General features: G+C 35.4%; 7 protein-coding genes, 1 long non-coding RNA gene and 1 pseudogene across 10 annotated transcripts; 4 read left to right on the forward strand and 5 right to left on the reverse strand.

The window, feature by feature from the left end:
• Positions 1–5,297: 5,297 nt before the first annotated feature.
• On the reverse strand, positions 5,298–6,433 carry LOC101262247 (protein LIGHT-DEPENDENT SHORT HYPOCOTYLS 4-like). Its single transcript, XM_004246905.5, has one exon. The coding sequence runs from the start codon at positions 6,186–6,188 to the stop codon at positions 5,673–5,675; it is 516 nt and encodes a 171-aa protein (XP_004246953.1). The 5' UTR covers positions 6,189–6,433; the 3' UTR covers positions 5,298–5,672.
• Positions 6,434–10,333: 3,900 nt separating this feature from the next.
• On the reverse strand, positions 10,334–16,954 carry LOC101260859 (U-box domain-containing protein 3). Of its 2 annotated transcripts, none has more exons than XM_010327869.4 (5): positions 16,558–16,954; positions 15,294–15,573; positions 13,263–13,379; positions 11,236–13,107; positions 10,334–10,801 (listed from the first exon to the last, which is right to left on the reverse strand). In XM_010327869.4, the coding sequence occupies exons 2-5, from the start codon at positions 15,567–15,569 to the stop codon at positions 10,736–10,738; spliced, it is 2,331 nt and encodes a 776-aa protein (XP_010326171.1). In that variant the 5' UTR covers positions 15,570–15,573; positions 16,558–16,954; the 3' UTR covers positions 10,334–10,735. The 2 variants fall into 2 exon arrangements, with proteins under 2 accessions (XP_010326171.1, XP_010326172.1); XM_010327870.4 differs by having other exon boundaries at positions 15,294–15,588; positions 16,558–16,947.
• A 9,035-nt stretch (positions 16,955–25,989) lies between these two features.
• LOC101260169 (termination factor RHON1-like protein) lies at positions 25,990–29,200 on the reverse strand. Its single transcript, NM_001347553.1, has 2 exons — positions 29,057–29,200; positions 25,990–27,241 (listed from the first exon to the last, which is right to left on the reverse strand). The coding sequence occupies exons 1-2, from the start codon at positions 29,115–29,117 to the stop codon at positions 26,157–26,159; spliced, it is 1,146 nt and encodes a 381-aa protein (NP_001334482.1). The 5' UTR covers positions 29,118–29,200; the 3' UTR covers positions 25,990–26,156.
• Positions 29,201–30,397: 1,197 nt separating this feature from the next.
• Positions 30,398–38,114, reverse strand: LOC101259874 (S26 Type I signal peptidase family protein). 2 transcript variants are annotated; one of them, NM_001347557.1, is made up of 5 exons: positions 37,739–37,920; positions 34,277–34,449; positions 31,765–31,948; positions 30,894–31,000; positions 30,398–30,805 (listed from the first exon to the last, which is right to left on the reverse strand). In NM_001347557.1, the coding sequence occupies exons 1-5, from the start codon at positions 37,808–37,810 to the stop codon at positions 30,724–30,726; spliced, it is 618 nt and encodes a 205-aa protein (NP_001334486.1). In that variant the 5' UTR covers positions 37,811–37,920; the 3' UTR covers positions 30,398–30,723. The 2 variants fall into 2 exon arrangements, with proteins under 2 accessions (NP_001334486.1, XP_010326170.1); XM_010327868.4 differs by having other exon boundaries at positions 30,401–30,805; positions 30,894–31,003; positions 37,739–38,114.
• Positions 38,115–38,706: 592 nt separating this feature from the next.
• LOC101259571 (ENTH/VHS/ANTH family protein) lies at positions 38,707–46,807 on the forward strand. The gene is made up of 3 exons (NM_001347554.1): positions 38,707–39,315; positions 40,804–41,025; positions 46,196–46,807. The coding sequence occupies exons 1-3, from the start codon at positions 38,815–38,817 to the stop codon at positions 46,622–46,624; spliced, it is 1,152 nt and encodes a 383-aa protein (NP_001334483.1). The 5' UTR covers positions 38,707–38,814; the 3' UTR covers positions 46,625–46,807.
• Positions 46,808–47,326: 519 nt separating this feature from the next.
• LOC101259282 (patellin-6-like) lies at positions 47,327–49,429 on the forward strand. The gene is made up of 4 exons (XM_004246896.5): positions 47,327–48,299; positions 48,380–48,504; positions 48,773–48,914; positions 49,004–49,429. Exons 1-4 carry the CDS (start codon positions 47,475–47,477, stop codon positions 49,265–49,267), a joined length of 1,356 nt encoding a protein of 451 aa, XP_004246944.1. The 5' UTR covers positions 47,327–47,474; the 3' UTR covers positions 49,268–49,429.
• A 282-nt stretch (positions 49,430–49,711) lies between these two features.
• LOC101261953 (11S globulin seed storage protein 2-like) lies at positions 49,712–51,633 on the forward strand (annotated as a pseudogene).
• A 3,246-nt stretch (positions 51,634–54,879) lies between these two features.
• Positions 54,880–56,817, reverse strand: LOC101258989 (11S globulin seed storage protein Jug r 4-like). Its single transcript, XM_004246895.5, has 4 exons — positions 56,440–56,817; positions 56,103–56,362; positions 55,546–56,019; positions 54,880–55,467 (listed from the first exon to the last, which is right to left on the reverse strand). Exons 1-4 carry the CDS (start codon positions 56,726–56,728, stop codon positions 55,066–55,068), a joined length of 1,425 nt encoding a protein of 474 aa, XP_004246943.1. The 5' UTR covers positions 56,729–56,817; the 3' UTR covers positions 54,880–55,065.
• Positions 56,818–63,771: 6,954 nt separating this feature from the next.
• Positions 63,772–65,775, forward strand: LOC101261652 (uncharacterized). The gene is made up of 3 exons (XR_002028501.3): positions 63,772–64,532; positions 64,635–64,817; positions 65,448–65,775. It is a non-coding gene; the product is annotated as an uncharacterized lncRNA (long non-coding RNA).
• The last annotated feature ends 4,757 nt before the right edge of the window (positions 65,776–70,532 follow it).

Consider the following 70,532-nt stretch of genomic DNA (forward strand, 5'->3'; position numbering starts at 1 on the left):
AAATGATACACCGAAACATGACGTTAAGTGTTTAAAATGAATAAAATTTATTTGAGGTGTGTAAGTGAAAGTTAATATCAACTTTAGGGGGTCATCGATGAGTTAGGCCAGTAATGAATATATTGAACCTAACTACTTTATGTTTACTTCTTCGTATTTTGAACCCTTAATAAAAAATTTGACTCCACCACGTGATATTAGGGATGAAAAGCAAAAAGGAAAAGTGAAATGGTCACTAGCTAGTCAAGAAAACATCTAACTTCAGATTAAACATTGAAACTTTGGTTCGTGCCTAAAAAGTACGTATAAACTTAACCATTTTACTTAATATAATATATAGTCTAATATCTCCATTGTTGTAAGAACAAATCAAACAAAAGTACCTAGGAATTAAAGTCTAAAAGAGTAGCATGTCCTAATTGGTACTGTATAAGCATAGTGGAGCATAGCCTACTATAATTCATTATTTCAATGAAAACATGAGAGCCTGTTTGACCTATAGTTTTTTTTAACCAAAATATGAACAGGATGAGTTTAAGGATGTTCCTTTGAAGGATATTATATATTCATGAATCATCATTACTACTAAGTTACAGACTACTACTACAAGATTTTATGACAGACAAGTATATTCATGAAAATCCTTAATTGTGTTCTTTGCCTATATAGATTAGTAGTCTAATTAAACCTACATATTCTTCAATGTATCTACACATTCTTGCATTAGAATAATTTAGTCGGACTATCTTTTTCTTTCTTTTTCGTGATCGTGGTGTTCATGCCAACTTTTGCATAGATTAATTAATTTAACGAGATATCTGTCACCAATAACAGATACCACGCATCACTATTGGCCATGGTTAGGACAAATAAGAAGAATCATCTATTGACTTTTTGTATCCGCTGCTTAGTTTTGAACCTGCGACTTAGTCGAACTATCTTTTAATTACTACTCTCTCCATTTCATTTTATGTGACACTTGTCGGATCTCAAGATTTAAACAAATCTATCTTTGATTGTAAGTTTTTTATATATCTTTTAAATTATTAATTATTGTGACTTATAGTACTTTTTATGTAGTTTATAAATATATAAATTTCATTTCAAAAAGTTTGAAGATTACATACGCAAATTCTTGGTCAAACTTGAATTGTTTGATTATCGAAAAACGAAAAGTGTCACATAAATTGAAACAGAGGGAGTAATATTTTTGTATGATCGTGGTAACTGGGCTAGCTTTCAAGCACCCCTGACTAATTTTATAGAATGCCTGATGCCACCTCCCACCAACAATAGGTACACATAACTCTGTCGAGCATGGTTAGGACGAATGAAAAGAATTCTCTAATATTTTTTTTTGTATCCTCTTAGCTTTGAACCTAAGACTTAGTCAGACTATCTTTTAATTAGTGTTTTCTTATAATCATGGTGTATGGATTAGCTTTCAAGCATATCGACTAATTTTAATGATACTTGCCATCTCTCACCAGTAATATGAACTAGATAACTTTGTCCATCAATATTAGAAAATATAAAAAAAACCATCTAGTATCTTTTGTCAATTTAAATAGAAGACTAATTAGACTATTTTTGAATCAATCATTTCGTGGCGGTTAGAAGGGAAAAAAGACGGTGTGAACAATTAGGAGAATATGTCGATTTGCAGGATTTAGTTGGATTCACTTGTCGACTAAAATAGTTCAATTTGATAGAGACCACACAAAGATACTTGAATATATCACAGACAAACACAACCACTACCACGTTTAAGTTAATTCATTTGCTCTGGCTATATTAATTTATGTGACGATATTTAATTTGATATAAAATTTATAAATATATAAAATCAAGCATGTAATGATTCTAACGTGAGACGACAATAGCCGATATTGCGGACTTAGTATGCATGAAAAAAAGAGAAAAAACAAAAGTTTAATAACTTTATTAATTTGGAGCCTAGGGCACATATAACTTGCAGGTTTTGTTGAACTAAAACTCACCAAAAGTATATCTACATTTTGCATGTGACTTCCTTTTCTTTTCGGCTTTGTTTCGGGGCGAAGACATAAACTTGGAATTTTAAATTTAAATTTTATTTTTTAGTGTGAAGATATTATATTCATTTAATCAGTTATATCAGCTAACATAATAACACTAAACGCACAATTCATGGTATAGACATGAAAAAACTTATTTAAGATTTCGTAATATTGATTGACCTAAGCACAAAGACTTCAGGTTCCTAAACCAATCCAGAAAAATTTCCATGGGTAGCCATAATAATTCAAAAGGAAATAATTAAAAAATAGTTAACTTTGAAGTTTACGATATAAAAGTAAAAATAACAAAATTATTGGTGAAACAAGAAATTTCATTAAGTAGGTGTTTGGTTATGCGATATCATATCACGATACGGTATCGTGAAATGGAATCAGCGTTTGAACATACGATTTTATGTTGATTCCATCTCATGATTTCATATTATGAGATGTGATTTCATATTCTTTGAAAATCATGATATGGAATCATAAGGGAATACCATATTATGACTTGAAATATTTTAATACAAAATTAATCCACGAGTTTATATTTTGTTAAAACAACCCCACAATTATATCTACTAACCATTTATTTCACATGTAAATGAAATTTATAATCGGGAAAATCCATAAGTACCTCCCCAACCTATGCCCGAAATCTCAAAGACACACTTATACTATACTAAGGTCCTATTACCTCCTTGAACTCATTTCATAAATAATTTTCTACTTCTTTTCGACCTACGTGACACTATCTTTTGGGGCCTAATACGTGTTGATTTTTTTCCAAACTAGTGTCACGTAGGCCGAAAAGGATAGAAAATTATTTATAAAATAAGTTCATGTGGATAATAGGACCTAAGTATAATATAAGTGTGTCTCTGGAATATCGGACATAGGTTGAGGGGGTACTTATGCATTTTCCCATTTATAATCACATCATTACTATTTAAAATTTATTATTCTCACCGATACAAAATTTACTATTCTCACCAATATAAAGTCACTTTAATTCACACTTTACAATTGTTGAGTAATAAAATCTTGAAGAGCCCGTGAAAGGTGTTCCATTTTTTTTTCCAAACATATTGATGAGAAGTGAAAGTTAGATTGAAACAATTATTTATGTGGAGAACAAATAGCTTTCTAATAATTTATTATGCGATTTTATAATTTTTTATTTATTTGATAAGATCGAATAAACAATTGGATCTATTTTAATAGTTTTAAAACTTATGGAATTTTTATGTTTATGAGAAAATATACAACACCAAAATTTCATATTGCATGTCCAAACAAAACTTCAATTTCATTGCATGATTCCATATCATGATTCTGTATCATGATACCATATCGCATGAACAAACGGATCCTAAAAATGTTTTAAAACTAAAATTTTCTCATAAAAAGTAATTTGTAACCTATATATTTCATATACTTTTTTTTTTTGACATATTCAACTAACCACGCCAAAGTAATTTGTAACCTATATATTTCATATATTCTCAAAACAAATTCTTCCAATCCTTTATTCAACTCAACATTCTCCTGCAAAGATCAATTCGTCAATTTTGTTCAAGATCCATTATCGTATAATCATTGCATCATAAATAATTTTTAACGATAATTAATTAAAAATAATAACTTAATTTTCACTTAATATGTATATTTAGTGATAATAATCAAATATTGCATAAATTTTTTTTTATCACAACTAACATAAGTATTATTAATACAATATTACTAATATATCGTATTTTATATTATTCTTATATTCTTTATCAAATTAACCTCTAGCATACATAATTTAAATTCTTGGGAGAAATCAGCTATCCAATAGCTATTAGAAGACATAAGGAATCACCCTTGTCTGCCAATTTCATCAAATCCCTCAGTGAAGTGACAGCACCAATCATGTTAATAGATGCTTATATAATTCACCATTAAGAAATTTAATGACAATATAAAATAATAGATGTATACTTTGCCAAAAAAAACATTTATTATGAGCTTTCATTATTGTTTAAGCTCAGTCAATCTAAAGCTCAGTCAATCTATCTCATTCGGTGTGTTCAAAATTTATATTAAAGCTCTAATTAAATTTGAATCATATTAATTTGAGAGTGACTCTTTCAATAAATTTTTTTCTATATTCAAGACTTAAATCTGAGATCTTTATTAAGGGTGAAGCACTTCGATCAATACACTTCAACCCATATTGGTTGAGCTCAGCCAATCTATGTATTAGAACTCTTGATCTTGGAAGAGATACTTGTTAAATCGATATTTAAATACCAAATAAAGTTGCAAAAGTTGGAGGCTAAAAATCAGAATCATGAAAAGGAGCACCATTGCAACTCAACCTTTGACTTCTAATAGGTTACATAACTTTTTGTTCCAATTTTTTTTTTCTTCTTATGTTTAAGATCACAAAATTAAAAGATATTTTCGTGCATGTGATAAATCTTTAATTTATGATCATAAGATTCAAAATTCTTCTTCATTATTTTAAATCTAGTTTAAAGTCAAAATATGATAAATAAGTTGAAATAAGCGGAATCATAATTATGGTAAATGATCAGCAGAGATTTGACAGACTGTAATGCCTCATACCATCAAGGGCTTATTTGTTGAAAATAAATTATTTCAAAATTAATTATACTGTAATTTATTATTTCAAAATTGTTATTCTACTATCAATATAGTAATAACACTATAATCTTCAAATAAATTATCTTTTATCCCTTTTATCAAACGAGCCAAAAAAAAAAGTGAAGTAACATTGAGAAATCAAAAACAACCTAAAAACAAGAAGAAAAAAAAGTTATAATAAAGGTATGATAATTGATAACATAATAAGAGAGCATCAAAGTATGTTCCATATAATAATAATAATAATAATAAGTACAACCTAATTCCAAAGTATTGTCCTTGTTAGGACAACATAACATACAACAGTAAACTGTACTACTTGCATTCTATTAAATCATAATTATAGTGTATTTACCTTTCGAAGAATTCATATTCACACTACATTTTTACACACTACAACAAAAATAACTTTTAACGATATTAAATATTGATATTAGTAAAAAATACTTAAGTTTTTATAGGTATTAGTTAAGTGTCATTAGAAATAATATCGCTAAAGACTTTAGGGACATATACAAAGAGTGACAATTGCCACTAAAAATAATATTTAGCGACAATTAAAAATTAAATATCGCTAATGATAATTCTTATCGTAGTGATAACATATTTATATATTAAAAAGGAACTCATCATAAAATATAACCAAAAGATATATCATAACAACAAAGGTATTGAGGTCGAATTTCACAGCTCGTAAACGGACATAAGAATAATAAAAAGTTTGCTTCTTGTTTGTACTTCCAACTAGTACTCTTTACTAATTAATTATCATACCCTAAAACCGTACATCACAAATATATGAAATTGACAGTAGGCAATTATTATTACTAAATAAACAAACCCTAGGTAGTGACATAAATTAAATCCTCAAAACAACTAGTAGTACTAATAATAATTGCTAAAAACCATCATGAAATTTTTAAAACTGAACTTCATATGAGTAATGTTGGTTCTATTATTACCTAATAATTAACTTTCACCTCATCCCGATTGTAATGGTGGTGGTGATGGTTGTGATGGTCGTTTTCTTTTCTTCTTTTCATAGCTTACACCTCTTGCTTTTGATTGCAAATCGCGAACTTCGCGAAGATAAAGCCTAACAGCACGAGTACCAAAAGGGTTCATTTCAGGATTTCCACCATTTTCTTCATAAGCAGCTCTAAGACGTCCAATAAGTGCATCAAGGCTACCCCAAGCTTGACGAAGAGGACATGGACAAGGTGCTGGAGGATTTGGAAGACCGTAAAATGGACATATCAGCGTATGGATTTTAGTTTTGCCAAATTGATCAAGGTAACGGAGGAATTCAAGGACATGAGCTCCACTACAACGAGAGAGGGAGAGTGGTGGTCTGTGGTTTTTAAGGTACTGACCGAAAGTGTTCCAATCACGGCGTTTCTGATTCTCATATCGACTTGATGAGGTAGATGATGATGATGTAATGTTGTTGTTATTGGTGGTGGTGTTGGAAGGCTCTACTTCTACAAAGGAATCCATTAGTTTTTTTATTTTTTTTTGAGAGTTTTTTAGGGTTTAATAAGAGAAGGACATGGTGTGGAGGTTGAGGTTAATTGTTGATTTGAATAATCAAAAGATTTCTATATTTGTAAGATACAAGATAGAGACTAGAGAAGGATTGAAAATTGGAGAGGCAAAAAAGGAAGAGTTTGATGAAAGGATTGATGGGAGAGTGAATGAAAGGATTCCTTTTTCTCTCTCTTTGTTTAGCTACGATAAAAATAACTTTTAACGATAATATATATATATATATAAATAAAAGTACTAAATCTTAACGATATTAGTCAATAGTCAAAGGATTCAATGTTAATATAATGGACATTTATAAAGAGTGTTAATCACTGTTAAAATACATATTTAACTATTATCGTCAGTGACGAATCCAAGATTTCCATTTAGGGGGTTTGAAAAAAAAAAGTACTGCTTAAAAATTTGAGGTTTGAATCCTCAACCACTAAGTCAACCTTTAATCTTATATTCAAGAGGTTCAAAATCAATATATAAACATAAAAATTCTTTAAAATACAATATAATTTTTTTGCCGAGGGAGTTCAACAAACTCTAGATCCGCCCTTGATTATCGTTATTAATTAGTTGCTGCTAGAGATTTTTTTTAATAAATTATTTATGTTGTATGGTCATGTTTGAGTTTCTTTGTTTGAGCAATAGTAGAAAATCTTGGAAGACTGTCATGTTAGTTGATTTGGTAGCTTTGAATTCTGAGAATGATGAAAGATTGGTTTTTTCTCAAAAGAGGGGAAGCAAAAGTACTAACTCCTCTCTTAATTAATGCAAATTTTCATTGGATATTAGAAAAGGAGACAGAAAAAGCTTTAGTTTTTTTTTTTTTTTTTTTAAGGAAAATAATCAAATGTGGAGCTAGTAGGGTGATTGATAGACAGCAGGTTAAGATAGAGACAGTGAAAAAGTTAGAAAACATGGGGGCCATATAAAAAGGGTAGCAACATATATTCACCCACTCTCTGTTTGAATGACAGCTCCATGCACACTTCTGACTCTCCAACACCATCATATTAATTACTTCGAATTCGTTTGTATTGACTTGAAAGTCGATCGAATCTACTGGTAAGTAGGTTTTTGATTTTTAAAAATATTTTGATAAATATTAAAAAAAATAATTTAAAATAACTTAATATAAGTTACAAAGTATTTGACAAGGTAAAAAATAACTTAAAATAAGTCAAGAAATAAAAAAGTAGAGCTTATTTTAGTTTGATTTTTTATTTTTGACCTAAAAACTATTTTTAAAAAAAAATCAATCCAAACGAATTCTAAATATTATTTGTTTTTTCTAACTTCTTTTATGTTATGTACTTTTAAAGAAAAAAAGTTATTGAAGTACGATTTTTTATTAATAAAAATTGTAAGTGTCATTATTGTGCAGGAGCCATATATATTTTCTATGTATCCTTCTACTTTTATCAGACAACTCCCTAAGTACGACTAAATTCTAGTAAGTGTAAAGAGGTTTATGTGTAATTACATAAATATTATGATATATTTAATGCTATAAACTTTTAATAAATATTATAGATATTTATATAAAGTTGTACTGAAAATGTCCGTCATATTTCTGAGGGCAACAATAAGGTAAAGGCCAAATTAATTTCTAGACTCATAGTTATAATATATAGTATTGATTTTTGTGTTTACTAAGTAATTAATGAGATTTTAAGATGTATATACACCAACAGGACGATAGGAAAGTCAATGAGAGGTGTTTACACATTTGGAAGACTTGGAATATATTATAGTATAAGTAAAACAAACTCTAATGCTCAAACGTAAATACGCAAACATTATATAATAAGGTCGCCAAATTACGACAACACTTAAATTCACTAAAAATAGATATAACAATGAGGATGAGAAGTTCATACTCTAGATCGAAGATGAGAAAAAGAAGGTTTCTTCACAATACATATAATCTTTTAAGGAAAAAGGACAAAAATTCTTCCCTTAAGTTCATTTACTATCCTTTATCCCCGGTTAGTTTTAAAAATATTCAAAATTTCTCATTTTAAAGTTAAATGAGGCGGATATAAAAATGTGACAAAAATAGAGACAAATACAAAAATGTGACAAAAAATGAGGCGGGATACAAAAATGTGACAAAAAAATATATAATGTATCTGTCACTTTTTTATTGTATCAGCGCTATTATGTACTCGTGTTTTTGTATATTTTTGAGGAGTTTTGGTAATTAAAACTTATGAAGGACAAATAGTCATTTAGCACTAAAAGTATGTTATTGATGTCATTTGCCCATCTTTTAAAACTGCAGATAACAACGATATAAACTCTATTCAACCTAGAGCCCAAGCCAATTAATTCTTGGGACTCTTTGTGGTTTGGCCCCAAGCCCAACAGTTCATCCGACCCCGAAGTCATTTGCGCTCATAACAATAATTAAGTGCATCCCTTGAGGATCTGACTGACCTTTAAGAATTTTTTTAATCCAAAATGACAAGGTAGTGAAGTCCCTCCATAGCGCAAATGTGGCGCTAGTGCAAGTTGAGACGCACACCATGTGGCAAATGTATCACCAAAGGGAAAAAAATCTTCTATTAAGGACTGAATGTCAATTTGGACGTGATATAATTAATGTATGTAATTTCAAATGTCTATTAATTCGAGACACCTCTAATATAACTAAAATAGTAACAAATCATCAAGTTTTGAAGTGTTAAGGTCTTCTATAGCTTCAAAAACCAATTTATACTGAATAAATCATTATAAACATAAAACGCTCTTTTGTACCTCCTCAAGAAGAGAAGGTAATAATGAATGAATATCTAGGTCATGTTCCTCCAATAAGAAACTTGATTTGGCAACACACATTAAAAGGCATTATTTAAATACATGTAGAGGTGTTTATATATATAGTACCGCTACAAATTACAATAGTCTGGGCCCATAAGGATCCTCAAGAAGTCATTACTCCCAAACATTTTTTTAACTTTTAAGTATATAAGATTTAGATATTTTGTAATTTGTAAATATATGTTATTCCTTCTGTATAAATAATGTATATGATTTATTTTTCTTTTAATTAATTAATATTTAAAAAAATAACACATTTCTAAATTTTAATAACAATCATTTTTTTTTTGTTCTTAATAAAATAATTTATAGTCATTACAAATATCTTTAGCTTATTTTAAATTATAAATTTCAAATTTTTTTTTCTAAATTTCATGCCAAGTCAAATTACATTTGGTTTTAGCATGGCCCCTACCACGAGTATTTATCAAAGAAGAAAACAAAAATGGAGACTTTAAGCCTTACCTTCATAATCTAGAGCCTAGGAGAACAACTAGGGACTTGGAGCCACAAAACCACAAATTTTAAAAGTTTTAAGTTGATTTTGTATTATTATTTTAAATAATATAGATGATTCAAGAATTTCTTGCAAGTGTGTTATAAGCTAACCACAACACAATTCATTTACGCATGTAATTTATATGAGTCTCACTAGTTTAAGATCTAATTATTTATTATATATTCTTATTTGCAATATTATATATTCTAATAGATTTTTATACCTCAAGCTTAGTTCATATACATATATATCTTAAATACATGAAATCAAAATTAGGTGTAATTTATTCTAGACACATTGTATCCAAATAAATTCGTAAGTATCTTAGATGCACAACAAATCTCACTTGCATCTCTCTCACCTTGCTCGCTACTCTCTCATATATCTGGTATTTCAAATACATGTGAATTACACCAGATGTATGTAAATATATGCATCTAGCGTGATTTACATGTATCTCGGATACATTATGCATCTAGCGTGAATCTCTCTCTCTATTTTTGTATTTTTGAGTATATAATAGGAAAAATATATGTATTTAAGTGTATTTTCTTCAAATATGGTAGGAACTCGGAATGACATCCCTAAACAAAACTCAATCATTAATTTACCAAAAGTTTCAACAAATCACAAAATTCATTCCTAAGCTTTCAAGCTATTAAAAACTCGAATTTTGAATTGTTCACTTCAATTCACCCAATAGTTAATTAAATCTGTGATGGCAAATACAAATATCACTCAATCAGTTTCTAAAGAATGAAAACATATTCTCACATAGCAATTTCAACCACCTATTTTTTTCAATTTCAAGAACATATATAGGGTAAGACGATAGATGGGAGTGTAGTTACTCTAATATGAGTATTCACAACAACTTGTCACATATACAATATCTACTAGCTAACAAATGGCCTTCTAGAGAAGAAAAGCAACCATAGGGACAAAACCTTATTAGCATTTGTTGCCAATCCTGAAAGCTATAACACAAGAATCTACTACCATTTACATATCACAGTCCTAACCAGTAGCAAACAACTTCCTAATGGTAAAGCAAACAAGAATGGGAAAACTACAGATGATTTTTCAAAAAACAATATTTGCTACTGGAAAGAACGACGACCGGCACTCTAAATATTGAATCCAATGACAAAGCAACATGGTTCAATGAGCCAAAACCTAGACATCATGACTTTCCTCTCCCCGTGGCTCCTTCGCGTTGACTCCGGAAATGACTGAGAAGTTGTTGTGCCTGCTCCATTATAAAGAGAAAATACTAACATTTATCATCCTGAAACTAGGAAAATTCACTTTAAACAAGGATAAGAAAGGGAGAAAAATTGTGTCATGGCTTCTCGAGACCCACGCGTATCATGGTGGGGATGTATTGAGTGTACTATACGCAGCTACAAATTTGTCAGGAGGGCAAGATGTGATGGACAACGAAATTGTATAAACCCTCTAAAGACTAAGTAGAATCTTTTCCTGTATAAATGTTTGTCTAGTTATTGGATCCAGATGAAGAAAGTAGAGTTTATTTTAACAAAGTCTTTCATTTAAATTATAGACCGGCCCTATCATTTCTCAGGCACTTCGTTTAGTAAGCAGATGACATCTAGGAAGAACAGAAAGATTGAAGTGGATAGTTCAAAATGGGAATTTTTTAAAGAAGATAAAGCTACATACCTTCTCCTTTGCTCTTGGGGAACCCGACTGTGACAAAGCAACAAGCGGTGGGACAGCACCTTCTTGCAACACTAATCGACAATACTTGGGACTGTTGAGACACAGTTGCAGCAGTATTGAGGCGGCATTTTCCTTTCCCCGCTGAGATCCGGTTTCAACAATCTCGACTAGTGATGGTATACCCTCCTCTCGGGCAATAGCTAAGCAGCCCTCTGAAATGGTAGACAAATTTGCAAGAAGAGCAACAGCCTTATCAACCATTACATTTGAAGGGTCCAACAACCTAATGAGATGCTTCACGGCTCCAACCTGAATGATGCGAGCTTTATTTTCATGAAATATTGACAGATTAAATAATGCTGTAGCAGCGTCTTTTTTCCCTCTGATGGTACCTAAACCAAGAAGATCAACCAACGCTTTCACTGCTCCAGAACGCCCAATCTTTTTTCTGTACTCTTCCAAAAGAGACAGACTGAAAAGAGCTGCAGCAGCATTCTCTTTTGCGCCAGCATTTCCTGTTCTCAGGACATGGATGAGGGGTTCAAGCGCCCCTTGCTCCGCAATCATGGCCTTGATGTCTTCATTTATTGATAAGTTTAGCAATGCTGTCACAGCATGCTCTTGAGTTGGTTTCACATCAGAGTTTAGCAAGGAGATAAGTGGAGCAATAGCCCCACAGCGGCCTATAATAGCTCGGTTTTCCATGTTGTGCTTTGCAAGAAATCGGAATTCTGCTGCAGCTGCCATTTGCACCTCAGTTGATTGACTTTCCAAGTCTCTAATAAGCTTTTCAACATGGGAACTCGTAGTCAGATCATCAGATGCCGACTTTGTTGGTAAGGAAAGTTGTCTAGCATGGTTGTGAAGTCCGTTCACAGCCATTTCACTCATTGTTTTGGAGCTGTGATATTGCCTTGCAGACAAATTAGGAGAATTCCCAACACTCTTGTTGCACGGAGAAGAAATGCGGTAATCACATTGTACCTCTCCAGATGTATCACTGACATTATCATGTTTGCTTGATATCCTTGAGACATCAGTTGACGCTGAGGGAAGATATTCAATACTGGAAACAGCACTTGATACCGATTCACTCCGGCTGTGAATATAGGAAATCCCTGGGGATGTGTGGCCAGATTTTTCAGCCTCCCTGATACGGCATGCACTAAATTCTTCTTCACTTAATTCGGATGTGCAATCAACCTTTTCAAAAGCTTGTCCACCTTGATGACAAAGTCTTGACATTGAATTGCTGGTATCTGAGGAACCTCGCACATCGTCCATATCAGTAAGGTGTACAGGATTAGATGTGATTCCATCATGAGTGGACTCAGGGTTCCCATTAAGCCTCACTTTGTTTACCTCACACCAATTCTCTATCAGAGCTTTAACAGTGTAATTTGGGATAAGATTTGAATGTGCGAGTGCTTGGTTGGTTCTTGGGCATGTAGTTAGTCCATGATCCAGCCATTTTTGAATGGAAGTCTTCTCATAAGTTTGGCCTGAAGCAATAATGACTGGATTCACCATCAGTTCCAAAGACAAGGGACACCGGAAATAAGGAGGGATCTTAATACCATCTATGGCCTTGAAGTGGTCAAGTTCAAGCATACAATCACGAATATCAGAGAAGAGATCTATGGAAAGGCTGATCTTATCTAAATCTCCTCTCGTTTCATTATCTTTAGCATTCATCCGCTCCTTCTCTAATGCAATACATTCATTCAATAATTCTTCATGAGATACAAAATTAAGAGAGTGAATCATTTCTGTCAGACTTTCTGAGACAAGAATCTTTCCTACTTCGGGAGCCATATTCATCTGTTTTGATATTTGCCCCACTTCAAACTTTTGAATCTCCTGTATGAATGGCTGAAGTACAGGAAAATGGAACCAGTTGAGCTACTGTCAAGATCACATACTTATTCCACTAGCTTTAACACAATATTAATAAGAAAAGGAAGGAAGTGTGGGAAACAAAAACATACAACAACGAAAACTGTAAGAACTCGTGTATTAAACCAGACCTGAATTTCAGAAGGACCCAGAGAAGGCGGTGATGATTCTAGTAATTCACATAAAGTGTGAGACAACTTGAGTGCAATGCTCTGGATTTTCAGCAACTCAGGTTCACTCTGCAAAACCTGAAACATCGAATATCTAATAAGTTCTTTCAAGAAAATAGAAATGGAAAAGATTGCGATACGCTCATCATTTTTCTTTACTTTGTGTTAAATAAATAGAACTAGATGAAACCTTAGAGAGAGAAGGAAGAAAACTGGATACTTTACGGTAGAATGGGCCAGGCACATAGCTTGATTTTTCACAGATTTTACAAACGAGGAACTCAAGTACCAGATTGACTGTATATTTGACGCCCTTCTCCTCCAAGAAGGGCGACAGAAGTGTAGGAGAACTGATAAGCACATCACTCTCATGAACCATGAGCTTAAACATGACCATTTGAAGTAGTTATTGTCATATTGATCTATTATATTTAACCCATTTAGAACAGCTATATAAATGTAACCAAGAGTTACTCAGCAAGGACATCACATAAAAATCCTGCAGAGAATGTCCTAAATCAGTATACTAGATACATAAATTCATTCTATTTATGTGATAATGCCACTTCAGTGTTTCTGCACTGTAAGAGAGTAACTGTAGTTGTGCATTACTTACATAATCTGTAGTAAGCAGGCCTTATTGTGTAATGCACAACTCCAATTACTGGGAACTTTTTCTCAACATCACCGGTCAAAGTTGGACCATGCCAGAGCACACAGCTAATCTGTTCAGTTGTTGGAGCAGAAGAGGGGGAAGCGAGACTCAAAAGAGATGGTAGAAGTTGATACCATCATTTATATGGTGGTATGTGTGGAGAGGAAGGAATGGAAGATGTTTTGAAGAAAGATTCAATTCCATTCACCAAGTAAAATGGAATTGTTTAGTATCTTTACTTTTTTTGGTGTAAACAATTATGTATAGTGAATGTAGATTAACTTGTAGAGTTGATAGAAAATTTGTAATTTTAGTGATGAATTTTGAATGTCATCACACTCACTATAAGCAGTTGAATCATCATGCATGGGCAAACCAAGATTTCTGTTATTTGAAGAGAGCAAGACTATTCTGAATGATCCACAACGAATAGTCTCAAACAGAAGAAATCAAACTAACAAGAATGGAAAAGAAATTAACCAGAGACCGGAACTCATTTGTTTGCTGAGTGTTCTTGGATAATTGAGGTTAGAAATGAGCTATTGGATTGAACAGGTTTCTAGTTCAATCAAGGAGTGTCACAAAGCATAAGCTGGTTCAATAGAAAGCACTGGAATCAACTGAAGAAGGAGCTACTTACAGCAGTGTGGGGAGCTATGATCTATTATACTTGGCAAGCCAGAAACTAGACAGTTTTCAGGAATGAAAGTATAAATACCAGTTCTGTTATTAGGAAGATTCAACGAGAGATGAGGGATAGATTAGATGTTTTGCATACTTTCAAAAGAGCCTTATGTAGTCAATATCTGATTCAACAATTGTGTAAATAACTGTTCGTTTTGTTTTTTTCTGTTTGAGGCCTACGAGATTGCAACACCATTCCTGGAAGGTGGTTTGTAGTACTAGGTGCTCTTTAAAGTTGTAAACAATGGCAATATCATAGTTACTACCAAAAACAAAGGATGGAAAAGGACTGGCATTGGCACTCAGATCTTAACCAATAAGCGGTAGCTTCATGTGCTGGTGCTTAATTGATGTAGCATAGCCATTGACAGTATAAAATTTACTCAAGGCATGGTGAATCCATTAGTTTGTACTCTGATGATATTTTGGAACAAATTAAGTTTGAATAAATAAATGCAACAGCAAATAATTTTAGCACAAACTGTTGGAAAGTTGAAACAGAGAAGGTGTATATTTAATTAGGGAACAACAGTCAGAGCGATAGACAGTCAAAACTGCGCCCAAACACCTGCATAAGTTCCTAAATTTCGCATGTGGTTTCCGTTCAATTTGTGAGCATATGTCTATATCAGAAAGAGGAGAATTAAAATTACCCAGAGAATTTTGCTCTTCTTCAGAGACCATTCTTCCAGTGATTCCCTAGCTTCATTAATGGCTACATCTAGTTCTTCACACTGCCTGCATATGGTTTCATCTGAAGGAGCTTTCTGTTGAGCAACATCATCCAGTACTGGTTTCAATAGCTTCAACAAAGTTGCAATATTTTTGTAGTTCTTTTGACCAGGCATACTCTTTGATGTTAGACATGTCACGAGGTGAATGAATCGAGAGATACTGTTTATAAGGCACCTTACAGATGTCAACTCCATTAACCTGTCATGCACAAATCTGTTAACCTATTATCTACACAGTAACTTGCAACAGAAAATCAAGATTAGAGGTGGAAAGATACAGTTAGATGTGATTGTAATGATTGAATGGAACAACTACCTCTCTTATACCCTGCTTCTTACATGTTCAATAAGAATTCTCCCACAGTAATGTTAATAAGAACGAGAGACCAAGATTGAGACCAATGCAACAGAACAAACCAACACACAGTTATGACATTTATAGGCGATCTAACCACATGACGGGAAGCCCAAACATCAATATTATTATCTTTTCAATGAACCATAAAGTAGAAATCCAATATCTTCATACATTCTGATGTAGCTATCATTCGCTTACACAGAAAACAGTATGAAATACACAATTATTCATGTCAAAATTTTATTTTTACAACTCCTTATTAGTAAAATCAAAAGTTACCACTTATACCAAATTTGGACAACATTAGCACAAAATTTAAATTTGAAATACCCTGAGCTGCCACAAACAACACTAGTAATGAATTACCATCAAATTTAATAGCATAACCTATTTCCTTAAATGGGTTCAAACAAATCCTTTCCTTTTTCACTGCCACTTTCCAAAATTTAGATATATTGAAACAACAAAGCCAAAAATATTCCGAAATATTTATTTCAAACTTGATATATTATCTTCGCAGTTGCAGTGTAGGGAAAAGTAAAAAAAAAAGGAGAACAAACAAACAAACTTGAGCTTCAAATACACATAGCCAAGCAAGTTTAGCTTCCAGTAAAAAAGAATCTGCTACTCACTTCACAAGATTAGATGTTTTTAACACATATAACATTCTTAATACAGTTATTGGCGATCCCCCAATTCTTTAGACATAAATCTGAAAACAGAGTTTTCTTTAACAAATTGGAAGAACAAAAAGCACAAACTAAAAACACAAAACCCAATTAGCATATTGAATTGAAAAGCAACAAAAGCAGCTTTTGGTTATACCTGGAGCTTAGATAATTAAAAAAACAAAAAACAGAAACCCCAGATCTTGAAGAAACAATGGTGTTTCAAAAGTGAAGAATTTTCATTTGGAATAGAGTTTGAAGAATCAAAATAACCCCTTTTTCTCCAACAATTCTTGCCAACCCTCTTGCCAGTGCTTCATTTTGTATATTGAAAGAGAGAGAGAAGGGGCTGTAATTAACAGGGCAGCAAATTGCAAAAGGGAGAGAAATGAAACAGTGGTAAAATTTGTGGGACCCTTTGTAGGTACAGATTTGTTGGTGATGCTTGTGAGTTGTGAAAATTTATTAATGTAATTAATGATTGATTAATGGAGGGAACAAGTGTGATTAATGGATTAAACTATTGGTTAATTAAGAATCTGTAAGCATCAACTGATGAAAGGAGGAATGATTATATAGACAATGTTATCAAGAAATTGACCACTTATCACTATTTTATAATGACTATTTCACCCTTCGGGCATTACCTGAATCCATTCGGGATGACGCTATCAACAAGATTTACTTCATATCTAGGATTGATTTACTTCATATCTAGCATTCGAACCCAAGACATGAAAGGAGGAATAATTACAATCATCAATTTACTTTCCAGAATGACCATTCATCACTATTTTGTAATGACTATTTATCTTCCAGGGGCACTGCATAGATCCATTCAAGGGTGACGCTACCAATAAAATTTTCTTCATATCTAGAACTCGAACTCAAGACCTGAAAAGAGAAATGATTACAAGACATTGTCATCAATTTACTTTCCAGAAATGACCACTGATCCCTATTTTGTAATGATTACTTTCATTTCCGGGGCACTGTCTGAATCCATTTAAGGGTGACGCTATCAACAAGATTTACTTTTTATCTAGAATTCTAATCCAAGCCATTTAGTTAAAGGTAAAACATTTCCACCAGTGCACCTCAACTCGATAAGAAATGTACTTATCTAATTTATCACTTCCTTATTCTTTCAAATTTTTGATTTTTTTTTAATTGTCATAGGTTATTTTGTATGAACGATTTAATGAGAATGGTTCAAAATCTCTTACCTAACTATTTTACCATTAAGTTCATAAATTACAATTTCATTTCTTATTTCAAAAGTGTGAAATTAATTGACATTTTAGCATGTGATAATAATATTCAAGCTACACTAGTTGTGGTCCAACAATTCTAGCTTAGCCACAAAATAAGAAGTCAAACACGAAATGCTCTAATTGTTATTTACTCCGTAATTAACTTTCAATTTTTATCCGCGTTTTAAAAATTAATGAATGATTTTTTGAAATATATTAAAAATAACAAAAGAAAAATATTTAAAATAATTAATAAGTAAGAGTAACGAAAAGAATATTTTTAAATAACAAAAAAAAAATACTAAAAGGTTTAATTATGGTTAGTAATCATTGGCAACAATATGTGGCTAATAATAAAGCGTGGTTGATTTAAGAAATTGTCAAAAACCACAATATTCTCTCTAAGACGAGTGACGACTTAAAAGGTCTCAAATCTTCTTTTCTTTTATTTTTTCGTTGAGTCAAAGCGTTATTTATTTATTCATTTTATCCTTATCTGTTAAAAATTTATGTATTATATAATAACTATTTTACTTACTATTTTTTAATTAACGTTTACGTCATTCTTAGAGGGACTGGGGTCAAATATGATTGGACATTGAAAAACCAGATTATTTATGTCATTTTTTGAAAAAAAAGGTTTATTTATATTATTTTTATTTTAGATAAAATTTGTTTATGTTATTGTGTGTTAATTAAAATAATATAGATGAATCAAATATTTTAACGGAAGATACTAATGAGCCATTTTTTAAAAAATTTAGTGACATATTTCAATCAAATCATATTTGACCACGTGATTTTACAAAACTGAAATTATTTTCAGTTAATAAATAATGACTTAGATGAATTAACTTTTTAATGAATTATAACTAAGATTTGTCTCCAAACTCGCTAACATAATATTTAAGTCTTCCCCCTCCCATAAATTTTGTTTAAAATGTTCTATTAATAGTTTTATTCATTTATATTATCCCAAGTTTCAATAATTTAAATCTAATTAATAGAAGAAGAAGAAGAAAAGTTTAACGGAAAATATATTTTTCTGTCGAGTTAGGTTTTTATACGATATTAAATGAGACTATATTTTATACCATATTTATATTTTAATTTACATACATAACTAGATTACTTTGTTGTTGAAACTGAACGTGCAAGAGAGAAGTCAAAGTATTGACAGATGTCAAATTATATTTTTTGTAGGAGTTTATTTATTTATTTAAAAAAACAGTTTATATTTATTCTATACCACAATAAATAAAACTATAGTAGATGACAGGCTTTAATTATCTATTTTTGGTGACTGACCATACTACAAACACTCTTTTCCAAAAAAATAAAATAAAATTGTGGATATTAAATTTAGAGCAAGGACACATTGAGATTTACTGTAAACATCATAATTGGAGTATTAAATTTATGCACTTTACTAATATTACTACCAATTAGAATAACAAGTTGGGGTTTTGCTAATGTCAAATCAAAACTGCCCTAAAGTTGGCAGTAGGGGACATAAATAAATTGATATCATATAGTAATGGCCCCATATAATACGAAATAGGTCTTAAATGACAAGGAAATCTGTTTCTCACAATTTTTCACCTTTTGGTAACATTGTGTTTCAACTGTTTTTTTTTTTTAAAAAAAAAATCACATTTTTGAATCGACTAAAATTTTTACAATTTTATAATTTATATAATTTAATAAGAAGAATATATTAGACATATTATATGAGTTTACGTGAAAAAACTTATCATCAATTCAAAGAACATGAAGCCTATACGAATTTTGAGTTAAGTTTGTCTGAATTTAATATTTTTAATACGTAGAAAATTATTGAAATTTCATACAAACGATAAATTCGTCTAACTATTTAATTTCTCGAGTAATACTTAAGAATTTAGTTAGAACAAGAAGTTTCCTTTTTTTTTCCCCTTCTCTATTTAAACTTCAATATTCCTCCATGTCTTATAAATGATTACATATCCATTAAAAAAGTAATTTAAACCATAGTTTTTACGTTAGTTATTTTACTAAAGACCCTATAATATATGCATAGGAGATATATAAAGAAAATTTTAAAGGATTTTTAAAAAATTTATAAGAGACGGGCAATTTACTAATTTTGAGTAGAAAAAAAGGCACCTTCTTAATCTGTTAAAAATAATTACTCATTCCGAAACAAATTAATAGAAATTTGTCTCCAAGAATAAAATTAGGTTTTATCTTCATTTTGGAATATAATAACCCTTAGTAAAAAAAAAAGAAGATGTTTTTGTGCTACTTGAATGGTTGAAGGGCACTTTTGAACTTATAATTGACTAATTAGGTAAGAATATTTCGTACAAAAAAGTAATGAAAGTTAAAATTGATATATTTTGAATAATTCAAAAATAATTATTTATCTTAGAATAGAAGGGCCCTAATCCAAGTTGCTTACCAACTTTGGGTAGTAGTAAGCCATAGGTACCATAAATAGATTGTTTGATTTTGATTGTAGGGGCCTCCACTCTTTGTCCTTATGCCTATCTTTTTATTTAATTTTATTTTGATGAGCTGTTAGTAAGTGTTTTGATTTAACACTTTGTCCAACTTTGGTCTCTAGTACAAATTCAGGTGTTACATGCAAAAACAAAACCTCAAAAAATAACATAAAGTCTAACTATTGCATTTTTACCTAAGATAAATAGGAGTACTAATATACAAAATGGATACAAGCTTCATATTTAATGGTATAAGTGAAATTTTGTGGCCTCTACCAAAGAGGTGTACAATTTTAGTTACAACTGGTTAGAATTTTTGAAGGTTATTCTGCTCTAGATCGTAAAGGTGAAAGAATGAGTATTTTAAGTCTTGTCTTTGAGTTTGATCAAGTCTAATGTTCGACAAATCTTGAAGTAAGTTGTACTTGTAGTCATTAAAATTTTGTAGGACTCTACAAAACATGTACAATTTTAGTTGAGATTCTACAAGATGTAATTGATTCCGCATTTAGAGTCTTTGGAGGTTGTCTTACCCTAAACCCTAGTTCACTCTATATAAAGATTAAAGGGTATTATATTTCCTCCCAAAAGACATCTCAAATATTTCGCAAATTCATGAAATATTCATAAAGAGATCAAATTCAAATATTCTAATTCTAGAATTATCCACTAACGAATCTTATAAGAAAAGAATAAAAAAAGGAACAGAACTATACACATGTTGATTTATCAATAAAATACTCTTATTTATTCAAACTTTATTTGTGGTTGATTTATAATTTATTCATATATTTAAAACTAATTGCAAGCAAATAACCTTTTTTTTTTATATATATATTTAGATGAAAATCATTATCTTTAAACAAATTATCATCCAAAATCCTAATTTCTTAAAACGAGTTGAAGGGTTAGGCTTTAGTAATAATTATTAGTTATTATTATATGGATAAGAAGGAGATATATCAATTAAAAATTATTAAAATAATGATGATTTGGTGAAGCACTTGTGAATGAAACATTATCTAAATTTATGAATTAAGGTTTTGACTTTTGAATATAGGATTTAGGATAGAGATAAAAGGGCAATTTGTCTCAAGTTGTCCCATATTAGGTCCAAATTAAATTATGCAATATTTTTTGTTAAATGTTGGTTAGGTGGGGGAGAGATTAGACAGCAAAGAGATTATGGGAATCGTAACCACGCTTAAAAAACAACTAAATTAATACTAATACAACTATACTGACTTTGAATAATCATTATGACATACAAAAAAACATATAGATAGATGTTGTTTGTCACAAATTTCAAAATAATAAAATATAAATTATAATCACAAACAAAATATGAAGGAATATAATTTTATTGATAAAAATTAATTGAGGGTACATGTATATTTTTTATTTTATTATTCTCTCTTAAGATTTTTCACGGTGATTCAAGAGTGACATACGTATCTGAATTTTTCCATATATAATTGAAGACTGTTAATGTATTTCTCAAATGTATGAGGACATATTTTGATTTCCTTATGAATATTTCACGAATTTATGATTTCTTCGAGATACCTTTTAAAGATTATAATACCCGTTATGTAGGCATAAATTAGGGTTTACTGTAGAGTGGCCACTAAGAGTCCTAAGTGGAATCGTGAACATGTCTGGTAATTAGTCCCACAAAAAATTTCAATGTCTATTGCAAGATGTTTTTAGGTTATCAATAGTGCAAAGATAACACTAATAATTTACGTTAAATTCATGAGAATTTTTAATATTATCCCATTTAAATTGAGATAAAGGGAATAGCAAGGAGCAAATGGAGGGTCTTTGACTATACAATGGTGTTTGTTGATTAAATATCATGAAGTTCCAGATGCCCTCTCTTTTGAGAGATGGCCTATTTATGAGCCAAAAAGTCAAGTCTATTTACTAGAGAGTATGAAAAAACTAAACAAATAAGCTAAAAATGCTAGTATTCTACAACACTCAATTAGGTCCCTTTAAATTTATTGAAATTTTACCTTTTAAATTTTTGGGTATAGTTGGGACTAGAACTGTTCAAAATTGAATCGAAATCGATAAGTCGAATCGATAAAAAAGTTATTAGTTTATAGTATTGGATATTAATTTAGTGGTTTTGATAACGGTTTTGATTTTTTTTTAATCGGGTTATCGGTTCTTAACGGTTTGAAGTTTTTGCTTAACGTCTTAACTAATAACCCGATAGTAAATTAAATAATTATATTTATACCATTTTGTATGTAAACTCCTCGACTTAGAGTTTAATTTCCCATTTTTTTTTGTTGTCTCAAACACTTGATTATTCTACAATGTAAAAGTGTTGCTTTTGAGAAAGATGTAACTTGTGGACTCAAGTGCATATTTATTTGGTTTGTCACCTTGTTTCTAAGTGATTTTCAATGTTTTTTCTTTTGTGTCAAATCTTAACGATTAAATCGATAACCGAACCGATAATGATCAAAAACCGATAAATTAATTACCGATAATTCAATATCTTAATTGTTCTTTAACGGTTTAGCATCTCTACAAATCGATAACCAATAAGTCAACCCAATAAACTTTAAATCCGAACCGAACCGACCGATACAGAACCCGACGTTCTTACCTCAATTCATTAGTTAATGTAATAATTTTGTGTGATTTAGTATAATTTAACATCAAACATGCATGTACCTTTTCTTTATGACTTTGTAAATATTCAAAACGAATATCTCTATATTAGTTATTAGTTTTTAGTACTTATATGTTAAAAAGAGTAGGAAGATATTCAAACATATTCAACACAAATGCGTAAAAATGATTTAGATTAACAATTATGGACATGACAAGATCCTATTATGTTTCAAGAAAAAAAAAAAGAATCCCATCAAACTTTCAATTGAGTCAACAATGCCAACTCACTTGTAGCTGCAATATTAACACGACAAAATAAAATGTATGCGTGCCACGAAATATAATAAAATAATATTAATTAGTGTGAAGAAGAAAAATATTATGAAATTATTGTTTGGTTATACCAACTTTATTGTCACTATATATATATATGTAGGTTGAGCTTCTTCAAATTAATTTTGCACATCTTTATATGGTAAGATTCAAATATTTTAGTTTGTATTTCAATCAAACACTTTTCTTATTGTCATAAAAATAATTATTTGCTATCTGTAAAGGGATAAAATTAAAAATTATTTCTGTTATCAACTTCAATGGACCGTATACAAATAATTAAAACCATGACGTAAACGGCGGTTCGCAAAATAACAAATGACTAAAAAAAAAATAATATTCTACAAAAAGTTAATTGGTTAATGATTTTTTTTCTTCCATGACTTTTTTTTCCGTCCACTTTTAATTATCATATTACATTTTTCAAAAGATAAGTTAATTTATTTTTTAAAGTTAAATTAAATTATATAATATGATATTTCAAACAAAAAATTTTAGATATTCAAAAACTAATACAAAAAATATTATAATACATTATAAAATGATAGTTAAGTTTGTATAATTGAACTTTAAAAAGAAACTATGAATAATTAAAAGTGGAAAAAGAAAATACCAACTATAAAGTGATTGCAAATCATCTTAGGTGTTTGCTAGGATTTTTTTTTTATTTTTTTTAAAAAAACTTAAAACTTTTTTATATTAGGTTAATTTATCATCTTCAAAATTTGCTTAGTTAACTTTTACTAGAGTGACAGTACTCTAGCATTTTTATTTTTATTTTTCAAAATCAAGTAATGAATTTTAGCTCCACCAATTGAGTCTAAATAGCTGCCAAATGTTAATCTTTTCTAGTTTCTGTAACCACATGATTTTTTAGTGACATTATAGATTTTAATAATAGCACAACATATGTGTCGTTTAAGTTATGCTACCTTGTTTTCTAGGAAGTATATTTGTGGAGTAAAATATGGAATTATAATTAAAATTTTACTAATTATTTTGTGAATAACAAAAGTGCATCACATTTTGTACAAAAAGTTCGAATTATAGGGGAAAATATCTAGGACGGAAATATATCTAGAATTTAAACTTTATAAATTTTATATTATATATTATATTTTTTAATTCATTAGCTCTTTGTAAGATTATTTATACATACTAAATATATTTTTAGATTTAAATTAAAAGATCATAACTTAGTTTTGTACGTAATGGATCTCAATAATAATAATAAGATATTCAATAAAATCTTATTAAGTGAGGTCTTGATTAACCCTTACTTGTCATTAATTAATAAACTCTGAACGTGGACAATATTTTTTCCAACGAAACAATAATTTATTTATGTCTCAACGTGTACTAATTTTTCTATCGATCATAGTCTAACGGACTCCACAATAATGTAATATAATTAAGCACTGAAAAGCTGTGATATCTAAAGAATTTGAATATTAAATATATATAAATAATTGCTGCATTTTTTTTTTTAAAAATGAAATTTAATTAGTGCAATATATTCTTGTATTAAATATATATGTACGAAAGGTTTTAAAGATTCCACGCATAGGCTCATGGGCAGAGTGTCCCCTTGTTTGGTCTGAATTTGTCTCTTACACGACATATATAAAGCCAATCGTACGTAAATCAATCCAATGTAGATTCACATTTATTTGTTGTTTGCTCAACAAAAAATTATGTCAAAATGTCCCACGTTGTCGAGGAAATAGGTTATTATCTATAATTAAGTAATTTTTATCAACTCGAGATTCAGATTTTGAGGTTTAGTGAAAAGACATTCTTTTTGATATGGTATTACATTAATCCTAAATTGTGTTGTAATTCTTAGTTTATTCATTATTAGATCTCAATACTATGTTGATCATATTTTAAATATTTAGTTCTTGATGTGTTGAAGGATGTGAAGTGTACTCCATAGATTGAGGAAAATAAAATGTTATGGATGTCAGATCTCAATTAATCAACATTTAACAGGCAGAGACAAGATTTTTTTTCTTTTACTTCTTGCAACTTCACTTTTCATAATATGACTATATATTCTCACATCCCACTCCCTTCCATGAGATAGTCAATTTTAGCATCTTTGTATTTATAAGTTTCGTTCACTTTTACTTGTTATGTTGCATTTCAACTAAAGGCACCATAAACCACAGCCAGAAATGAACTGAACTCAATCTAGCATTCAGTTATATTCAACAATGAACAGTATACACTTCAGCAATCATAGTTCAACTTCCATACAACAATGACTCCATTTTGATTCATCAAGCTTGAAGTAGAGCATGAATACCATTAAAATGATGATAATAGACTTAGAGATTTCACATAATTCGAGGAAGAACAGTTGCAAAGAGGAATGAAATGAAATAGGAAAGGACATGAGAACAAATACCACTCCATAAATCATGAGCTGGTTCATTCCCTTCCTGGTTCAGCAACAAGGCAACACTAAACATAGCGATTGTAACCTTAACAACACATTTTACGGAGAGTTGAATCTTCTAATAGCAGGTGATGGAATAGTTGAGCATCAAGACTGAGAAGTAAACAACACCAAGCAGCACATACATTTGTTTGAACTGAATTGCCAGAATTACGGAAGGGGAGAAAATAACATCCCATTATAGTCTTAGCGAGTATCAAATCACTAAAATGAAAAATTCAGAACAATAACATGCTCACTCATACCTGCACTACTGAATGTGCGATGATGTCTCTCTACTTTGAACAGCAGATTTTGTTGAAGTTATAAGAGTCCAAGATACGCTACTTGACAGTTGTCAGAGATTCAGAATCACCAATAAGTATAATGAACATAAGAAATAATGTGAAACACAAAAAGGATTTTAAAAAGTTAGACAAATATGTATATCAGGGGAAGAGATCGCTACGTAGATGAAGTAAACAAAATTGTCCAATTCGACCACAGAAACCGCCATCAAGAGAAAAGTACTATGTAAGTTGAACATTATGCAACACGCAAACGAAGAATGTGCAACAAAATTCTACATCAACCTTTATTTTACTTGTAAACCATATCAGACTTGATCAGCACTAAGCAACTCAATGAGCTCTAGCTTTTTCAGTTTCGAGTATCCCCTCAAACCACGGGACTTTGCAATTGCTCGTAGTTCTGTTAGCTTCATTTCAGCTAATTCATCGTGTCCAGCGTGATTGTGTTCTTCATCATCACTAGCATCAACACTTCCATACATTTTGGAAGTATCATCATCAGCCATCTCATCGAACACATGCTTATCTGAGAAAATAGTCTCAGTGTCAGAATCAACCTTACTTCTGGGAATTTGCCCAAGTTCAAGGTCCAGATGTATGTCATTTTCCATCTTATCTGTAGCAGAAGAGGCAACAGGGTTATCAGTACCTCCCTCGTGATAAATAGGCTGAAATTTGATTCGCGGAACTGGAGATCTACGCTGGAAGTTTGACTTAGGTCGGTTAACAAATGGGGTGCCACTTTCTTGTGCCACATGGTTCACATTGCTATTTAGTTCAGTGAGATTGCTAGCTCTCTCTTCAGAGAATACATTGCTCTTATCTGGCTGGTCAAGGACAAAGTTGCTACTTCTACTGCTACTGGTTTTCTTCCCTTTCTGAACTGAGTGTTTCCTTAAAAGCTTGAGAAGGGAATCAACAGTTTCACTCTCTTTACCCTTTCCTTGCAACTCTTCAGACTTTTTCTCCTCCTTGATAGCAGCTTTTTCCCGAAGCTGAGCCTGGACCTTTCTAAATAGCTCAACAATCTCCTTTTCCCTTGGACCTGGAGTGGCTGTAGCTTGGAATTTCGAAGTGTTTGATGTAGTAAGCAGTGGCCCATTTCTTGAAGATATCATTTCTGATTCTTCTATATTTTCATAACCATCTCTGTCTTCATTTTGCCTGTTCCGCCCCCTGGAGAAACCATGCTTGTTTTGCCTCGAAAAATCTGGATTTCTTTTATGATTGCTGAAGCTACTAGCACTACACATATAAGATGTGCTTTTGTAAGGAGATTTCAAGTTTAAAATCTTGACCTTGGAAAATTGCTGATATTCACCACGAGAAGTGACTGTCCTTCCAGACAGTCCTGAGCAGGGAAGACATCTGCCTTCTGGGGATTTAAACCCTGAAATAGTATAATAGCATATATGTAAGTGTTTAAATTCGATTTTACAGATACAAAAAGAAATTAACTTATGCATAAGAGAATGTTTCTAAATAGCACATATGTAAGTGTTTAAATTCGATTTTACAGATACAAAAAGAAAAAAAAAGAACTTATGCATAAGAGAATGTTACTAAATAGCTGTTTCTTTGTCAACGGAATGATCAACATGTTGGTCACGACTGATGCACTTACATTGCAGCTGAAGCTTAAAAATATGTTGAGCTCCATGTGAAAGGTTGACTAAAGAATAGGATCACAACTGTATAGGGATAAGATGCATAATCTCAGAAAAGTTACTTTATTTAGATCTTCTTCCAAGTAAGCATTTCCATTTACCGATTCAAGAACACTCTTTGGGATAGCTGTACAATGTTATATAAGATTCCCTCCTATGCCTAACATTTTATGTATCATATGTCCTAAAGCTATCTACAAATAAGAAGTTAAAAAGTCATTAATTCTGCTTCTATAAGAAGCATTTGCATTTTAAAAATGATATAACTGTTGTCACTACAAGAATTAGTAGTATTAAAAATAACAGAAACGACTATTGCAATGAAAATAACCCTGACGTCACCATGTCAATCAATACCAACGATGCACATATCATACACTAAAATGAGAGGGGCAAAGAGTTCTAGAAATAGAATAAAAGCAACGAAAAATGGGGCTTATGGAAATACATTGTGAACAAGACAAGATCGGTGACACTGCTAGCACCTCACGGAAAGAAAAAGAGGCTGGAAGAGTTCTTGGCATGACCAGGGAATCTATGAGATTTTCTTAGTTTATGCTTACGTGTGACCAAGCTGATGTGTGAACTACTGAAACTTAAAGTAAATTGGAAAGGTCTGGAAACTAAAAAGAATCGGAACAAAATATAAGTTCCACTAAATAGGAAATTGGAGAGTTTGAAAAAAAGAAAAACTTTACTCCAAGAAAAGCCAATAGGTTGCCATACACACCAATAATCCTGCATATTTGCCACCTCAAAACCCCACAGCACCTAGAAAAACCTTCACATTTAAACTATTCCAAGAACATTGCAAATGAAACCACCTGCTCAAACTGTTCTAAAACAGTTCCACCACTTTAGCCGAATCAAATGCAGCCAAAAATAAACCATCTTGACACTGAATTACTCAAGGAATTCTAGCTTATGTATTTATTTATCAATAGCATCAATAATAAACATCATTCAATTCTTTGTTAAATGACAAACTACTAAGCATCATAATGAAAGCATCCAACCAGAGCAAAATGGATATAAAGAATTGAAGTAGCCGACCTCAACTAGTTATGTATGAAATAAAAGACTAGTTATCACTATTACCCTTATGATTATTTCCAAACTATTCTTTCTTAGAAAATATCAAGTAGTCTCAACAACTCCCTTAAACTTTGAAGGATTCACTTATTTTGGATTATGAACAAATTCGTAACAATTCACCTAACATGGAAAAGAGGAGTAGTTTGCAGTAGTTATTCTCTTTATTAGATAGTGTTCCGACATAGCTAGGCCGTTAATAAGATCCAAACTAAATAAAGTGACCTCTTTTTTAACAGAAACATTTCATCAAACACCTTGTAGACACCCCGTAGGACACCAAAAGTGATAAAACGAAGCATTCTTGTATCCACTCAATCAAAAGAAAAGACTTCATTAATGTTTTGTCTCTTTGAGAAATTAACTCAAACAGTTAGTGTGCATGTTCATGCCCAACCCAACGTGGAGCTCTTGCATATTGAACATAAACAGAACAAAAAAATTACCTGGAAGATTTTTGAGAGTGAAATCAATGGCGCTTGACATTTTTGGAATTTGAGAAAACATAAGAAATAGTTTTGCAGTCTCAATCAAACTTTCGCATTTTCGATTTTCGCCTTTCTACTAAGCTTCTTGTTACGTTTTTATATATCTTGCACACTGATAAGGGGAAGTTTTATATATTCACCATTTTTCTGGGGTCAGAAAGGCAAAGTATGAAATTTCAAAATCTAGTTAATTGCGGTCCGTTTTGGTTTTGAAATCTATCACTTTACCCCCTCATAGTTTTCATTTCTTACAATTTTTTTTTTTTATGTATTTTGGATTTGATCGGATCGAAACACAGCTTTTTAATTGGCTTATTATTTATTAGATTTCTTTTGGAAAAAAGAGTGAACATTGGAAAGTTTTAGCGTTTTTCAAATTTGTGATTTTTTAGTTGGTATCTCAAAATGTAGTAGTAATTTTTATGATTGAAAAATAATTAATTACGTAATTATATGTGAAATTACCATCCTTTTTAACTCCTAACACTAGCTATTATTGTCTTTAAAATACTTAAATTTGAGTTTCATATCATATGCAATACAATTTGTGACTTGGTGAACCAGAAATCGTTGAACTTGTAGAAGTTGATGTGAAAGACCAGGGAGCTAAAATTTGCTTTCATTGAAGGGGTCGGCAAAACTACAAAAGCTATTGAATCGCTGAGGAAAGAAATGCCCTAGCCGAAATTTGAAAAGGGCTACTTTCTTCAAGAAATGTTTTGAAAAACGTTTTGCAAATCAAGTTATTTCCTCAAATTTAAGGAAAATGACTCTTTTTTAAAAAATAAGTAAAATATTTTCCAATTCTACTGTAATATTGATTGTATCTAAGTTTGAGTGTCACGGTTGAATCCCAATTCAAATGTCATATCTCAGATCAAAAAGCTTGAGACAGGTCCTAGGTCAGATCTCACGATCACATTTCAAATCAGGATTGATCATCGAGATTGATTTTTGAGTCGTAAACTATTTTCCTAAAAATATTTTCTACTCGCTAGCCAAAAATAAAAAGATATTTTCAAATTTTTTTTTTCATTCACCAGCCGAACACTAAAAATATTCTCGAAAATATTTTCAACTATCAGCCAAACATAAAAAAGTAAGTTAGAAATAAAATTATTTTTCAAGTTAACATATTTTAGAAAAATATTTTTCTTTGTATCAAACACACCCTAAATGTGTTCAAGTGTTATTGTTCTTATCGTTGTACCTATTATATTTTCAAGGTTATGGATTCATATCTACTCTTTATTGCGACTTTAGTGATGGTTCAGACAAATGAAAAGAAATCCCTCAAAATAATTTTCTGAAAATTCCTCTCTTTGTCAATTGGCTTCAGCCTGAATAAAAGTGAATCATTGAAAATCTTTACAGGTTGTCCCAAACTTGCATACTACAGCTCCAGCTTTGAAATGCATCCTAAATAGAACTGAAGACCTTTAAGTTTTACAGTTCACTCATTAAGAGGAAAAGATCATCACTTGGGAAAATGTACCAAAATCACTAATACAACTTTATTTTTTTTTCCCCAATGAATTTTGCTCAGATTAATAAGAGGAAACAAGAAAGGGAGGGTACAACCAAATCAGTAATTCTGGGAAAACCTTTCACATCCAAAGCACAACCTATGCTTTGTGACTTTTTGCCATCTCATCAACATCCAGTTCTACTTCTAGGACTGGTGAATCCAAATCCATGCTAAACGGACTGATAAAGCAAGAGATGAATGAATCATGATCAGAATGAAAATTCTATTTGATGAGTAACGAAGCAGATAAACAATGACACAACAAACCTGTTGTTAACAGGACCATGATCTACTGCCGTCCTCAGGCAATATATAGCTCTGCCAACTATGTCTTTTAAGGAAACAGGGCCAAAAGTTCTGCTATCTTTGGCTTCCTGCTATTGAAGAGATAAGAAAAATATCTAGAAGGTTAATATTAAGATAAAAATATATATTTGCACAGTTGTTATCCTTCCTTAATGTATGAGTAGGAAAGCCCAACGAATACTATAAATATGGATAGCACAGTGCTGTATAGCTGATAATGATGAAAATTTAGCTCAAGTTTTATGAATTCCATCGAACAATTATTTCATTTAATAAACTTTGCCTCTTCACCATAATTCAAGGAGTTCTACTAATTGAAAATGCTGAAGTTTTAGGTCAAAATAAGATTTTTTTTAGATTTACTACTCACAGTATGCAAGTGCCGTACAAGAATCTGCAGGGAAGGGTAAACTTAAACTAATACATAGGATCACCGGTAAAATAAGGTTTCAGTTATGATGAAAACTCTGAAGTTATAGCACATATCTATACTTTATGATACAATTTTTGCTGCAAATAAATTGTATCTACTATGCACTATGCAGTGAGTGAGTAATCAAGACACCTATCAGATATGCAGAAACTTTAAGTATACAACAAAAACATGATGCTCATAAGTCATAACAGATAATGAAACCCAATACAAGGATGATACAACATATTTTGTGGGATTGTTGGACTAATCTCATACTACAATAAGCAAAAATATTCTAAAATTGTAACATAAAGTGCAAAGACAAGTTCCATGATTTGCACAAGAGAGGATTTGAGAGAATAGTCAAATGAATCTTATTCCGGAGAAGAAAAGCAATCTATTGTGAGGATCATATACCTTAGGTTTCACATTTTCATTATCAGCCAGCACCCAACATTGATCTTTTTCGAGGACAAAAGGCTCATCCTTTTCATCGGTAGACACCATCTCATAGCCTTCAATTGCAGCCAATCTACGGACAAGGTAATCCTCTGAGTTTATAGGGTCCTTGAGAAGCACAACATCCCCAACAAATACTTTCCTACGAAAATTAGAGATATGAAGTCAGTAATAGCAAAGAATAATATATGCAGAGACGTATCCACATTATTGCTTCCATCAGAAGGAAACCAACAAATAAACTAAATCAAAGAGGCGAAGTGAAATGAACATAAACAACAAGATAGCAGTGCCATCACCTCCATACATCAATTTAAGTTGGTAAGATTTCCTTGCATATCACATTTTCCAGGGAAAAAAAAGGAAAACAGGAAGACTGCAGAGAAAGGGGGTTTCACTGTGCAGCAAGGGCTACATATGCAGTACTAATGTGGAAGGACAATGACCAGCTCTTTCTACACCGCAAGAAGTGACTTGACATCTGGGGGATCTATTTCTGCAGATATTTGGGTAGAGTTTGGTGATGCATAGATCTCCTAAAGAACTGTTTTGTTGCAACGAAGGCTGCAAAGCTAACAAAGGAGCTGAAGATTATTTCTAATACCATTCCAGCTTGCATTGTTTCTGTATCGACAAAAGGAATCAGAGATGTCGCGAAGGAAGGTCTATGGATGTCAATCTTTGAATTTCAAGGGCCTTAGTGATGTAAAATAAAATACAAGATAAAGAAATTCAAGAGATAGCTAAGAAATCAGCGAAGATAAAGATATAGGAGAAAAAAAGAATAATCTTGAAATTGACGTATATTAGAGACAAACAAGAATATAGATCCTCTAATTTGAACAAACAACTACAAGATTAAATTCAAGGGAGAAGAGGATTAAACTAATGCATGAATAATCTCACTGTGAAATATTCAAAAGCGATTCAATGTAGAGATAAAGGGATAAAACCCACAAAACTCACTAAAAGTGTTCATACATCAATATTCTCTAAGCAAATAATCTCCATCCTATTCTGTTTATGCTAGTAGAGTTAACTAAGATGTAAAAAAAACCCATAAATAACCTTAATTACATGTACATCATACTATGATCAAAAGGACCCTAAAACATAATGTTAATCTTTTCTTGTATTAGTTCTTGGTTTCCATACTCTCTTGAAACATTTTAAGTTCTTGATAAGTAGAATTTCTTCCATGTCTTATTTTAAAAGAAAAAGTTCTTTCGTGCAATGAGTACTACCCGGACTTGCATCACTTAGTTTATCGTCATCTAGCTTAACTCACTTTTTTTGCATGATGAGGATAGCTGTTAGAAGTCACGACTCTTTATTGAAAGAACATTTGTGAAGAATGGATACCTTTTTGTAACACCAGAATCAACTTGGTACCAAGCATTTGTTTCAATCGAATAACGATGTTTACTAATTGATTTTTTTTTGTTAAAAAAAAAGAGAAGAGGTAATCAGTTCATTAGAAGCCATATCTATAAGATTGTAAGTTTTAACTTGTGCCAATGAAGTTGTATCCAAGCTTGATGTTCTTTCACAGTTACTGGTAAGACAACAGTGTGATCAATGATCCATAATGCAAAAACTAACAAGCTTTGATATTACCACAAAACCATGTTATCAAAATGGACTTAAAAAGGAAGATCCGAACATTACTAGGTCATGGAACTGGCTGGACACCCAAAGCTACTATAATAGAGTTTCACAAATAATCTGAAGCAAGGGGTGGTGCAACCATAACTTTTCTGATAGAAGATGGGACGAAGATAGAATATATATAACAAAAAGGATTAAGTCAGTTTGAGCTGAGTAACCATACAGAACGTAGGTCAAAGAACTTTATATTATACCTAAAGGTGTGGCCTAGCGATCAACAAAGATGGAATCAACCATGAAGGCTCAAACCTCAACAAAGCCAAAAAGGAAGTTGGGTGATTTTTTCCCATTCGTCTTAACGTTGATGGCCAGAGTTACCCAGTAGGTAGCATGTACATGGAGGATTAGTTGAGGTGTGCAAAAATTAACCTAGACACAACATTAGCTACAAGAAAAAAATACTCCCTATAATACTACAAACCTAAATAAGTACAGTTTTCTCTTGTACAACTACAAGAAGAAAATCCCAGTTGAAAATGCCAGACAGTTATAAAAGAAAATAGTAAAAAAAAAAAAAAATAGTAAGACAATTCTCTGTTACTTGTTTAAAGATTAGACAAGTGAAGATACTAACAATAAAAGGAATTAGTATAAAGCAACAATGTATTCCAGCAATGAAGTAGAGAAAACCTAAGTTGCTCGGACTCTCCAACAATGTTGCCGCACCGTGTCGGATCCTTCAAAAATACACTCTTTTCGGAGGATCCGACACGCATCCATCGACATTTTTGAAGAGTCCGAGTAACATAGGAGAAAACCATGCATAAGGTAATTGGCTGCATTGCAATAAAGGAGAAATTACTTTGGATCAACCCAAGGTATCTTCCGAACAAGAAGTGTGCAGCTCTGATCTCCTAGTGTTGGTGCCATCTCCTCTCCCTTGTTATAGTGCAAGCATGTCAACTTGCCCTGAAAGAAGTTCTTCCATATGGTATCACCTAATTCTCTATCTGTAATTTGACCTCCTTTGTAGTTCTGCATAGCATTAAATCCCAGTTAAGCTTTTTCCTTCTTCCCCTGCAAGGGGGATGTACTCGAGAAGTAAAGGCATGTAAGCACAAGTGTAAAATATAGAGGCTTGCTTGATTTTAAGTGTAGAAAAGCAGATGATATTTCCAACATGGCAAAGCTTGTTTGATCCCATACAGCTTGTGTCTTTAACTTCTTACTTAACCTAGCGACAGTTATTAGAATGTTTTGCATGTTTTACCTTATAAGTGTTAGCTTAGCACATCTCGGCACTATGAAAAGGTCATTTCGTTTCTCTTTTAGTAAATTTCTCCACAAGTAGTAAGCTTTCCTAGATTAAGTTGGTTCGTCATTCCTTTTAAGTTAGGGAAGGTTTGGACTCCATCAGTATCATTACCCTCAATTCAAAATTTGTAGGCTAGTGATTATAGGATTCTAACAATAAGTCAATAACAAGACCTGCATTATTTACTATTCCTCTCTGTGCTGGAACTCAAGTTTCTAACGTTGAGCACCAAGTTCAAATCTCTGCCAAGACATTATTTCCTAAAATACTAGGGTTGTATTTACATGTAGATAAAGTTAAGATAATTACTAGCTATTGAGGGAATACTTTTCAACATAGAAAATTGCATCTTAAGTTAGATATCAGTCACACTATGACACCATATTAGAGGAATTCTTAAACTAAAGTTCCTTGCTTTTTTGGATTAAAAAAAATGGTTGTTGGTGTTGCTTATATTTTGATTGCTCTTTGAGTCAAACCTATATGCTTTCTTGTTGTGCTGTGATTCTTGCAAAATTACCTCGTACTCTCGGTAATTCTGTTCAAAAAGTGTTCTTATATAGCAAATCTTTTTTTAGTTAAACCATCTCAACATATCGAATGAGTAGCAGAGAAAATATACAACTACTCACGATTCATGATTATTGTCAAGAGGAATCCAAGGACAAAGTCTAAGTTGGAGAGAATGAAAGTTGTTCCAGAACCTGTTTCTGGAACTATGTAGTCGAACTTAATTTTCATTAAAAGATTTGAAAGAACAGTATCCCTTAGTAGGGTTTGTTAAATGAAGTAAGAGATTTCATTGATGGCGTCCAAAAAGTAAAAAAGCTAATAAGTACAAAAGGGAGTATGTCAGCACCACTACAGCAAAGGCGATGCTAAGATCAGGGAGCTAACAAAGTCCAAAAGATTATTACGGGAATTTACCAGGGATTGATTGATACAACTAAAAGAAACCCAGGAGACACCTAGCCTCAAGGGACGGACTTGGACTTGATAGTCCATCAAATATTTGCAGTTTCTTCCGGTGCAAGAACACTAAAAAATACAAGTAGGATCGTTCTCCAGATTATCCCGATGGCTCTACCAACTTTCCAAAAAGCCCAGCTTAAGAACGCCACAATGCATTAATGAAACCTACCAGTTGTTATTAGTATGAACTAAAAGGACCAAAAAATGGATTTAGAAGGTGATTACAGCATGACCCAATTGAGTCCAAAAGGTAAGTACACCATATTCCAGAAATCTGTACTTCTATGGCAATTGCACAGTGGAGAAATAGTTGGTCGCTGATTATGATATCTTTGTGAGATATATAGCATCTGTTAACAATCTGTCTATTCCTTTTGCTTAGATTGTCCATGAGCCAAGCCAAGTTAATAGATTGACAAATAACCTCAATTGGCAGTTGAGTTTTCCAAATCGACTTACAGAGCAAATTGTCAGCTATTTCATTTTGAGAACAAGCGTGTGAGCTGCCTTTAGCCTCTCGTTTACCGAGTAAAATCCTTTGTTAGTGTCTGTCCTTCCTAAATTTGTTACAGAGACCATTACCTACCTTGAAAGGGATGTTCCAGGAGAATTAACCCCAACTTCCATAGACAAATGCCATGTCGGGTATTTGATGGTTTGGTGTACCATTGACTTTGAGCTCTACGATTTGTCCTTAAAATCTCCTTCCAGAGACCAGGGTCCTCCAGAATATACCTACATAGCCACTTATTATCATGCATTACTATGAGTAGTCAGATCCTTAATGCTCAGACCACCAAGGAATTTTGGTTCTGCGACTTTAGAACAATTGACTAAGTGAAATCTTGCACCTTGCCGTAACATTTGCATAAAAAGGTTCACCTGATCTTGTCCCATTGTTTCTGCACCTTAATGGGAATGGGGAAGCGTGCAGGTGGGAATGTTGTTCAGGAAACTATTAACAAGTGCGAGTCTACGAGAGATCCTACATTGGTCAAGTAGGCAAGACTTCTGTCAAACTTTTTAATTATACCATTCCAAATTTTTGTTGTACTGCATTTAGCACCAAGTGGGAGCCCAGATGTGTTGGTGGGAAAGAATCAATACTACAATATAATACTCATGCCAATCCATTCAAATTGGGTATGTCATTGACTAGATGACACATTTCAGCATGTTAATGTGCAGTCCTAACAAGCTTCAAAAATGTGAAGAACAACGTTAAGTAGAGAACCTTGACTCTTTCTGCACCACAAAAGAGTAGTGTATCATCTGCATAGAGCAAACAAGATGCTGATGCTGTATTCTCCCATAAAACCTACATATAAGCCCCTTCTCTATTGCATTTGTTTGGCTATATCAAGCATTTTCTAAGGCCCTTCATACCCAGAATAAAGAGGAAGGGAGAAAGGTAATCACCCTACTTCAGACATTTTGGTGTTGAACCCCCACCTCATCCCACTCCCCAATGGACTTCTACTGATTAGAAGAGTATCTAGCAGTGGAAATTTAGAACTTTATACAATTGATCTACCTTTCACCAAATCTCAATTTCCTTGAAATTATAATAAGAAGGACAAGTTCAGTTGATCAAAAAATTTAACTTGCCAGTTCATACCACAATATTTCCCTCTCCAAATTGGTATGAGGCCAAATACCCCCTGTGTTCTTGGCTCTTAGGTTGGAATACAAAAAAACCCAGCTTAGTTATAGTTTTGTTGTCCCCTCCTCTAAGAGCAGGATACTTAAAAGAAGTACTAAGGTTGCAAGCTTTAGATTCCCAAACATTTAATCCAGAACTCTGAACTAAAATTGATGCATACTCATTTTAGCATTCAATAAAGTTATACAGCTGACATTAAGCTGAAAGAAATCAGATCAAATGTTTAAAGACAAAAGACTCCTGGTTTGGCACAGGAATAATGTATCCATGAAAAAAGATGGTAAAAAAAAGCTCCCGGCGATTCAATACAATGAACTCAACAATCGTAGAATGTAAATAATGAAGTGTGATTCAAAATAGGAAACGAAGATGACCTTCCAGCCAATAGAGGCAGAGTATTGAAGTTTCCCGACTGCGTATCGGATCCATGTTGCTGCCGAAACCATGGCTGAATGGGCTGCCGTCGTCTTAGTCACCGGCGTAGAGTTTTTAGTATTCCCCTCTCCTTATTTCTTAAACCCTCATATATCTGTTTTCTTATTAAATTTTTTGTTTTTCTTCTAATTTCTGTTAAGCCGAAAAGATTAAGCTGCTAAACCGTGTTAGGCACTGATGTGTAGCGCCTTACGCCTCTAAAATATTCACCTAAAAAAAACAACCTATACTAATGACATAGTTACCCTCAAAATGCTACAAAGTCAAGTCACATTCCTATTTCACAAATAATAGCTTTATTTATAAAATTATATCAAATATAGTTAATATTTTTTTAGAACTAAATAATATATGAGGTGCCATTACAAAATCACAATGTGCCTCATAACTTAAGATTTTATTATTATTATTATTAGTAGAATTATAATGTAGATTTGCCTCCCCTTTATTTTTAACTTTTTGATGGTCATAATCAAAATTTGTTTTTATTTACTTTTAGATAATCTTATATCACTTATTAAAAAAATTAGAACTTGAAGGTCCTTTGTTAAATTCTCTCTAAATATAAGTTTATTTATTTAGCCAAATATTTTTATCAAATCATTAACTCTATTTGACTCCTAATAAATCAATATAGCTAAAGTAAATTTTAAATTATTCGAATGCTTTCATTTTAATTAGAGATTTTGAATTCAAGTATTGAACATAAATTTTTTTATTAAAAATATCATCATCAAAATTACGTTCGAATATAATTGTATAAGCTTCATACGTCAAATAAACATTCGAGTTTTAGCTAAACATGGCAATTAACCTTGGTCAAACAGATCCATGTTTTGTCTAAAAAATTATTTTTATTTTAGCAATTAGTAAATTTAACTAATTATTTTGAATTTCATAATGGAGAAACGTATTACTACAAAAGTCGTAAGAGAAGATTATGTCGGTAACTGAGAATCCCAAATTGTCAAAACTGAAACCCCAAATTGCTCCAATTTCCATCTGATCAACAATCATGAACATGGATAAGCTAAAAATGGCTTCTTCATCACTGGGCGAACGATTGAAGACAGGAGGAGCACAAATGAGCAGGATGGTAAGTGCAAAAATGAAAGAAATTCTGCAAGGTCCAACTCCAGAATCAAAAATGGTAGATGAAGCTACGCTAGAGACTATGGAGGAACCTAATTGGAGCTTGAACCTACGAATTTGTGGGATGATCAACAGCGAGGAGTTCAACGGTACGGAAATCGTAAAGGCGATTAAGAAGAAGTTAGTTTTGTCCAAGAGTCCAGTGACACAGAGGCTGACTTTGGATTTGCTGGAGACTTGTACATCTAATTGTGAGAAAGTGTTTTCAGAAGTGGCGTCTGAGAAGGTGTTGGATGATATGGTTAAAATGATTGATGACCCTAAAACTGACAGTGGGAATCGGATTAAGGCTATGGAGCTTATTACTGCTTGGGGAGAATCCGAGGACCTTAGCTACTTGCCTGTCTTTCGTCAAACTTACATGGTAAACCCTAGTCTATTTTGCAGGAAATGTTTGTATTGAATGTATATAAGATTTGGAGGGATAACGGATAACTAATCCGGTGTTTAATTTTAGGATGAGTTTATCCCTTGTAAGTTGGGATAAAATTGCGGAATAACTTATCACGGATTAGTTATTCCGGGATTGTAGCGTAATCTTTATCCAACATTGAGCGTGGGATATCAATCCGTATAACTAATCTCGGGATAGCTTGTTCTTTACCAAACGAGCACATGCATGTTCGAACTTTGATTTGTGTATCTTAAGGTTACTTTACCTATTTATACAAGTTTTATGTTTCTTTTGTGTACCTGCTGTAAGTATTTATGCCAGTGGAAAGGTCAAGTATTGTATGTGAATTTTGTATTCTCTCTCTTATTTTAGCATGCTTGCTATTATGTTTAAAATCCCTCGCAGAAGAACTTATCAACACTCAATCAATCAGCAGAGCATCTAAGTTAGAGTTAGCTATATGAATTCTTTGTAATCATTTCTCTCCGTTTGAGTCCAAATCATTTGAATACTAGTTTCCTCTAATTGATCTTTTTTTTGTCAAAGTAGGGATTTTTTTAACTGGAGGCACTGGCATGTGTCCAACATTGTTTATATCAGCCTTATATAGGGGTTTTATTTAGGCTGAGGACTCTGCAAATATTAATAGACTAGAAAATAGACATATTGAGGCAATATCTCAAGTTGGCTTTTTGCTCATGCAACTAAAGAATTCTCTTATTGTTTCATTTATTTTCCTAGATTAAATTTTTTTGAGGTGATAGAGAGAAGATGTGGGACAGGAGGTGTTGTTTAGGGATAGCAGCAAGTCATGTATTCTAGCGAAAAATAGGTTAATCTGGAGTATTCTCTCTCTCTCTCTCTCTTCCATTTATCTTTACTATTGTGGATGGGGTGGTGTTGAAAGTGTGGAGCGAAAGGGTGAAAAGTCTGCTTTCTTCTATTAGATGTAGATGTCAGGGACAAGACAACATGTTAGAAGTTAGTTAACAGTGGAGAATATATGGCTGTAACGTCTCTGCAAGGGCTAAGGAGCATCAATGTGATAATTGTTGATTGTGCTTGTTGGAGATGCTATCGAAGTGCTTGTACTACATTGTTTTGATTATTGCTTGATTGTTTTATATGGTAAATATTCAGTTTTCTGCCTTCTCGCAGATATGTCTGCATTTCGAGGCCTACTCTTTTCCGTTGTAGTGTTCACCTGATGAAAACAACTGTGTGGTGGTATGGATTGGACCTTTAGAGGAGGGGTGGGGCAGCACATGGTAGACCATTTAGGTGCATCTTATGCCAATGTTTACTAACTTCTAAAATCATACTAGATGAACATTGACGTGTGTTGGTAGACTAGCAGATGATCTTTGAGTTCATGAATCATGCCTTGATTTACATTTGCATATTGCATGCCTTATTATCCAGAGGATAAAGGTGCTTAACTTTCTTTCCTTTTGATAGAACTTGAAGAGGCAATATCCCCTGGAGTCTCATATGAACGAGCAGCTACTCTCACCACCTGAAAGCTACCCTATTCCTGATACGGGGATGCGGAATCATGAGCAAACTACTTATATTGGTGAATCCATTGAAGAGAAGAAGGAACTTCTTGTAGTGACACGGAACAGTCTTGAGATCCTTTCCAGCATAATGAATTCTGATGTTGAACCAAAGCCCATCAAGGTTACTTTCTTATTTGCTCCATTTTGTTGGTTATGCTTCACTAAGTTAAAAGATTTTTAGTTCACTGTGGTCCTCTGCCCTTGGTTTCTTCCACTTCTATTCTGGACCTATGTTTTGTTACCCCATTACTTGGACTAGTACTGTTCAACTTTTTAATTTTCTCTGATCTTTTACTATTCCAGGAGGAGTTAAGTCTCTTAGCTCATCCACGTGTCAAATGCCTGTCAAACCAAGTTGAAAATTAAAGAAACTCTTGTATATTAATTTAACATAAGGGCTACATTTACTTATCTAAACAAACATGTCAGCTATATCTTAACCTGCTGAACTACCATGTTCTTGAATTTGCTACATGATTTCAAAAACAATTGACGTTAAAACTCTAGAGCAAGTTAGCTTCCTATAAGCAAGGAGTTTGTTCAATTCTGGTTCAGTAAGGAACCAATGGTTATTTTTCTTGGTAAATTAACAAATTTTCATTAATAAACAATTAAAAAAATGTAGCAGATTTGTATATGTCTCTTATTGAATTTGTTGCATGAATTTCTGAAAGAATTGAAGTTAAAGCTCTAAAGCAAATTAATTTCCAATTAGAAACAACTTTTGTTCGTAGCTGATTCCACTAGGAAACAATGTCAGACTTCTCTTTCTGGGTGATAAGTTAAGAATAAAAAAATTGTATAAGATGTATATGGTCTACTTGGTAAAGTTTTAAACATGGACACCAACTGCTTTCTTAAAATTCTTTTTACCAACTTCTTTGTGAAGTTAACCCCACAACAAATATTTTCTCCTATTTCTTTCACCTCTATTTCTTACAATCTATCACCTTCAGCACATAAGGGTTGTTTTTATTTTGGGTCGATATCTTTTTCTTAAAATTATTTTGTTCAATATGTTAGGCCTCTCCTCCTGTAGTTTAAGAAAATAAGTAGACCTCCGCTCTAGCTTATGAATAAAACTAAAGGAATCTCCTACTAATGTCAGAGTAGAATGGCAATGATTTTACATCCTTTGATTAACATTTTATATCCACACTAAAATGTCATTTACTTGGAGTTTCTTTAATTGTGGTATTGCCATAGTCCTCTTGTGAGCACATGAAAGAATGTAATCCAAAATAGCCTTTGGTGTAGTAATTTCAACTTTTAGGATATTGTTGTCTATCTTCTATAAAAAAGGGTGCCCAAGAGCCTATGAGGGGCTACCTTTTCATGTGATACACCACCTCCAGCATCATCCAAGAAAAAAAAATGTTAACTTGATTCTCTTAAGGAACCAACGTTTAAGACATGAGTACCTACCTTTTTTTTTCCGTCTCTATTTCTTACAGTTTATTCACATTCAGCACAAAATCTAGTTTAAATAAAAATGGAGAAATCTTCTGCTAATGTCAGAGCAGAATGGAAATAATTTACGTCTTCTGATTGAAGTTTATATCCATATTAAAATGTCATTCTCGAGTTTCTTTAGTTGTAGTATTGCCATGGTTCTCTGGTTAGCACATGGAAGAAATATGCCAAAATAGCTTTTGATGTAGTCATTTCAGCTTTTAAGATTGTTGTTCATCTTCTATTAATAGGGTTCCCAAGATCCTATGAGGGGCTTTCTTTTCCTGTGATAACCACCGGCAGCATAATTTAAGGAATAAAAAAACCTCAAATTCTTGGGCCAAAAAGAAAATAAAAAGAAACAAAAACTAGAAAACCTCTTAGTTCACCCTCGAAGAAAACTCAGCTATGGAACTTCTGACTAGCCACAGAAGGACGCGATTAAAAAGGTTATCCATAGATATTCTGATGCTACACATACTCAATGCATATGGAATAGATCAGCAAGATTCTGATTCATGATATAACTGAACTAATTTTCGGTGCAATAAATTTTCTTCTGCTTCCTAGTTCCTAGTTCAATAACTTGCTTCACCCATCTCCAAATTGTTGAGAAGCTTTTCTTTCATGTTTTTCTTCCTTAACCCCTAGTAGAATGTTCCACATTGGTTGTTGAAGGAGTGATTCTACTTATATGATCATGGGCAATGCTTACTTTACAAGCTTACTTTTGTGGTTGAATTATTGACCTATAACATTGTAGCAAACCAAACCCAATATGGGCCTTACATTGTTCACATTCCAGATGTCTAGCCCTGGGCGAGCAGGAGAGCGGAAGAGGGGCTTAGAATGTCCACAATGGCTGAGGGAATGAGTTGTTGTTCCTATATGGTCTTGGGAAAACCTCACATCACAAATTAGCTTCTAGGGTTGAGTCAAGTCCTTAGTCTATCTTCTCACCAATTTCCAAGTACTTGAATCAACATTCTTTTACTTCCACCAAAAAGCATAAGCCAAGTAGATCCAATACCTCATTTTTGTTCAATCATAAGAATTATATAAAATGGACAAAAGAAGGAAAGAAAAGAAAAGAAAAAAGAAGATCCTAAAGGGGTTTCAGGATGAGATAAACAAGACAACAACACTTATAAAAAGAATAGATAAAGGCAACAGTGGGGCCATGATAGGTATTGAGGACTTGAGGAGGATTTGTGACAGAAATTAAGGTCTAAAGGATGGTGGTGACTAATGTGAGTTCACAAGGGAATAGAGTTTATGTGTGGGCGAGGGGATCAAATATCAACAGGGAAGAGGAAAGAAGTGTCTTTTAGAAGGTGTTAACGGGATTTAAGTTGAGCGTAGTAGCATATTGACGACATCAACCATAGAGCTTTTCATAGAGTTTACATATGAATTTCTAGTTTTTGATAGACTATAATGTTGTTTAGACTAAAATGGAGGACTTATTAGCTTCCCTAAAGTAGAGGCAAGGCTCAAATAAATGACATTATTTTTTAGTCATTCTTGTATGTCCTGCAGGGTGGTGGGGATGGGTAGGATGCAAGAAAAGGGGCGTGTACATATTTTTTAATTCAGGGATGGCAAGTGAATTGCTTTTTAAAGGTTCCAAAAACAGAATAAACCAAAATTCAGACATCTGACATCTGCACACACTTATTTTCCTTTTATAATTCTCATCTTCATGCCAGCCCTTTTATTTTCATCATGACGCTGTCTTGTCAGAACTTCTGTTCTTTGTGCAAATAATACTCCCAGTTGGCCGTCGTAGTACCTCCTCTTTACTTTTCAGAAATACACCAACCTTCTCTTTTGTTTAAGATGGCATCACCAAAACCTCCCTTCTAAGCCATATTGACTCTTAAATTTGAAGACTTCTCAGCAATTATTTTTTGATTAGAGTATTGTCATAATTATCACTCCACTCTCCGAGTGTCTTGAAAGAAGCACTTCCCTTAAGCACAATCTGGCTATAGTGGCATAATAGTCATTAATACTATTAAAAGGGGATGAAAATGTAACAATTCCTTGTAATGCTCCTTAATTGATCAACAGAACGATATCAGAGGAAGTATTTTTTTGTCGTACCTTAACAAAATTTGTTAGGTAACCTGAATTAATAAGAGATAAATCAAGTATTCTACTAAGTTTACTTTTAAAAGGAAGGTAAACATAGTATGATTAATGAAGTAGGTTGAACACCATGAGGTTTCAGGTTTGAATCCGAGCAGAGACAAAACAATAGGCGATTTTTTCCCATCTGTTCTAGCCTCGGTGGATAGAGCTGCCTGGTACATGTTGCTAGTGAGAGATGGTAGGTATCCTACGGAATAAGTGGAGGTGTGTGCAAGCTAGTTCAGAAACTACGGTTATCAAAAAAGAAAAAAAAGGAAGCACAGTATGATGTTCCCATTGCTAAAATTGAAATGACCAGTTTAAACAAATACAACTAGTTTAGGCTTGCAACATTGAGTTGGGAATGTTATTAAAACTTTGAAGCTAGCTGAAGATTCCTAGACTAAATTATAAAATGGAAAGGACGTTAGTGTAATTAGTAAAACTTGAATATGATCATATTTACATGTGAAATAATTGAAGTGCACTATTGTTGGGATTTAAGGATAAAAGCATACATGCCAGCGGAAGATAAAAAGGAAACTCATTGAATCCTGTCGTGGTCATCCATCAAAAGTTGCCCAGACACCAGCACTATAAATTAATAAGTGAAAAGCAAGAACAAATATCTGGTGATGAAATAAACTGACCTACAAATGGGATTAATGCTTAATTCTAATCACATTACTAGTGAGTTGTACTGTCCTCAAACGCACATGCAAGTATGCACAATCAATAAATAATAAGGGTGAATCAAGTGTCGTTCCTACGGGGACCTTTTATTAACTTTTTACTGAATTAAACCCATTCTAATATCTAAGTAAGAAAGGTTAGAAGGTCATTTGTTGACTATTAAAAAACTAAGAATTGCAAATAATCATGAACTAAATAAATGAACGCTTGAAGATTGATGACTGTGATGAATGAATGCTTCCATAGTTATGGTGTTCTCCTGACAATCCTGCTTATGTCTTTCAAATTATTTGGAGCTTTACTTTATCTGCATTATTAACCTACAACTTGAAGATTTCTACTTGCCTTTTCAAGTTATTCCAAGCCTTGTATTTCTATCGGGTGGAGATATAAATAGCGCATTAAGTCGTTGGTTGTTGCTTAGAGCTACGCAGTTATTTATGCATTAGTTATTCCACCTTCTATTCTGCATAAAATAATACATAGATTCTGTCAGAATTTATACATTGCGCTTCTCTTCCAGGCTTAGAGGTATTACACTCTCCACTATACTTATGCTATACTGTGAGTATAGCACAACTTGGTTTTTTCTCAAAATTTTCTTCTTTCCAGTCCAAGTTTTTCTTTTTTAATGCTCAATTCATTTCTCTAGCTTTCCAAACAACAAGTGGTATTATCATTCTAAAAAAAAGTTAATAGCATGGTTGGACATATTCACTACTAAGATCACCCAAACGACGATAAAAGTAAAGGTCAATTGACATCAAAATATTCTGTTGTTAAAACTTCCCGTTTGTGTGTGATTTAACATAGTTTATGTTCCATTGAAGAAATTCTGTTTTTGTGTGATCTAACATAGTTTATATTCCATTAAAGAAATTGATATTCCTCTAGACTCCTCCCCCTCCCCCTCTTTCTGTGTTTTTATCCATTTCCATTTTCTTGGGGGGACCTTCTGACCAGCAGGTTGACCTATGAAACATGAATGAACTGATGTATTTTTGTTGCTGAAGGATGATCTGGCTGTGAGCATGTTGGAGAACTGCAAGCAGTCTTTGGCAGTTATACAAAGAATTGTGGAATCAACTTCAGGTGATGAGGGGTTGATGTTTGAAGCTTTAAATCTTCACGATGAGCTTCGACAAGTCATTTCTAGGTATGAGGAGATGGAAGCAGCTCTAGATTCAGGAGAAGAACTGCCTAAAACACCTGAAAATGGAAGTGGCCTGCCCAACACAGCTCCAGAGTCGGGAGAAAGACTGCCTAAAACACGCGAAAATGAAAGTGGCCAGCCTAATCTTGCTGATACCAGCGAAGCCAATTTAGAGAAGCTGTCTTTAAATGCAAGTGAAAGTCATGCTGTAGCACCTACAAAAGGAGATAGCAATCAGTCACTCCACGAGGTTGTAAAGCCGGGTATTTCAGGAGAGGAGAAGGCTTGATTAGAATAGGCAAACAAGGTGGTTGTAGTGTTTCTTGTTCCTCCCTTCTAGTTTACAAGTTAATGTTGTTCTGCAGTTTGTTTTTAGTAACGAGTACATCTGTTTTGTGTATATGTATTACTAGACATAACTTGCAAACATCAGCTTGTAATAACTACTAGATCATGGGATTTCAAATTATAATTCCTGAAGTGGTACTTCATCCCGCAGTTACAAACGAATGGGTTCGAAATCAGGATTTTAATCTGTCCAAGCCCCTTCTTCATGATTTTTTTTTTATGAAATGTATACAGAATAATACCATATATTTTTTCATAAAAAGCACCAAATGATTGGTCAATGAAAAAAAAACATAAAAATGAATCAAAATAAGGCTAGAAAGAGGGATTATTGTTTTTAACAGAAACTTTTCGTATCGTTTAATTTGTATTGTATAGTTAAAAACAATATATGTGAACAAATTAAACGATATGAAAAAAAATATAATTTATTACTACTTTACGTGCTTGCACGTATATAGTGACTAGACTTGACAAAGACACATAAACAAAAGAAAATCCAAAATGTCCCCCTCCAACCCCCTCCCCCCCTTCCCCCCAAATAAAAAAGTAATATCCAAATGATGGTCAAACATTTTTAATATGTGAATGGTCCTCTTAGCTCCAACCAATAATATCAATGGTTTTAAGTATTAGTAGTTTATATGACACTTTTGAACAAAAAAAAACATAATCACATCCTCTGGTTTATTGATTCCATAAACCAGAGGGGAAAAACAAAAACACATTTTTGATATGGCCTAATCTCATTTTATATTTATATATTCTTAATATTAATTTAACTTTCTTGAATGATGCGGGAGGAAGTAGTTGTTCCTGTCGCGGAAGAAGAGGTTGCTGTTGATGATATCATGAGCAGCAGCGACACTGATACAGAATCATCAGATGAACATTTGGATCATGATGATAATGATGATCATCAACCTACTTTTGATCAGCCTGGTCAATTAGTATCTCCTCTCGACATTAAAGCTTCAAGAAAACACGCGTTGCTTAGATTAAGATGTAGGGTGGAAGATGCAATTCTTGGTGGATACATTTATGGTAAAAACAAAAACCAGTCTCTATCTGTTAAAACCATAACAGAGGATTTGACTGGAATTTCATTATGGGGTGTTCCATTATTACCAAGTGAAGATAACACGAGGACGGATATTGTTTTGTTGAATTTCTTGAGAGCTAAGGATTATGGTGTTTATGATGCGTATAAAATGATGAGGAAGACGTTGAGATGGAGAAGGGAATTTAGAGTAACGGAGATTCTTGATGAAAAACTATTTAGTCCTGACCTCGAGAAATTGTGGTATAACGATGATGGTAAAGATAGGGAAGGAAGGCTATTATGTTATAATGTGTTTAGGAATATCAAGAACAAAGAATTGGAAGAAGAGATTTGGGGAAGACATAATCATCATCACGAGTGTCTTAGATGGAGGATACATATTTTGGAGAAGGCAATTCAACAACTTGAATTTAAACAAGGAGGGGTTAATTCTGTTGTGATGATAACAGATTTGGGAAATTCACCGGGAAATGCTTGGAAAGAGGTTCGTTGGATTAACAGGAAGATGATGAGTTTGGTTCATGATCATTATCCTGGAATCATATACAAGAATGTACGCGAAATTTTCTCCCTTGTTTAGAAATTTTTCTTGAAATGTGATTTTGGATTGAAAATTTGATGGTAATATTGCAGATATTTATCAATGTTCCTGTTTGGTTTTCCACGGTTCATGCACTTAATCTGCGAATGATCACACAAAGAAGCAAGAATGCCTTCATATTTGTGAAGCCATCTAAAGTTACAGAGACCCTTCTCAAGTAATTACTCTCTCCGGTTCAATTTATTTTGTATTATTTTTCTCTTCAACAGTTCTCTAGTTCTATATGAAGCACATGTTTAACACTACAAGATTAAATGACAGGTTGACACATTTTACGTTCCTCGACTATATAATTCAGAAGTCCTTGTTTACATTTCTTTAAACTCTGTGTCAAGTCAAAACCAGACAAACAAATAGGAACAGAGGGATTAGTAAGATTTTCTTTTAAATTGCTCAAAGATTTGTGTTGGATTGATAATATATAGGTATATTAGCCCAGAGAACTTATTAGCTGAATATGGTGGACTCAAAAAGGACAAGGATGTTGAGTTTTCAACTGATGACAAAGTTCTAGAGATAAGCATCAAACCATGTTCATTTTGCCTCATTAAAATGCCTGTCAAAGAGGTAGTGTTTGCTACAATGCCTAGTTTTCATTTCCTTTTAAGTCCATTTATGGATCCGCGCGTTGCTAATACGTGTATTATTTCTTATAGGTTGAGGTGACAATAACTTGGGATTTGATAGTGGTGGGGAATGAAGTGAGTTACAGAGAAGAATTCATACCAGACGATGATTGTTCGTACAGAGTCATGCTTCAAGAAGATAAGAAAATGGTGGAGAGTGTAAGGAATTCTTTTCATATTAGAGAAGAGGGGAGAATAGTTATCACTATTGATAATCCTACTTACAAGAAGAAAACAGCCTTCTACAGATACAAAACTAAGCCTAGTGTACCACTGTATATGTGCCTAAAGTAATTAACATTTTTCTTCTCAGTTATCTTGTTTTAAGTTTCTATCCTACTCCCTTTTTTCTGGATTATTGTAAAAGAGAGCAAAAAATGAAAAAAAAAACTTAGGCCATAAAAGAAAGTTGTACATACATATATCTAAACTTAAATACTAATCCCTCTGTTTCAATTGTTTGTCTTACTTTTCCTTTTAGTCCGCTTATAAAATGTTTTCTACGATCTTAACTTTTATGTCAAGTCAAAATCAGAGATCACGGTTGATGCTTTAAAAATTTAGTACTAATAAGCAATTGAAATAGTAGATGTTAACGTCTTCTGTTATAAGTTTCCCTATAGCCCACAAAAAAACAAACACAAAAAGCTAATACAGGTGATTGGCATGGAGTGACTGTCTTTTTGAACAACCATGGCAAAGTGTTGAGATGAAGACAGCTTCACCATGCAATAGAAAACAGGATAATCGCCATGCGGCCTTCCTATTTGTTACCCTCTAACGCTATAAGAACAGAGGCCTCAGTCTCTCCAAATCTCATCTTTCTATTGAATAAACAATCAAAAAATACTAATTAGCGATGGCGGTCACTACTAGGCTCTTGTTAGCTGTACTGTTCTTTGCTTTTCTCTTGTCTGCAGCAAATGCAATAAGAGAGTATCAGGGTCAGCAAGGTCAGGGAGGCACTCGTCTTACTCAAGCTCAACAATGCCGCTTACAGAGGATTGCTGGATGCCAGCCCTCTGATCGAATTGAGTCAGAGGGCGGCTTCTCTGAGCTATGGGACGAGAACGAGGAGCAATTCCAGTGCGCTGGAGTTGCTCCTCTGAGGTTTGTTATCCGTCGTAATTCTCTTTCTCTGCCTAAATTTCATCCCATGCGTGGCTTGGTTTACATCCAGCGTGGACAGGGAATAGTTGGCATTACTTACCCTGGCTGTGCTGAGACTTTCCAGTCACAGACCTTCCAGGCCGGCCGAGAGCCAAGGGAAGAGAGGGGCCAGGGCCTCGGAGGCGACCAGCACCAGAAAGTCCACCGTATACGCCAAGGTGATGTTGTGGCAATTCCAGCTGGTGCTGCTCATTGGTGCTATAACGACGGTGAGGAAGAGCTCGTAGCGGTAGCCATTAACGACCTCAACCATCGATCCAACAGCTTGATCAGAACTCCAGGGTAAAATCTTTCACTCCCCAATGTCTACAATTTTTAATGAATTTTTTGTTCATGATACAACTTCATATATAATGAGTTTTAACCTATATACACAATTCACATAATTTGTTTATATATTGGTTGGCTATGTTTTGGAGTTTAGGTATTTTACTTGGCCGGTGGAGTACAAGAAAACGAAAGCCAAAGAGCTCAAACTGGTCTAAGAAAGCAAAGGAAGCAGAAGTTCCAGAACATTTTCCGTGCTTTTGACACAGAATTGTTAGCCGAGGCCATCAACATCCCCTCAGAGACTGTGAGGAAGATGCAAGAAGAACAGACGGAACGTGGAACAATTGTCAATGTGAGGGAAGGAATGAGCACTATTAAGCCCGATGAAGAAGAAGCAGAAGGGCGATCACAACGAGGACAACAATGGTGGGAGAAAGTAACTCGAAATGGCTTGGAAGAGAACATCTGCACAATGAAAATCCGCACCAACATAGAAACTCAAAGACGAGCTGATATCTTCTCAAGGCAAGCAGGCAAAGTTAACCATGTTGGTCGCCAAAAACTTCCCATCCTCGAATACATTGACATGAGTGCTTCTAAAGGAACCATATATCCGGTAATCAAATCAATTCTTCTTGGCGAAAATTTCTGCTATTAGTATGACTTATATTGATTAAAATTGTGCCTTGGTGGATGCAGAATGCATTGATGAGCCCTCATTGGACATTGACCGGTCACAGCGTGGTATACGTTGAAAGAGGAGAAGCACAAGTGCAGGTAGTAGATCAGACCGGGCAACAAGTGATGAACGATAAGGTGAACCAAGGAGAAATGTTTGTGGTTCCTCAGTACTTCCCCGCAACGATTAAAGCAGGGGAAAGTGGATTTGAATTTGTGGTGTTTAGGACAAGTAGTCAACCAATGAGCAATCAACTTGCAGGTTACACATCAGTGATTAGAGCAATGCCTGTTGAGGTCCTCACAAACGCTTAACCAGATATCGCCAAATGAAGCACAACGCTTGAAGATAAACAGGGGAGGAGAGAGCCTCCTTCTATCTCCTCAACGAAGGTCCTCTTAAAACGGCTTCAATGTCGATTAGTACTGTGTGTAACTTGTACCAAGCGTTTGTTAAAATCAATAAGATTGTTACTGAGTTCATAAGTGGTACCAACAAACACAAATTGAATGAGATTTTATCAATGATCTTCCTTTTCTCACTCGCTTTTCGACTCAAAATCAACCCACTTTTATCGAATCTCTAGTATGGTAATAAAGCAAATATTGAACAAGGATTTCAAGTTAATGATAGAAATCATGAGGGTATTCAATTGAATCTCACACAACAATAAGTCAGAGATAAAACTTGTGTTATTTTTTATCAATATTTGCCAACATTATTTTATTTTCATATGGAGTTTATATGAAAATTATTACATAATATTTCGAGTTATTGTTTATTCTTTCTCCCATATCCTATCAAATTCAAGAGTCTTCTTCATCATATACGTCGATAACATAAACTATTTGAACATACATCAATTTGAAAATGTCTCAGTTTTAAAAAATTAGCTTATTCATTATGAAATTGAAATCTAAATAAAAAATAATATTAAAAGAGAAGTAAAACATGAATTGTAAAAAAAACAAGATATCTAGCAAAATTATGGATGAATAATCATTAAAGCTACAAAAATCTCAATAAGAAGAATGAGTTACTCCATTAATAACCATTAATTTGTTGTACGTGTCCCTACAATCCACATTAATAAAAGAAGTAGAATAATATATTGTGATAATTTATGAGCTGATATAATATGAATAAGAAAAAATGATATTTTACATGGCAAAATATAATATACAAATAGAAGATTCCAAATAAATTCAAGAATTCATAAAACAGCAAACCAGTTGAAGTGATAATGATGAAAGTAGGACACAAAATATCACTATTAAAATCTTATTTAATATTATTATAGTTAAACCAAAAAATAACATAAATGGTACCTGAAAATTGCCGAAATAATCTCATCAGAAGGAGGTAATTGTGAACAAAAAATATTCCTCCATTAGTTAGAGAGTTATATAAAAGAGGCTTACAAGCCTCACCATTTAGTTTTTTTTTTAGTTTTTTTTATAGGAATTATAAAATGGACACCATAACTTTACCTCTACAGTTGATATTAAGATAATGTCATTAACTCATAACTGAGTATTATTAATAATTAAAATAGAAGATGAAAAGTTGAATTTGTATATTTAATGAAATAATCATGAGCTTATACATGGGGAGATGGAGGGCTGCTCTTTTTACTAATCAATTTAATATAATTTAATTTAATTATAGTAATTATAGATAGAAAATAAAACATTAATCAAATTATTTAGACATTTAAAATCTCAAAAAAGAGAATATATATATATATATATATATATATATATATATATATATATATATATTTAGAAAATAGGTATTATTAAGTTAATATTTTAATTAGGAATTAACTTAAGTGCAAAAGTCTATTAACATTTTAATTAAAATGAAACAATTTAATATTTAAATTAAATAGTTAAATGTTTTATAATATTTTAATTTATAGTAAAGGTAAAATCGTAATTCAACTTTTAACTTTTTTTTGTCTCCACTTAAAATAATACTAGTTTCCAAAACGTGCGTTGCACGTTTACTTCATAAGGATGAATAAAATGATAAATAATTTTTGTTTTAAAAGATAAAATAAAGTAGCAAAAACAAAAATGAAGGCACACTATCTTATGATTAACTTTCTTAAAATGTCTTTTTTGTCTCATAAAAATGTTGAAATTAAATTAATATTTATACATTTCAAGAAGATAAAATATTTGACATTAATTAGTAAAAGATGAAATTCTCCTTCTCATTAAGTAGAAGACATTTAAGTAATTCAAATTTATAAATAAAAAACTTATTAGAAGGAAATAACTAAGATTTAAAGTGCAATGATTGATATTTAAATTATGTAATTATACAAATAAAATATTAATATTTAATTAAATAAATTAGATTTTAATTTAATGGAGAGTTAAAATGACAATATTAGTATTCTTACAATTAAAAGTTTGTTAAAATATATTTAAATTTTTTTGTTAAAAAATTAATAGGAGCAATATTTGGTCAAAGGATAGAAGATCTTCTAACTTCTTAAGCATTTTGGTGTATCATTTTTTTGACTTTGGGATTTGGATCTCATGATAATTTTAATGAAAATTATCGAAAAACTATAGATTTTATCCACAAGCACATGTAAGAATGATTCTTTACAAATATTTAAAATTTAAAATGCATAAACGTAATTATTAATAATTTGAAATTAGAAAATCTTGTAGGCATTAATTGTTTTGCATGTCTTATACACTATTTTTATGATTGTATTTGTCTCATTTTCTAAAGCAAAAAACACACCCTTCAATCAAATATATTCTTAAAATAAAATTACAAATACAAAGATAAAATATCATATATAGGAGCAAGTTTAGCATAACGCAACCAACGAAAAATAGAAAAATTCTAAGACAATCTTTTTCCTATTTTTTCTTGATAATGCAAATTGAAACAAAGTTTTAGTAATAAACATTTAACTTTTGACCATAAAAAATTAAAATATTTGGAAGACAAGTTAATGGAAGTGATATTTAACTACATAAATGGTGGGGTCTTACCATAGTTCCAATCTCGACAAATAAGTAAAAAAAAATACATCAAGCTTTGATACTTTAGTAGAATCATACTATGCCTTGTAATCTTGACATAAATTTTCTTGCCTTGAAATTTTCTTCACTTGATTAAAGCTTCTCTAGTCTTCCACACAAAAATTGTATTACATATAAATCTTCCTATAAAAATAATGTTAAAAGATTGTATTTATAGGAAAAAATATAGCTTTGGAATATGAAGATTCACTTACAAAGTTGAAAGGTCAAGTGTTACGAAAATTTAAGACAAATATTAATTAAGAACATAAATTAATTTAGAAAATAAATCATGTACATGTATCTATTTAAAGGGTAAATAATTCAAGAAAATAAATTAAATTAGATATTTTAATTAAGAATTATTCTAAAGAAGTGCAAAAAGTCATTAACATTTCCATATGCTTCTAAACTAAAATAACTCTACTCGTAAGCATGAACTCATACCCGACTCTGAACATGGAACAGGTAAAACTTAATTTAATATGCAAAAGAACAAGAAAAAAATCAATGAGAATACACCAAACCCTATGTAGTCCTTGAGATCTAACATACTTAATAAATACATCTTTTGTGATAACACTGTTTTTCCATTCCGATTATGTTAGCAAGTATTTTTTCTAACTCGATGCTATAATTTGATGTTCACCCATTAGTTATAACATTGTTATGAGTATCCATTTTGTTGCTATCGGAAAAGAAGAAGAAGAAAAAGCAGTCCAAATTAACTCAAAAAAAAGGGGCAAAAGCTACGTTAGTTCTCCTTTTATTTGCCAAAGGTACAAGAACTTGCCGCTTATAGATACAATACAAAATAAGAGTTGCCATTACAAAGATGACCGTATAAGGTCCTCTGTTTTATTAAGTAGGCTTTTAGCTTAGCTTATTACATAGGAAGAAAAAAAGCAAGCAAAACGTTGTAATTAAGCAGCAGCAACTCTCCCATATTGGCTAGTTCTTCCTGAAGAGGTGAAAAGTAGAGTTTCCTCCCTGTTGAACTTGAGCCTCCTTGCCTCTTCCCTTGAAATCTGGTAAGAATTAGCTATTACATCGACGGGTAATCCTCGAATTGCAGAAGTACGCCCACTCAGTGTGTTGATCATGGCATTGTCGTTGGTGTTGAACACCACCCACTCAAAGATCTCGTTTTCGGCATGTTTCACCACAGCAAAGTTCTGTGGTACTATCACAACTTGCCCCTGTCTTACTCTGTCATCTAGCACTGCTTGTCCTCTGTGATCAACTATCTGTATCCTTGCTTCTCCCCTTGTTACGTAGATTACGCTGTGTGCATTCGTCCACCAGAGTGGTGCCATGATCGAATTCTGCAGATTAGATTCGTATTAAGTCAAACAAATTAAAACTAGAGGAAGTAGCAATAGCAATAGCAAGATGTGGCTTACTCTGTAAAGAACTCCTTTGGCAGCGCTGAGGCGGAGGAAGCTGAGGATGGGTAGAGTGAGGCTGTTGACAGTGGTGAAGCGTCCGGCTTGAGGATTGTAGACATCAGCACGAGCAGGGTTATCGATGTTCTGTCTGAGTTTAGCGGAGCAGATGGTTTCTTCAATTCCGTTTGCACGAGGACCGTATTGTCCTTGCTCTTGTCTCTCCTCACGCTCCTCTTGTTCTTGTGAGAATGGTGGTCTCACAACTCTAAGCCCTTGATCAATGTTCACAATGTGGCCTCTCTGATCCTCCTCGCCCTGAAGCTTCCTTGCTGTTTCAGTACTTACGCCGAATGCCTCAGCCAACAGCTCTAATTCAAAGCCTCTGAACACATTTCCAGATTGGAATTGCTCCTTCTGGAAGCTGCGTGCTCCTCCTTGCTGTCCCTGTTGCTGTTCTCCTTGTTGTGGGTTTCCAGCTATGAAGAATCTCTGCAAAAAAAAAAAAAAAAAGAAAAATCAGATTCATTTATTTATTAATCAATATTGAGTGTGTTGTTAAAAAGTTTACATACCCTTGAATTTTGATCAAGCTGGTTTGCACTGTTACCGCTATCTTCGAAACAAACAAGTACAAGCTCTTCATTTCCTTCGTTATAAGCCCAGTGAGCAGCTCCAGCAGGGAAGGCAATAATGTCTCCCTGTTTGAACTGTCCAATCTTCTGATGACGATCTTGGAATCTTGATCCTGCACCCCTTTCACCTTGCTGAAATTGCTGTGATGACTGGAAAGTTTCAGGGCATCCAGAGTTCATGATCCCGTAAAATCCCCTACCTGTAACATTAATTAGTTTACAATCAATTGCATACCTTATCACTATCTCGCGACAAAAAATAATAATAAAAAAATACCTCGTTCAACGTAGGCAAGGAGAGGAGTATTAAGGTAAGAAGGCAACAGCATGCCTCTAGACTGGATAACATGCCTAATGAGTGAAACACCAGCACATTGAAACTGTTGGTTATTTTTATCCCACAACTCAGTAACCCCTGCTTCAGCTTGAATGCGAACAGTGGGTTCCATAGGGTTAAGTCTATTAAGCTGACACTGACCTTGTTGCTGTTGGTATCTTTGCTGAGCAAAGGTACCATGCAACACTAGAAGAAAACTAAGGGAGAAACAAAGCCAGCTAGCACCCATAATTTGTTGATTTTTCTAACAAGAGGGAGAGATATATATCATACGATTATAATTAAATAAAACTATTGATTGCTGATGGGAAATGGAGAATGGGTAGTAATGGTATTTATAGGAAGGAGAAATAAGGAAATGATTGACACATTGCACTTTGCATGGCTATGAAAACATGCTGAGTTACACCTAATAAAGTTAACACTCATGCATGTAGAGTTTAGGTGGCTTCATTCTTCTGTAAACAATACAAAAACTCATTTTGTTTGAGTCTGAATGAGTTTTCCATTAACAAGGTATCTACAGCACATTGGTTTTTTGTATTTTATTTATATTTATATTCATATAATACAAGTGATTTAACGAGCTAGTTAATACTTTAATCTTTGAAAATTTATTAGGACTTAATTTTGGGATATTATATAATGCTTTTGCTATTCTAATTTAAATGTCTTATTTTATTTTGTTATTTTGGTTTGTTCCCAAAAAATCTCATTTTTTAGTAAGTTTTCAATTTTATTATTTTAAAACAAATTTCAGATCATAAAATTTAAAATCTCTTAAATACTTGAGTTTTATACTCAATCAAATTAAAATACTTAAATTAAAACGGAGGAAGTACTCTTTAATCATGTGTGCAGGCTACAACATATGATTATAGTATCATTTTTTAAGACAACTACATAATTTATTTTGCTTCGCATAGAATTGAAATATATTATTAAGCTCACATTGACCATTCGGTAATATTTGAATTTTCAATGTATACATTATATTGTAAAGATTATTTTATCTAAAGGCAATTCAAAATTTTAAAAGGGCTATATTTTTTTTTATTTTTGATTTTTTATACAAAAAGAATGAGTCATAGAGATATTTTAAGTATAAGAAAGAAGTCTATGAAATCTCCATGGAAATAGTTTGTTAAAAGTAATGAAATTTTCTAAATTCCAAGACTTATAAAGAACAACATCAGAAGTTAAAGAAGAGACCAAAAATCCTCGAACAACAACGCTCCCAAGTAGAGTGAAACATCACGTCCATACAAGAATATAATTAACTAATTCAAATAGAGGACCTTCAGCTCCTTTCATTGACCCTAAAATTGTAACTATCATAAATATTTTTCCTCAGGTCGAAGAGTAGTCATTACTATTGCTTAGGTTTCATATCACCAATGCAACTTATTTGGAATAGAACCAAAGTTATTTTTATGGTTTATATTATGCAGTTACAAAGAATTAATGTAATTATCAACCAATCAGTAGGTGACATCATTCATAGCTGGATATTCTAAACCAAATTTTTTGCACATAAAATATTAAAATCTCAAAGCATAATTTTCTGAGTGTTTGAGCTAACAAATATCCACAAATAATAATAAATACAACCTTACTTTCCTAACAATCAAGAAAAAAAATGCATGTTGCTTAACATATTTTTTAAAAGCATAGTCTATTGATCATTATCCAAGTTTACAGTTCACAAATTTAATTGACAGAAACCAAAAGTAAGAGTTGTTACTTCTTTATCAAAAAAGCAAAAACAACTTTATCAAAAGAAAGAGTTATCACTACGGCAAAAATGATCTTTAGCAATAACTATAAATGTCCCTAGAAAAAGTTCATGACAACATTGAATCTAATGACAATTAATTAATGTAGGTAAAGGGTCCAACACTCTTCACTACTGTACATATTCATTGCCGATAAAAACTATATTTGCTTTGATGTATTTTGGACATTTATTAGTTTCGAAACTTGGCCTCTTATTATGCCTAAAAAGAGTAGATATGAGAAATTAGTTAACATGCGATAAAAGAAGTAAACTAGTTGTCTACTAATATTCTAGGAAGGGTGCAATGACATATAAAATGTGTGTACTTAAGAATGAACAATCAAAATAATATACTAACTGTGGCAAAGAAGAGAGCAATCTATTTGGTTCTTTTAACAAACTTCACTATTTATTGCGTATTAGTTATCACATATTTATTGTTTTTTGTGCTATCAAATATAGCACAACCCACAAGAAATTTCTCAAAAAGTATACGAATAAAACTATAGAAAGAGATAAAATAGAAGATAAATTTTCAATCATCCTTATTGAAATTTTTAACAGAATAAAAAAAAGACACAAATCGAAAAAAATATTCAATAGATACATGACTTACGGTAAAAGATTAAGCTTCATTAGATAGAAGGAAGAAAACTTTGAGGAATGAAACACAATTAGAAGCTTAATTAAAGTCTTTAAATTCAATTCCCATATAGCGAAAACCCCTCACAAATAATAGTGGCAGAAATAAATATTTTGTTATTAAATAATCAAATATAATGAATTGAACCATATCAATAGTTTTATTAGTTGTGGACTGAGAGGTGTAAGGGTAGTAATGTCACATTACCATTAAAATTATTTTTCTTTGTTTATATGAAGAAAACTGTAGGAAGGGAAGAAAGAGAAGATCGATTTTCAATCATCCTTGCTGAAATTTGTATCAAAGTTTTAAAAAGGTCACAAAGATAGTAAAAAGAAATTGTCATAGTTACATTTATAACTATGACTTATAGTAAAGATTAATCTCCATGAAGTAGGAGGAATAAAACTTTAAGGAATGAAACAAACTTCATAAGAAGCATGAACAATGTATTTGATTTGACTACCCTACAACGAAAAAAACCTACAAATAGTAGTAACAGAAAATCCCTCTAATTATATTAAACAAAGTGTAGGTCACTACCTTACATAAAAATCACAACTATTCATTAAAGTGTCAACTCTTCATAAAAGTCGTAGCTCTTCCTAAAGATCGTAACTTTTCATAAAAATAGCAACTTTTCATAAAGTCACAACTTTTCATGAAAGGGAAAGGCTAGTTATGATAATAGATAAATTTAATGGAGCATTCTTGTTTGTGGTGGTGCCACATAGACGAGCCGATGGTTCTCTTATATTTATATATATGCTAGATTTAGGAACGTGCGTTGCACATTTATCCTAAAATACTTCATATAAATTTTGTAGTGCAAAATCCATAATTGTTTCCATAAAAACTACATATATCTTCCTAATAAAAAGAATATATCTTTAACTATAAAATTGTCCAAATCCTTTGCATAAAAAATATGTGAACCTTTATTATGTGACATGTCAGATTATTCAGCCGAAAGTAATTAACAATTGACAAGGAACTAAAAAATGATATACCTGGTCCTGATTTGATGCATATGTACTCCAAAGCTTCTCTAAGTTGTATATGTTCTCACTTTCTCATCAAAGGCATGAATTACTACTTTACCATTAACAAAAATCAATAACTAAAAACATAGAATACTAAGGAATTCAGCAGAATATGAGAACTAGCGAGTTTACTTAATTGATGGCTAGTAAAACTACGTCCTGCACTCACACAATCACATGGATCAATGTACTCTGCATGTACTGCACTGCAGACTACACACACACACAAAAGTCGATTTCAACTTGATATGACATATAATGAACGTCATAAATAAATACAGAGCACTTTATTGCTAAATAACAACATCAAAGATGTAGAAGTTGATTGTAGGTCACAGTTGATAGTCCATTTAGCACCAAAATAAATATTACGGATAACTCTTACAAACTAGATCTATAAAGAATGAAATATGTCGACTTATTTACATATTAAACATCATGATTGTCATAACAGAATGGTTTAAAAGCTAATTAGTGTCATAACGCATGAAAATTTGAATTTGATAGAAGTTTAAAACACATATGATCAGACCAAGAACTCATAGAAGCACATCATCTTTGATACACCACACCAATTTAAGCAACTTGGAGATAATCCTTAGCATCAGTAGCTTTTATGAGACAAGTAACAGATTTTTGTCTCGAAAATGTATTTTAAAAATGCTCTCCTAAGTTTCTACATATATCTTCCCCAAAACAAGTTAACTCTCGTTGGAAATAAATAACAACATAATGCACAATGCTTTTCACATTTTGTGAATCCACATCCACAAAAATCTTAAAGCTGCATAGATAAGAGTGCTAAAATAAAGTGCTTATTATCAGAGTCGATTACAATTCAGTTGCTCACTTCTTTCCCTTTCATGTTAGGTAACAACATTCTCTTTGATCCTTTTCGCTTCTGCTTAACCTGCTCATCGAACAAAAAGGTAAAGGGCAAATAAGAAAATTATTCAAGCAAAATCGTTAAGATATTTGTTTTCGGTAGTTAAACACTGAATATGCAATCATATTCTTTTCACAATTGATCTCATACTAGCTATTCTTCAACTCCAAAGTTCTTCTAAGCTGTGAACCAAAAACATGCACAAAACTAATTTCTAGATTCATTTCTCTTTAAATGAGATATCAAGTCAAATCAAAATCAATGATTGGCCAAATAGCCTGTGCGACAAGTTTCAAGTTGTCAATCACAGGTAGATATTTCAAATGTATATTGTTGCAACAACCCATAGTTGACAAGTTAAAGTTATCATATGCTTCTCGATCATGTCCTTCCGCAAAGATACTTCCTCTTTCTTGGTCGATTGCCAGCTTATACTTAAGATGGCAATTAAAATTATTTTTAAAAACTGAAGATGATTGTTGATCCTCCCTTATCTGTCTTGGACACCCATACACTATAGTGAGATAATTCCCTGTTACAACAAGGGGAATAGGCTCTCCATCTGGAAGTTATCAGGATAACAACTTTTGACGTCCTTTCTTTTCCCTTCTCCCTGATGCGCAGGCATATTCTAGCCTTCAGCCTTGCATCGCTGGCACATAAATGAGACATGCAAAGCAGCAGAATCACAAAATAAGATTATGCCATGTCCAGCTTTGACATAACTCTTACCCCAGCATTTTATAAGCTTAAAAATGAAAATCTATTTAGGTGAGCACACCTCATCCGAGCTTTAATTTTAAGATTAATCAAGAAGTCTGTTTTCTGATAGTTCAATGGATATTTTCAGTTCTTCATTTCCTTCTAGCAGTTGTCAGTAACTTTTTAAAAATTAGATAAAATAAGGTATTCTAACAAAGATTCCACATTTCTCCTCAAAAGTGCCTATAGTAAATTAGGAACTGGGAATTGTCTATTGCTACATCTGGGACATTTTGCATAAATAATACCGGTTCCTTCCCCTCCCCCCCCTCAAATGCATGGGTATGCTACTTATGTAAACTTCAAGTGTGTCCATTCATTCAATTGTAACACAATATACTATAATATATGATCCCTCAGTTGCTATTAATGTAGGTTCTTCCACATACACACACCTTGTACCCAAAGGCACTCTATGAAGCTGGAACGAAGTCGAGAAGTGAATATAAAACTTAGGATTAAAGATTAAGAATACATGAAGATTCTTTTTTACTCCTAGTGCAACATTGTTAATATGCTCCATAGTAAGCAACGTCTTTCCAACCGTTGCACCACCAAAAAGTTCAATCTTTCAACCTCTTTGATACAGAGAAAGTAGATACTGCCAAAGACAGTTATGCATTCAGAATGATTTGTTTATCGAGTTCTTATTCATCATCTTCTTCCTCCTTTTTTTCTTTCAAGTTCATCGGTGTCAATTTTTATTAATTTTTTTAAAAATTTTTAATCTATAAACTTTCGATTCATATGGATGATGCTCCATCTTTTAGTATTTAGATTATCCAAATAGCTCTCAACCATTAATGATAATATATGTCGTATATTTGAATCTGACAACGAAGATTTTATTGCAAATAGATCAAAATAAAGAAACAATCCATAATTCATGAAAAATATGAGTTTGAAGAAGTTGAAGAAGGATGCATGCTCTTATTAGTGGCGTGAGTTGTTCTAAAGGGGCAAACAATGCATTTCTAAGTTAGAACGAGCCCAATGTGAAAAAATAAAATTTATCAAATTTTGTGTGCTAGTACATGAATTTTAAGTGATACGTGATCTCGATATGTCTTTGACCAACATTTTCATGGACGTCCGTTAAGATCTTATTAATGCGTGAGTTGGTCCCAAGGGGCAAACGAACGCATTTTCAAGTTCAAATAAGCTCTAATGCGAAAAATTAAATTTTACCTATTTTCATGTGCTATTATCCATGTATATTTTGTGATACGTGATGTCGACTTGTTTTTTGCTAAAATTTTTAATGGACGTCTGTTACGACCTTATTAATGGTGTGAATTGATCTTGAGGGGCAGAGAGACGCATTTCATGTTTAAACGAGCCCCAATGCGAAAAAAATAAAGTTACTGATTTTTGTATGTTATAGTTCATGAATTTTTGGTGATACATGCTCCCAACTTATTTTTGACCAAAATGTTACGATCTTATCAATGAATACTTATTTGTAGGACGAATCTCGTATGTGTTCTTGAGAGAGGGAAATTATCTATTTTCTAGAGTCTCAAAGGGTCGTGGAAATATTCAATGGAAAAGAGATTCAACTCACTTAGAATCTATCGTAAATTTTGAACACCTTAGAGTGTTAAATAATTATGTAACTATATGAAATGAAATTTGATTTCAATTAGTCACATTAGCAATACTTTTTTACTGTGAAGTTTCATTTTTAATTTAGAAGTAAAAATAGGGAACTAAAAAACCTGTAGTTAAAGAACATTTTATCTTATTTTGACATCCAATTTTAATCCTCTACAGTGTAAATTAATTATCGAGTTTCTTTAATTACAGACGATTAGAAATAATTGATTTGTAAAATTTATTGTATATTCAAGTTATTTTAAAATAATTTTGTCACTTTTTATAATTTTTAAATAATATATATTTTTTTATATAATCATGTATATAATTAATAAATTTTCTGAATATTCAAAAATCGTCTAGAAAAAGTTCATTCTAATATTTTGTAGATTATATTTTCAAACTAATTATAAATAAACAAACTATTGCATTTTGTTAAGAAATAATCTTGTAATGTAATTGAATTTAGCTATGTTGTTAATTTTAATTGGTAATTTGAAATAAAACCCCTTTAATTGTAATATTACTACCTCATTTTAAACTCTTTTTAACTTTCAGATCCCACTTCATTTCCCCCAACGTTCACAATATTCTCTATAAAATTCAAATTAAACATACCAGACCTTCGTCATCTTCTTCAAGAAACCAATACAGTGCAACGTTCACAATATTCTCAAAGCCTTGCGCTTCCGTACGAGGCCAAGATCAGACGGCTGAGTTCATCAATTTGTTGATTATTTCTGGTATGTTCAAATTTCGAATTAAACCCATTTTCATTCGCTTCATTGAGAAAGATGGAAGAGGGAATTTCTGCATCTTCTTTTCGAATTAAACCCATTTTCATTCCCTTCATTGAGAAAGATGGAAGAGGCAACTTCTGCATCTTCTTTTCGAATTAAACCCATTTTCATTCCCTTCATTGAGAAAGATGGAAGAGGCAATTTCTGCATCTTCTTTTCGAATTAAACCCATTTTCATTCCCTCCATTGAGAAAGATGGAAGAGGCAATTTCTGCATCTTCTTTTTGAATTAAACCCTTTTTCATTCCCTTCATAATGCAAATGGTGCATCTGAAACTCAATGGTAGGCATCTTGAGATTCAGTTTGGTGATGATGTGGGTACTCTGAAAGTCAGTGGTGCATCTTACATTCAGTTAATTGGGTCTTGCTCCTTGTAAGTATTCCATGAAAAGAAACACACAATATTGTTTGGCAAGGAGGACCGGAAGCAAGTTCAATAAGGTGATTCTTAGGAGGCTCTTCATGAGCAAGATTAACAAGCCTCCACTTCCTTTCTTGAGGCTGATTTTTTATGCCGAAGGAAAGGTATAGTGTTTAGGGATTTTTTTTGTGTTTTGTTTTGTTGATTAAGACGTATATCTTATTATGTTTGTGATTGAAGTGATGGTTTTGATATTTGCTTATCAGGACGATTAGACTGTTGTCCTTGTGGGTACTAGTTACCGACAATGTTTGGGCTTATGAGGTTCCAGAATTGAAGGTGTGTGCTTTGAGGTTCACAATGACAGTCAGGGCAAGGATTGAGAAGGCTGGTGGTGAATGCTTGACACTCGATCAGTTGGCTCTTAGGCTCCTCTTGGACAAAACACGGTATTGAATCATTTCCTTATAGTTCTGGTGGCTACTTTTAGCCGAGTAGGCTCTCAGGGTTACAGTATATTTGCACTTTTGGTGAAGTAGTAGATTGCCTTCAGTTGGAAAGGGGTGATAAGTCCCATTTTCTCAGCTTTTGATGTTTCTACTTTTGTTTAGTATTTGATTTTTCATGGATAAACTGAACATAAAAGCTTTTGGTATTTGGATATTGACCTTGAATGTTTGTCTTTTAGTTATCTTGCTGCATTTTCGAGTCTTATTTGTCTGTACACCCATTTGACTGGCTTTGTTTTTTTACTATATGTGACCAACAGTTGTGTCAAATTGAATAATTGATTCTTGTTAATATAAGACCATAATGAACTCTGTTATTTGAAGAACGAGACACACTTGTAAGTAGTAGGCTCTTGTGGTGGTAGGACTGGCGGTTCATTCAAATTGTATATACAATCAAACCACAACATTTTTAATATATACCATGTAGATTCTTGTAAAATGACATTAATATATATAATAATATACGTACCAGCCATGTATCTTGATGAGTTGTTTGATCATTTGCCTATATATATATTGTCAAAGTATACAAGTGAGTAGAGAATAATTAATATATATGACATGCAGATGTAGAGGTACCTGTTGGTGAATTTGGCTACTATAGGTAGTTGTTGATGAGTATATAAGTGCTGAATGGTATCAAGTGTGGCTCGATTTAGAGAGGTAGTGTGCTGTACACTTTGCCTCCCTATATATGTGTCTAACCTGGAAGAAGTTCTAGCTGGTCAATCTTACATTTTAAAGCTCCGTATGAACTGCTGCATATCCAGCTGAAGACACCAATAAACCTCATGTAAAGCTGCTTGAATTTTTGCTTGGTTGTTAGTTCCTATGCCTAAGGGAATGGTAAAAGCATAGACTATATGTTGCCTGGTAGTCTCTTAAAATCCCTCGAGTGCCTCTCTGGGGGGAAGGGGGGGGGGGGGTAGAGGGGTACCTCGGGGCCGTGAGCCTCGAGTGCCTCTCTGGGGGGGGAAGGGGGGGGGGGTAGAGGGGTACCTCGGGGCCGTGAGCCTCGAGTGCCTCTCTAGGGGGGGGGGGGGGTAGAGGGGTACCTCAGGGCCGTGAGCCTCGAGTGCCTCTCTAGGGGGGGGGGGGTAGAGGGGTACCTCGGGGCCGTGAGCCTCGAGTGCCTCTCTTGGGGGGGGGGGTAGAGGGGTACCTCGGGGCCGTGAGCCTCGAGTGCCTCTCTTGGGGGGAGGGGAAGGGGGGGGGGTGGAGGGGTACCTCGGGGCCGTGAGCCTCGAGTGCCTCTCTTGGGGGGAGGGGAAGGGGGGGGGGGGTGGAGGGGTACCTCGGGGCCGTGAGCCTCGAGTGCCTCTCTTGGGGGGAGGGGAAGGGGGGGTGGAGGGGTACCTCGGGGCCGTGAGCCTCGAGTGCCTCTCTTGGGGGGAGGGGAAGGGGGGGGGGTGGAGGGGTACCTCGGGGCCGTGAGCCTCGAGTGCCTCTCTTGGGGGGAGGGGAAGGGGGGGGGGGTGGAGGGGTACCTCGGGGCCGTGAGCCTCGAGTGCCTCTCTTGGGGGGAGGGGAAGGGGGGGGGGGTGGAGGGGTACCTCGGGGCCGTGAGCCTCGAGTGCCTCTCTTGGGGGGAGGGGAAGGGGGGGGGTGGAGGGGTACCTCGGGGCCGTGAGCCTCGAGTGCCTCTCTTGGGTGGAGGGGAAGGGGGGGGGGGTGGAGGGGTACCTCGGGGCCGTGAGCCTCGAGTGCCTCTCTTGGGTGGAGGGGAAGGGGGGGGGGTGGAGGGGTACCTCGGGTACCTCGAGTGCCTCTCTTGGGGGGGGGGGTACCTCGGGTACCTCGAGTGCCTCTCTTGGGGGGGGGGGGGAAGGGGGGGGGGGGTACCTCGGGTACCTCGAGTGCCTCTCTTGGGGGGGGGGGGGGAAGGGGGGGGGGGTACCTCGGGTACCTCGAGTGCCTCTCTTGGGGGGGGGGGAAGGGGGGGGGGGTACCTCGGGTACCTCGAGTGCCTCTCTTGGGGGGGGGGGGGAAGGGGGGGTACCTCGGGTACCTCGAGTGCCTCTCTTGGGGGGGGGGGGGAAGGGGGGGTACCTCGGGTACCTCGAGTGCCTCTCTTGGGGGGGGGGGGGAAGGGGGGGGGGGGTACCTCGGGTACCTCGAGTGCCTCTCTTGGGGGGGGGGGGGAAGGGGGGGGGGGTACCTCGGGTACCTCGAGTGCCTCTCTTGGGGGGGGGGGGGAAGGGGGGGGGGGTACCTCGGGTACCTCGAGTGCCTCTCTTGGGGGGGGGGGGGAAGGGGGGGGGGGGTACCTCGGGTACCTCGAGTGCCTCTCTTGGGGGGGGGGGGAAGGGGGGGGGGGTACCTCGGGTACCTCGAGTGCCTCTCTTGGGGGGGGGGGAAGGGGGGGGGGGTACCTCGGGTACCTCGAGTGCCTCTCTTGGGGGGGGGGGGAAGGGGGGGGGGTACCTCGGGTACCTCGAGTGCCTCTCTTGGGGGGGGGGGGGGGAAGGGGGGGTACCTCGGGTACCTCGAGTGCCTCTCTTGGGGGGGGGGGGGGGAAGGGGGGGGTACCTCGGGTACCTCGAGTGCCTCTCTTGGGGGGGGGGGGGGGAAGGGGGGGGTACCTCGGGTACCTCGAGTGCCTCTCTTGGGGGGGGGGGGGGGAAGGGTGGGTACCTCGGGTACCTCGAGTGCCTCTCTTGGGGGGGGGGGGGAAGGGTGGGTACCTCGGGTACCTCGAGTGCCTCTCTTGGGGGGGGGGGGAAGGGGGGGTACCTCGGGTACCTCGAGTGCCTCTCTTGGGGGGGGGGGGAAGGGGGGGTACCTCGGGTACCTCGAGTGCCTCTCTTGGGGGGGGGGGGGAAGGGGGGGTACCTCGGGTACCTCGAGTGCCTCTCTTGGGGGGGGGGGGGGAAGGGGGGGTACCTCGGGTACCTCGAGTGCCTCTCTTGGGGGGGGGGGGGAAGGGGGGGTACCTCGGGTACCTCGAGTGCCTCTCTTGGGGGGGGGGGGGAAGGGGGGGTACCTCGGGTACCTCGAGTGCCTCTCTTGGGGGGGGGGGAAGGGGGGGTACCTCGGGTACCTCGAGTGCCTCTCTTGGGGGGGGGGGGAAGGGGGGGTACCTCGGGGCCCTCGAGTGCCTCTCTTGGGGGGGGGGGGAAGGGGGGGTACCTCGGGGCCGTGAGCCTCGAGTGCCTCTCTTTTGGGGGGGGGGGGAAGGGGGGGTACCTCGGGGCCGTGAGCCTCGAGTGCCTCTCTTGGGGGGGGGGGGGAAGGGGGGGTACCTCGGGGCCGTGAGCCTCGAGTGCCTCTCTTGGGGGGGGGGGGGAAGGGGGGGTACCTCGGGGCCGTGAGCCTCGAGTGCCTCTCTTGGGGGGGGGGGGGAAGGGGGGGTACCTCGGGGCCGTGAGCCTCGAGTGCCTCTCTTTGGGGGGGGGGGGGAAGGGGGGGTACCTCGGGGCCGTGAGCCTCGAGTGCCTCTCTTTTGGGGGGGGGGGGAAGGGGGGGTACCTCGGGGCCGTGAGCCTCGAGTGCCTCTCTTTTGGGGGGGGGGGGGAAGGGGGGGTACCTCGGGGCCGTGAGCCTCGAGTGCCTCTCTTGGGGGGGGGGGGGGAAGGGGGGGTACCTCGGGGCCGTGAGCCTCGAGTGCCTCTCTTGGGGGGGGGGGGGGAAGGGGGGGTACCTCGGGGCCGTGAGCCTCGAGTGCCTCTCTTGGGGGGGGGGGGGAAGGGGGGGTACCTCGGGGCCGTGAGCCTCGAGTGCCTCTCTTGGGGGGGGGGGAAGGGGGGGTACCTCGGGGCCGTGAGCCTCGAGTGCCTCTCTTGGGGGGGGGGGGGAAGGGGAAGGGGGGGTACCTCGGGGCCGTGAGCCTCGAGTGCCTCTCTTGGGGGGGGGGGGAAGGGGAAGGGGGGGTACCTCGGGGCCGTGAGCCTCGAGTGCCTCTCTTGGGGGGGGGGGGGGGAAGGGGAAGGGGGGGGTACCTCGGGGCCGTGAGCCTCGAGTGCCTCTCTTGGGGGGAAGGGGAAGGGGAAAGGGGGGTACCTCGGGGCCGTGAGCCTCGAGTGCCTCTCTTGGGGGGAAGGGGAAGGGGGGTGGAGGGGTACCTCGGGGCCGTGAGCCTCGAGTGCCTCTCTTGGGGGGAAGGGGAAGGGGAAGGGGGGTGGAGGGGTACCTCGGGGCCGTGAGCCTCGAGTGCCTCTCTTGGGGGGAAGGGGAAGGGGAAGGGGGGTGGAGGGGTACCTCGGGGCCGTGAGCCTCGAGTGCCTCTCGAGGGGGGGGGGGGGGGAAGAGGGGGGGGGGGAAGAGGGGGGGGGGGAAGAGGGGGGGGGGTGGAGGGGTACCTCGGGGCCGTGAGCCTCGAGTGCCTCTCGAGGGGGGGGGGGGGAAGAGGGGGGGGGGTGGAGGGGTACCTCGGGGCCGTGAGCCTCGAGTGCCTCTCGAGGGGGGGGGGGTGGAAGAGGGGGGGGGGGGTGGAGGGGTACCTCGGGGCCGTGAGCCTCGAGTGCCTCTCGAGGGGGGGGGGGTGGAAGAGGGGGGGGGGGGTGGAGGGGTAGCTCGGGGCCGTGAGCCTCGAGTGCCTCTCGAGGGGGGGGGGGGAAGAGGGGGGGGGGGTGGAGGGGTAGCTCGGGGCCGTGAGCCTCGAGTGCCTCTCGAGGGGGGGGGGGGAAGAGGGGGGGGGGTGGAGGGGTAGCTCGGGGCCGTGAGCCTCGAGTGCCTCTCGAGGGGGGGGGGGGGAAGAGGGGGGGGGGGTGGAGGGGTAGCTCGGGGCCGTGAGCCTCGAGTGCCTCTCGAGGGGGGGGGGGGAAGAGGGGGGGGGGGTGGAGGGGTAGCTCGGGGCCGTGAGCCTCGAGTGCCTCTCGAGGGGGGGGGGGGGAAGAGGGGTAGCTCGGGGCCGTGAGCCTCGAGTGCCTCTCGAGGGGGGGGGGGGGGGTGGAGGGGTAGCTCGGGGCCGTGAGCCTCGAGTGCCTCTCGAGGGGGGGGGGGGGAAGAGGGGTAGCTCGGGGCCGTGAGCCTCGAGTGCCTCTCGAGGGGGGGGGGGGGGAAGAGGGGTAGCTCGGGGCCGTGAGCCTCGAGTGCCTCTCGAGGGGGGGGGGGGGGAAGAGGGGTAGCTCGGGGCCGTGAGCCTCGAGTGCCTCTCGAGGGGGGGGGGGGGAAGAGGGGTAGCTCGGGGCCGTGAGCCTCGAGTGCCTCTCGAGGGGGGGGGGGGAAGAGGGGTAGCTCGGGGCCGTGAGCCTCGAGTGCCTCTCGAGGGGGGGGGGGGAAGAGGGGTAGCTCGGGGCCGTGAGCCTCGAGTGCCTCTCGAGGGGGGGGGGGGGAAGAGGGGGGGGGGTGGAGGGGTAGCTCGGGGCCGTGAGCCTCGAGTGCCTCTCGAGGGGGGGGGGGGGAAGAGGGGGGGGGGGTGGAGGGGTAGCTCGGGGCCGTGAGCCTCGAGTGCCTCTCGAGGGGGGGGTGGAGGGGGGGGGGGTGGAGGGGTACCTCGGGGCCGTGAGCCTCGAGTGCCTCTCGAGGGGGGGGGGGGTGGAGGGGGGGGGGGTGGAGGGGTACCTCGGGGCCGTGAGCCTCGAGTGCCTCTCGAGGGGGGGGGGGTGGAGGGGGGGGGGTGGAGGGGTACCTCGGGGCCGTGAGCCTCGAGTGCCTCTCGAGGGGGGGGGTGGAGGAGGGGGGGGTGGAGGGGTACCTCGGGGCCGTGAGCCT

This window comes from Solanum lycopersicum, chromosome 9, assembly GCF_036512215.1.
Source record: "Solanum lycopersicum chromosome 9, SLM_r2.1".
NCBI classification, from domain to species: domain Eukaryota; kingdom Viridiplantae; phylum Streptophyta; class Magnoliopsida; order Solanales; family Solanaceae; genus Solanum; species Solanum lycopersicum.

Bases quoted from the DNA above. Each gene is read 5' to 3' on its own strand.
- LOC101262247 (XM_004246905.5), bottom strand. From the start codon at position 6,188: ATGGATTCCTTTGTAGAAGTAGAGCCTTCCAACACCACCACCAATAAC.
- LOC101260859 (XM_010327869.4), bottom strand. From the start codon at position 15,569: ATGGAGTTGACATCTGTAAGGTGCCTTATAAACAGTATCTCTCGATTC. The intron at 13,108-13,262 runs GTCTGGTTTAAT...CCTGTACTTCAG, and splicing joins TGGGTCCTTCTGAAATTCAG to CCATTCATACAGGAGATTCA. The intron at 10,802-11,235 runs GTATGTAGCTTT...ATAATGGAGCAG, and splicing joins CCCCAAGAGCAAAGGAGAAG to GCACAACAACTTCTCAGTCA.
- LOC101260169 (NM_001347553.1), bottom strand. From the start codon at position 29,117: ATGTTTTCTCAAATTCCAAAAATGTCAAGCGCCATTGATTTCACTCTC. The intron at 27,242-29,056 runs GTAATTTTTTTG...ATACTATTTCAG, and splicing joins CACTCTCAAAAATCTTCCAG to GGTTTAAATCCCCAGAAGGC.
- LOC101259874 (XM_010327868.4), bottom strand. From the start codon at position 37,810: ATGGTTTCGGCAGCAACATGGATCCGATACGCAGTCGGGAAACTTCAA. The intron at 34,450-37,738 runs GTCATCTTCGTT...AATGCTATGCAG, and splicing joins CTGCCTCTATTGGCTGGAAG to AACTACAAAGGAGGTCAAAT. The intron at 30,806-30,893 runs GTTTGTTGTGTC...TTGCTTTATCAG, and splicing joins CATGGTCCTGTTAACAACAG to TCCGTTTAGCATGGATTTGG.
- LOC101259571 (NM_001347554.1), top strand. From the start codon at position 38,815: ATGAACATGGATAAGCTAAAAATGGCTTCTTCATCACTGGGCGAACGA. The intron at 39,316-40,803 runs GTAAACCCTAGT...TCCTTTTGATAG, and splicing joins TCTTTCGTCAAACTTACATG to AACTTGAAGAGGCAATATCC. The intron at 41,026-46,195 runs GTTACTTTCTTA...TTGTTGCTGAAG, and splicing joins TTGAACCAAAGCCCATCAAG to GATGATCTGGCTGTGAGCAT.
- LOC101259282 (XM_004246896.5), top strand. From the start codon at position 47,475: ATGATGCGGGAGGAAGTAGTTGTTCCTGTCGCGGAAGAAGAGGTTGCT. The intron at 48,300-48,379 runs GTACGCGAAATT...GTAATATTGCAG, and splicing joins CTGGAATCATATACAAGAAT to ATATTTATCAATGTTCCTGT. The intron at 48,915-49,003 runs GTAGTGTTTGCT...TATTTCTTATAG, and splicing joins TTAAAATGCCTGTCAAAGAG to GTTGAGGTGACAATAACTTG.
- LOC101258989 (XM_004246895.5), bottom strand. From the start codon at position 56,728: ATGGGTGCTAGCTGGCTTTGTTTCTCCCTTAGTTTTCTTCTAGTGTTG. The intron at 56,020-56,102 runs GTATGTAAACTT...TTTTTTTTGCAG, and splicing joins AGCTTGATCAAAATTCAAGG to AGATTCTTCATAGCTGGAAA. The intron at 55,468-55,545 runs GTAAGCCACATC...TCTAATCTGCAG, and splicing joins CCAAAGGAGTTCTTTACAGA to AATTCGATCATGGCACCACT.